Consider the following 72089-nt stretch of genomic DNA (forward strand, 5'->3'; position numbering starts at 1 on the left):
ACCTGTAAACTATTTACATTTTGTAAGCTATGTGTCCGAACTGATGCATCTGGTCTTTACTGAGGTCTTCCCGGAGCCTGCCAGATTTTGTGACCAGTTAAAGTCTGTCCCTGTGCCTGGAGACCTCATTTCCAGGTTCAGTGGAGTGGGGGGCGGACCTGACCAGGATGCAGAAATCCAACATATTGCCCACCAGGATCCGGGTACTCCAGGCGTATCCGGAGCACATGCCGGAATGACCCCCCTGATCCTGGCACCTGAAGCCCCCAACACCAGCTCCCAAAGCTTCTGTAGGCCACAAACCTAAGACGCCTAGAAAAGGACACACGATTAGTTTACTTACTTTTTGTGTGTATGTATATATATTTACCATTGTTACTTTTAATAACATTTTTGATATGTGACTAATAAAGCATAAAGAGGCTTATTATCAAAGTTTCATGAACTCACTCTTCCCGTGTTCTCCCACGTATTCGCCCATAGTCTGCTCGATAGATGTTCATGTTTTGTAGGAGAGAATTCACAATGAAGCCAGGATGGACAGAAATACAACCAGGAGGAGGGTCCAGCTGATTCATCCTCCTCACAACCTACACATGGAAGTAGAAAAAAATATTCAGAGTAATATTACTATAACTTGGAAATGTAAAATATATTTTACTTCATGGTTAATAGTTACATACAAACTATATATGTATTACATATATCATTACATTATATACATATATTCCTATATTAAAATATTGTACCCTATTTGGATTACATAATATCACAACTGACATTTTATTTCATGAAAATATATTAATATATATATATATATATATATATTATATTAATTATATATTAAATGTTTATTGTTCACTTTAAAATAACGAAGTTGTATTTACTTGGAAATAAATAAAATAAATGGATACAACTGCAACATAATAAATCTAGGTCTACACGTACATATACATTTTGGCTTTACGTTTACCATACAATTAGTACCGATTCTAATTCATTACACAACAAAACAATTACCTTTCGAATTTCTTGGCAGCAAACGTTCTCCGTTTCCGTGGGCATGGACCCACATTTTGTACAGGTACACCTAAACAAAAGGGGCCAAACTCAAGCAAATGCTACACTGTAATAACGAGATATACGAAATATATTAGCGTTAGTTTATTATTTACCAAACGGAAACGTCCTGCTGCAGTAGTCGTGGTACTTGTACTGCTGCACTTCAAATTCTGTGTCTGACTCTGGGTCCCGGACGTAAGGCTCAGTTCTACGCACCGCCATGAGAAATGAAATGTTGATTCACGCCTCTGCCTCTGTTTACACCCCCACCGTGTCCGGGGTGGGCGGGGCACACACGCGCTCTGAGACTACGTCACGGGTTGGGCGGGGGAGCCAGATCGCTCTTCGCAAGGGTGGGGGCGAATCTCAAACCAAGCCGTCTGCATTTCCGGGTTGGTGAGGGGGTCCAAGGTCTGGGTGATATTTCTTAACTATTATGTTAAGGGTGTTGCACAACACTTATTATTATCAATTATACACTTAGGATAGACTATAAAACGTGAACAAAAGCATGTTATGGCACCTTTAAGTATTCACTTGCCACAAAATCTTGACACTAAAGCACCATAACATTAGTTGTGCAAACAAACACTTAACTTAAACAATGTTATCAAACACAAAACTAAAGCTTATTACCACTGCCGGGGCATTGAAAAGAAACAGAGAAGTTTGTAGATTTCTAAAACTGGGTGGCGGGCCCTTCTCGCGGATCTCCCCAGCTACGGCGCCCGTCGGGACCTGCTCACGCGGGCCCCCGGCGGGTTGCCTCGGCTGGCGCCTATAGCCGCTGACTTTGTAAAGTTAATAAACCAAAGCCATGGTCCAACATTAAAATCCATTTACACCACGAGAAAAGCAGCACAGCACAACTCCTCCACTGCGCATGTGCAGGACGACTCGGACGCACGTCTGCTGCTGAGTGTATTCTACATGGGTCCGGCGCGTCGAGAACGCGCGTCCGGTGCGTTTGTCTTTCTAATGTACACGTGCTCAAATTCTGCGTTGGGCGCGATTCGTCCGCAGCGGTTTGTACGAGGCTTTAGAACTGGTGCGGACCAGGGGAATCCGACCTGCGTTAATGCGCGTTAAAATAACTGATCGCGTTAAATAAGTGATGAGTTAACGCGATAATAACGCGTTAACTTGCCCAGCCATAATATTATTACAAGAGTGGATCAAAATGTTCTAGCTTACTTGCTTGGAAACTAAAAGCTGAAAGAACAATCTTTAAAATATGAGAAAGGCAGAATAATGTAATTTTTAACAAACAAGATCACATACAATCTTCATTTGAATTATTTATACAAAAGACTTTGCTAAAATGACAGTAGATAAAGAAGATTAAATAAATTGTTTTCTGGACACCCTCAAAGCATCATGACTGAAGAGCAAAATGTATGTAAGTTACAATAAGTCAGCGGGGAGTGAGGGGCTGCCCTCAACGTGGGATAAAGCTTTACAAGAAACACTTACTCCTCTGATTTTAACAACTTTTACCAGGCACTTAAAACAACTCAGACCCCTCGTTGTTGGAAAGAAACCTTCATATCTCTCGCTTAAAGAAGGAAAGGACCGACTGGAATGTGTCTCAAGGAGTCCAATCTCATTCCTGAATATCCAAAGGAATATAATAAATTACCAATGATCCTATCCTACAGGATTTAGTCACAAACAACAAGCACAAGATAACATAATATGATCCTTACACATAATCAACCATATATAAAAACAGCAAAACAAAGCTTCAATAATTAGTGTGAACGCTGAGGAAGCTTTTGACTCGGTTTGCTGGCCTTATTTATTTAAATTGCTAAGAACATTTCAAACAAACAACTTAATTGTAGTGACCTATAGATAACCTCCGAATGTCGCCATGGTGACAGACATGTAGGGCATTGTCTCTGCAGACATAGCAGAGGCTTCACACTGGAATAAACTTTCCATCAAATAATTCTCAGAGCCAACTTTAACTCTGACACACAACTAGAACAATCTTATCTAGTGTCTCATCTGTTATTTACCCATTTGCATAATCTATATTAGTATTTTATGTTTAATTATTTGATCAATAAATCTTCATAAACCACATTTGGTAAAGAAAATAAGTCAGTGTCAAGGTTACGTTCTCATAACTTACCTATTCATTCTTATAAATTAATTCATTTAAATATTTGATTTCAGAATTGTTAAATTCCTAAAATGGCTGGTGCCCCACATCACTCTTATGATAAATAAACATACTCACACATGCAGTGTGTCATGTTTGAAATCATGATCCAATTCTTTAATTAATATCAACTTTGAATGTCATCCACTTTTATAAGTGAATACAGTATTTGTACTTTAGTAATTTGTTTTTAGTTTATTTATTTTGTGTCATGCACCATTAGAAAGGGGCCCAGCCCATGTGGTCTTATAAGACACACAGAAACAACAACACTGAGCAGACAGATTTCACAGAACTGCATCAAAAACATAATGACCTCTTCCCTGTTCCCAGGCCCAAATACTTGGCCAACTTAGATGTACACATTGTGTCTTCATCTGTCATGGCAAATAGGGATACATCAGAAAACAAATGACTACATATAAATCATAGTCCAGGGGAAAGTAATACAAAAAAATATTGGATCACCAATATTGAGAGGCAGGTGCTATGGGCGGGTCTATGCAGAACCTCAGAACCAGAAAACTGAATTTGATTAACAATTTAATTTGCGTACAACAAAGCTGTTTTCCCAACCCACAATGGCGGAAGGAGGAAAATAAATTGATTTGGTCGAGGATATAATTATAATGCCTTTCTCAAGACGAACTTTGAGGCGCGTGCAACGTAGTGTTCAAAGGCGCGGCAACGGAACGGCACAATGAAAAGGTAAAGAAAAATAGGGAAATACATATCAAAACTTAGTTGAACTTTACTGTATTGTACTCTTCCCCTGCAATTCTCTGAACAGAAATGTCAATTTCAAGGTGACGCAACGACTGGTTAAACTGCGTTTCTGTCTAGATGTATAGTGTCTAGAGCCCTGGCATCATAATGATGGTAATATAAGGGCAATAAGAGGTGGATTAATCCGGGTGGGAGTGTGTAGGACCTCACTGAAGGCTTATTGATTTCTAATTTATGAATAAAATATTTTATATAATTTTTTTTATAAAGTACAGCCGACAATGCAAAATAGCATTCAATGAAAAATAAAAAGCGGTATTAAGTCAAAAGATGAGAGCGTGAAGCAATTTTTTGCCCAAATCCTGGAGTTATTTATTTTGGAAAGCATAGCGCCCGCGGCGAGCGTCCAACCGCGGGGTGAGCACTGGCTAAGGCCAGCGCAGAAAAGTTGGACCTTTTTTTCGGCAGACGCAGCACAGCAACCAATCAGAGACTACGCTCTAGTGAATTATCATATGTTTTATGAAGAAACAAATCTTTTGAAATAGAAATTATTTATATTTCGTCTGCTTGTTCAATATATTTCATTTTAAAATCCGTAAACCAAGGAATAAAATAACCACGGCCTGATCTGAAGATATAAGATAAGATAAGATATTCCTTTATTGTCCCACATGGGTAATTTCATTGATGCAACGCAGGTAGATACAGAGGTAGATACAGAAGAAAAGAACAGATCACTTATAGGAAGTTTGAAAAACAGTTTCAGTAGAAGATCTCCTATAAACAAAAACTTCTATAGACAAAACCTCCCATTTCCCAACAAGGGATGGAGGGGAAAATAATAAATAGGGACAAAAATATAAAAATAAATACATAAATACCATTGCATGTGATCACGACAGTAATTGCACATGAATGTGTCACGACAGCACATGGATTGCACATTAATTTCACAGTAATTGCACATATGACTGAATTGCACATGGTTACATCAGTATTGCGAGTGTTCAGGACTAACAGTGTTTGTTATAAAGTCTGACAGCAGCAGAAGGAAAGACCTGCGAAACCTTTCCTTCCCACAGCGAGTGTGGATCAGTCTCTCACTGAAGCTGCTCTCCAGAGCGGACAGAGTGTCCTGCAGGGGACAGAGTGTCCTGCAGGGGGCTACACTCATGGTCCAGCATAGATGTGAATCTAGCCAGGACCCTCCTGTCCCCCACCTCCTGCACCAAGTCCAGAGGACAGCCCAGGACGGAGCTGGACTTCTTGATGACTTTGTCCAGCCTCTTCCTCTCCCTCTCTGTGATGCTGCTGCTCCAGCAGGCCACACCGTACAGGAGGGCTGATGCCACCACAGAGTCGTAGAAGGTCTTCAGGAGTGGCCCTGTCACTCCAAAAGACCTGAGTCTCCTCAGGAGGTAGAGCCGACTCTGGCTCTTCCTGTACAGTCTGTGTTATGAGTCCAGTCCAGTTTGTGGTTCAGATGAACACCCAGGTACTTGTATGAGTCCACTCTCTCAATGTCCCGTCCCTGGATGTTCACTGGTGAGGGGGCAGTGGGGTGGCGTCTGCGGAAATCCACCACCATCTCCTTTGTCTTCTCCGCGTTGATGAGGAGGTGGTTCCGCTGACACCAGTCCACAAAGTCCTGCGCCAGTCCTCTGTACTCCGCATCATCATCGTCCGTGATGAGTCCGATGATGGCAGAGTCGTCAGAGAACTTCTGCAGGACACAGCTGTCCGTGTCGTGTCTGAAGTCTGCAGTGTAAAGGGTGAAGAGAAAGGGCGTGAGGACAGTGCCCTGGGGCGCCCCCACACTGCAGGTCTGAGTGTCAGACACACAGTTCCGGGCTCTCGCAAACTGGGGTCGGTCTGTGAGGTAGTCCAGGATCCACTCTGCAGGTCGTCCTCCACACCAGCCGTCTTCAGCTTGTCCCTCAGGAGCAGCAGCTGGATGGTGTTGAAGGCGCTGGAAAGATCGAAGAACAGAATCCTCACAGAGCTGCCAGGCTTTTCCAGGTGAAAGAGAGAGCGGTGCAGCAGATATAAGATTGTTATAGATTTGGCTTTGACCGAGTCATAAAATCTGCCATCAATCCCCAGTTGTCGCAACTGAAAAAAGAGCAAGTCCCGATTTACATAATCAAAAGCTTTTTGAAAGTCTATAAAACATGCAATGGTAGACTTTCCTTCCTGTTTTCACTTGAAAGTTCAGTTGCTGCTTGAAGGAGAGTTTGAGACCGTCAATTTTAGACATCAGAGTCTTTAGCTCCTGAGAGTTGATCAGCCTCCTTACGATCCTTTTGCCTCGTATTACGTCTGTCTTGTGACATTCTTTCTTGTTCAATTAAAAAAGTCACCCCTTTTCCGTTCACTATGTGTGCGGACCAGACGCTCAGAAAACTAAATTAATGAAATTAGATCAATGAGAGAGACCACCTGAGCACCGGTGTCCTCTGTCCGCTATCTTACTAATATCTTAATATTTGGTATCACCAGATACCAAATATTAGTATCTAGTAGAACTACTAGATAATAATAAAAATACCCTTTACGACGGTCCAACATCAATGGGAAACCTATTGCTCCCTGACTGGTCTAGCTGTCAGGTGCTAACACCAACATGTCCGTTCTTGTGCTATTCATGCACAACCATCACCACATGTTGCACATACAACACGGGGCCATCCCCATGTTGCACACACACAACACGGGGCCATCCCCATGTTGCACACACACAACACGGGGCCATCCCCATGTTGCACACACACACAACACGGGGCCATCCCCATGTTGCACACACACAACACGGGGCCATCCCCATGTTGCACACACACAACACACAACACGGGGCCATCCCCATGTTGCACACACACAACACACAACACGGGGCCATCCCCATGTTGCACACACACAACACACAACACGGGGCCATCCACATGTTGCACACACACAACACGGGGCCATCCACACACAACACGGGGCCATCCACACACAACACGGGGCCATCCACACACAACACGGGGCCATCCACACACAACACGGGGCCATCCCCACATGTTGCACACACACACAACACGGGGCCATCCCCACATGTTGCACACACACACAACACGGGGCCATCCCCACATGTTGCACACACACACACAACACGGGGCCATCCCCACATGTTGCACACACACACAACACGGGGCCATCCCCACATGTTGCACACACACACAACACGGGGCCATCCCCATGTTGCACACACACACAACACGGGGCCATCCCCATGTTGCACACACACACAACACGGGGCCATCCCCATGTTGCACACACACAACACGGGGCCATCCCCATGTTGCACACACACAACACGGGGCCATCCCCACATGTTGCACACACACAAAACGGGGCCATCCACACACAACACGGGGCCATCCCCATGTTGCACACACACAACACGGGGCCATCCCCATGTTGCACACACACAACACGGGGCCATCCACACACAACACGGGGCCATCCCCACATGTTGCACACACACAACACGGGGCCATCCACACACAACACGGGGCCATCCACACACAACACGGGGCCATCCCCATGTTGCACACACACAACACGGGGCCATCCCCATGTTGCACACACACAACACGGGGCCATCCCCACATGTTGCACACACACAACACGGGGCCATCCCCACATGTTGCACACACACACAACACGGGGCCATCCCCATGTTGCACACACACAACACGGGGCCATCCCCACATGTTGCACACACACAACACGGGGCCATCCCCACATGTTGCACACACACAACACGGGACCATCCCCATGTTGCACACACAACACGGGGCCCTGTATTATCACACACACAATTCCTGGAAGCTGAATAAAATCAGACATGGAGCGTGTGTGGTGTACTCTGGATGGGCGTATACGACTCACATCTTTCAGGTGGGATGGATTTTGACAATATTTGAGTTTTTAGAACAGGTTTCATATCTATGAGTTCAGCTTATAAAAAATAGAGCAAAAACAAAAGTGCTGCGTTTAAATTTTAGTTCTAGATTAAATTCTCATCTTTTTTGCCCTTTTATTTCCCTTCTCTGTGACACCTCCACACTGCTTTTTAACCTATCTTTATGAAATGCATTGGGTTTTAATAATGTGCACTGGAAATATCATATTTTGGGACTTGACGCACGCGTGGATAAACTGGACACAGCTGATGCTAACATGCTTTGGGAGCTTTGTTTTGCCAAGCATGTGGGATAGACTTAAGTTAGCATCAGTGGAAATACGGTTTAATACGATTTATCACAAGGTCAAGTTAGATTATTTTCTGTTTGTATCAGCTTTTTGCCGTCTTGTCCAATGTTCTCGCTCTAAAGCGTTCCAGGAGTCAAAGGTGAGCCAGACCGATTTGGAAGCAAGACCTCCCAACGCCCACTTTGGCGTCCTCAAATCGAGTGGTGTGGTTCACATGAGACAGTAGAGACACTTTTGTTATCTCTGAGTCAGAAGCTTAGTCCAGACTCAGAACATGTAAATGGTCTCTCCTCCTCTCTTTTCTCTTTCCTATATGTTTGGACAAAGGCAGGCCAGCTGACCAGAGCATAGGCCATTTGCATGTGAATGGTGAGCTGTGTTTGATCCCTCCGGGCCCCTGCTTCACTCTCACAGTGCATGGGCCCTACCATCAGCATGGACACTAGCACTTTCCTGTACTTTGCCTATGGCAGTAACCTGCTGAAGGAGCGGCTGCAGCTGAAGAACCCATCTGCCACTGTGCACTGTGTGGCTCGCCTCCAGGTACTGCACAACCGAAAACACTCAAAGAATTCAGAACGCAAAGCTGACTTGTTTAGATTCAGTTTTAGGTCGAGGCCTGTGGTTCTCAAATGGGGGTACGTGTTGAAATATTTGCAGCATTTTAATCCAGGTTCTCTCACCTCCCTTTGGTTAGAACTACCATACAAATGGTGGGAAATGTACTCAAAATTGTATTACTATAAAAGTATAGATAGAAAGGCAAAAACTACTTACAATAGAAAAGTATCACCAAAGAAATCTACATAAAGGTCCCATATTTCACAATATTTCTAGTTTCATAGTCCATCCTAAGGAAAGTATTTGTGTTTCATTCAAATAATTCTATAACATTTGCGGTTGGTGGTAGTTACATTTACTCAGAGACATTTAATTGAGTAACTTTTTAATAAATTGTACTTTTAGAATAGTTTTATAATACTTTTACTTGAAATGATAATACTCTTAAACGAGTAAATGTTTTGGCCAGTCTTCCCATTGTTTGCAAAGCTTTAACAAAAGCTTTTTGTTTGAAAAGATTAAAAGGACGCACGATGCAAAATGGAGCGTTTCTTTTAACCTTTTTCTAACATCGTTCAAGATTTGCAACATCAAAAGGTACAAATCCAGAAGCCTTTTTACAGGTCTGTTTCACCATAACCAACTCAGTGCTGACTGAAATACAGGCTGTTCTCAGTTATATAACGTTTTAAAAGCGTCATTCTACAGAAAGCACCCCTACACTGAGGCTTGGCCTGTTGTGGGCAACGGCCTGCAGCTGTGTCCCTGCCAGATCCTGTCCCTGCCAGATCCTGTCCCTGCCAGATAAACCTCACTCTCCAACCGCCTTGGCCCAAACTTGTTTTATTGTGTTATCCAACCTAATATCACAAAACATTTAAAAAAAAAAGATTTTATAAATGTAATCTTGAAATCATCTTGCGACCCCCTGCTCTTGCTTAGGGGCCCCTACTTTGGAGCCACTGTCCTTGGCCTATTTTTCAAAGCACATTCAATAAACCCTGGGTTTAACTCTGGCGGTGCAGGCACTGTAGGCGGTGTAGCAGTTCGACTCTAGAGTTAGAGAACGTGGAGACAGTGAAGCTCACTTATAATGACCCAATTCACCCTGGCAACTGTAAACCACAGGGACACAATGTTATATGACCCTAAACTGTGCTTTGGACAGATTAAAGAAGTGCTTAGAGCAGAAAGTTTAACACATTTATAAACATTTAGTTTGAAGCCAAAAATGTAATTACTCTTTATACCACAATTTTATTGTAGCCTACATACGTTTTAAATGTTTGATGAGTGTTGTATTTGCTCTATTAATCTAATGTTTGCATTTCCCAACAATTTTGAAAATGTAATAAGATAAATGTAAAAGTAGAAATAAATACAAGTCAAATCATGAAACGCTTGTCAGGCCTTAACAGAGTTGGGGGTAACGCATTAGCTGGTTGTCACGAACGGCAGAACGGAGCCAATTTATAGGGCTGGAAACAGGCGATGAATAAAAAGTCTTTAATGATAAGGAACAGAAAACTACAAAACTCTTGGTCAAGAGTAACGAAAATCAAAGATCTTTCCAGCGGTGAGCAACGCCACCAACCGTGGTGTCGGGGGCAGACGAGAGGCGTGGTCAGGTCCGTTCCAGGTTCAGTACACAGGTAGACAGCGTTAACAGGGGATCAGGCAGAAGGCGAAACTCAAGGCGGTCCAGAGTCAGTAACAGCAAACAGGAATAACGACGGTCAGGCAGGAATCAGAGTGAAAAAGTCAAAACAGAGGCTCAGGAAAACCCACTCGAATGCTGCGGCTAAGGGCAATAACAGACAATCTCGCTAAGAGCAAAGAAACACACACACTTATATACTTCACCCAGTAATTAACAATCAGATACAGCTGTGAACCCACTCACAGGTGTGAGGGGCCCATGGGGAGGAGCCTGAGAGACAAAGGGGCGGTAACCAGGGAGGAGAACAAGAAGGGAGGGGGGAAAACGAAGGGGAGCAGAGACTGAAACACCCTGAGTAAAACTAGACAAACTATACATCACCAGACAGACGGTGACCATGACAGTAATGCGTTAAAGTTCTAAAATTACTTTGTTTTGTACACCCATGTAATCTAGTATTAGTTACTTTTTCAAATCAGTAATGCATTAGTTTTGGTTAGTCCTCATCTCCTCACCGCAATCCCAGACCCAGAACCAGATTTGTTTCCCAGCTGCAGAGTAAAGAGCGAGAGCCACGGCAGCAGTGAGTCTTGTCCTCGCCAAAGTTTTGAAAAACTCCTTCTCCTTCGTTATAACCACTATTTTGTACCTGAGGAGTAAATGTAGGATTTAAATAAACTACAGGCCTAAAATAAGAGTGTTTTGTTGTTGAGCGCCGGTGCCTTTGCTAATGCACTCATTCTGTTGTAGTGATGTTTTTCATTGCTTGAGGCCGACACATGCTTATTGTGTGGCTTTGTATTGTGTTGTATTCTGTCAACATAAAAGAGAAGATATGGTAAGAAAACCATCATTCCAGTGTTGCAACACAGGTTATGTAAAGAAACAGATAAAGCTCAGTCAAACACATTTACTTGGCTTGTTTATTTGATATTCTAATGATTATGTTACTGTGTTCAGAAACACAAAAGAAAAATATAAGTTATACAATAATGTTAATTATTGGTAACGCAAGAGTACTTGAACACAGGATTCTTATAACAAATCATTTAAGGTACATTACCCAACACTGTTTATTAAGTCAAACTGGCCAATCGGTGGCTTGTTTAAGCAGACTAAGGCGGTGCAGGCGGTGCAGAGGCGGTGTAGGCGGTGGAGAGGCGTGTAGGCGGTACTGGCGGTGTAGGCGGTGCAGGCACTGTAGGCGGTGTAGGTGGTGCAGGCGGTGGAGAGGCGGTGCAGGCGGTGTAGGCGGTGGAGAGGCTTAGAGGCGGTGTAGGCGGTACTGGCGGTGTAGGCACTGTAGGCGGTGTAGGTGGTGCAGGCGGTGTAGGCGGTACTGGCGGTGCAGAGGCGGTGTAGGCGGTGCAGAGGCGGTGTAGGCGGTGCAGAGGCGGTGCAGGCGGTGTAGGCGGTGCAGGCACTGTAGGCGGTATAGGTGGTGCAGGCGGTGGAGAGGCGGTGCAGGCGGTGTAGGCGGTGCAGGCACTGTAGGCGGTGTAGGTGGTGCAGGCACTGTAGGCGGTGTAGACGGTGCAGGCGGTGGAGAGGCGGTGTAGGCGGTGCAGAGGCGGTGTAGGCGGTGCAGGCACTGTAGGCGGTGTAGGTGGTGCAGGCGGTGGAGAGGCGGTGCAGGCGGTGTAGGCGGTGTAGGTGGTGCAGGCGGTGGAGAGGCGGTGCAGGCGGTGTAGGCGGTGGAGAGGCTTAGAGGCGGTGTAGGCGGTACTGGCGGTGTAGGCACTGTAGGCGGTGTAGGTGGTGCAGGCGGTGTAGGCGGTACTGGCGGTGCAGAGGCGGTGTAGGCGGTGCAGAGGCGGTGCAGGCGGTGTAGGCGGTGCAGGCACTGTAGGCGGTGTAGGTGGTGCAGGCGGTGGAGAGGCGGTGCAGGCGGTGTAGGCGGTGTAGGTGGTGCAGGCGGTGGAGAGGCGGTGCAGGCGGTGTAGGCGGTGGAGAGGCTTAGAGGCGGTGTAGGCGGTACTGGCGGTGTAGGCACTGTAGGCGGTGTAGGTGGTGCAGGCGGTGTAGGCGGTACTGGCGGTGCAGAGGCGGTGTAGGCGGTGCAGAGGCGGTGCAGGCGGTGTAGGCGGTGCAGGCACTGTAGGCGGTATAGGTGGTGCAGGCGGTGGAGAGGCGGTGCAGGCGGTGTAGGCGGTGCAGGCACTGTAGGCGGTGTAGGTGGTGCAGGCACTGTAGGCGGTGTAGGCGGTGCAGGCGGTGGAGAGGCGGTGTAGGCGGTGCAGAGGCGGTGTAGGCGGTGCAGGCACTGTAGGCGGTGTAGGCGGTGCAGGCACTGTAGGCGGTGTAGGTGGTGCAGGCGGTGGAGAGGCGGTGTAGGCGGTGCAGAGGCGGTGTAGGTGGTGCAGAGGCGGTGTAGGTGGTGCAGAGGCGGCGCAGGCGGCGTAGGCGGCGTAGGCGGTGCAGGCGCTGTAGGTGGTGTAGGCGGTGCAGGCGGCGTAGGCGGTGCAGCCGGTGCAGAGGCGGTGTAGGCGGTGCAGAGGCGGTGTAGGTGGTGTGTAGGCGGTGCAGAGGTGGTGTAGGTGGTACTGGCGGTGCAGGCGGTACTGGCGGTGCAGGCGCTGTAGGCGGTGCAGAGGCGGTGTAGGTGGTGCAGAGGCGGCGCAGGCGGCGTAGGCGGTGCAGGCGCTGTAGGAGGTGCACAGGCGGTGCAGGCGGTGTAGGTGGTGCAGAGGTGGTGTAGGCGGTGCAGGCGGCGTAGGCGGTGCAGCCGGTGCAGAGGCGGTGTAGGCGGTGCAGAGGCGGTGTAGGTGGTGTGTAGGCGGTACTGGCGGTGCAGGCGGTGTAGACGGTGCAGAGGCGGTGTAGGTGGTGTGTAGGCGGTGTAAGCGGTGCAGGTGGTGTAGGCGGTGCAGAGGCGGTGCAGAAGCGGTGCAGAGGCGGTGCAGAGGCGGTGCAGGCACTGTAGGCGGTGTAGGTGGTGCAGGCAGTGGAGAGGCGGTGTAGGCGGTGCAGGCACTGTAGGCGGTGTAGGTGGTGTAGGCGGTGCAGAGGCGGTGCAGGAGGTGTAGGCGGTACTGGCGGTGCAGAGGCGGCGCAGGCGGCGTAGGCGGTGCAGGCGCTGTAGGAGGTGCACAGGTGGTGCAGGTGGTGCAGGCGGCGTAGGAGGTGCAGAGGTGGCGCAGGCGGCGTAGGCAGTGCAGGCGCTGTAGGAGGTGCAGAGGTGGTGTAGGCGGTACTGGCGGTGCAGGTGGTGTGTAGGCGGTGCAGAGGCGGTGTAGGCGGTGCAGGCGGTGTAGGCGGTGTAGGCGGTGTAGGCGGTGTAGGAGTGTAAGACACCTTTGCTTCGCCCCTGTAATATGGTGAGATCAGGGCGGCCTAAGGCAGTGCAGCCACTGAAAAGAAAGTGATGCTGTGCAGACAGCGCACAGACAGCTGATCTGTTTTGATCGAAACGTAACGTCCTGCAGTTCTGCCCCATTCCTCCCCCTTTCTCATCTCATCTCTCGACTTTCATATCATCACTGTTGGTCCAGAATGTTGTACAGTATAGACAGTGTAAGTAATATATGATCTTGTTGTGCTAAAAGTCATTTTAATCTTGGATCAAGGCCAAGCTTTACTTTATTGTGAGCTCATTGTTTTCTGCTCTGGTGATGTGCGTGTCAGTCCGTGGTGTGTGAGGAAGACAGGAGCATTCACTGCCTTTTATTTTGATATGTTCAGCGCCCAAAAATATGAGCTCCATCTTTTCCTTGATTTCAGAAGATTCCAGGCTGTTTCCCCGCCCCTCGGCTTCAGCTGCCTGCTCTCGCCGATAATCCCATCGTCCCCGTGTTGAGGTCGTCATGCTGTTACCTATTTGTATTTATTTTGATCTCCATTAGCTGTGAAAACTATTCTTCCTGGAGTCGATTCTATCTCCGCTTGTTAGACAATACTGTACTGTGAAAAACAGTACATCAACTTTAACATGGACGGGTTGATTCTTCAAGAAGACAGAAGTTCAGGGTCCTCATTTACACTGCGTTCCAAACTATTGAGCTAATTATATTTTTCTCAGATTTTTCCAAATAGAAAATATAAATGAGTCATCAACCTTTAGAGTACAATTCAAATGATGTTGAAAAAAACTCCCAATGATAACAGTATTGTGGGAGAATAGCCTCCCAAAGCTGCTTTTTGGACGTGAACTGCCTCCCGCCCTCATAGATCTTTCACCTGAGGATGCTCCAAAGGTTCTCAATAGGATTGAAGTCAGGGGAGGATGGGAGCCACACTATGAGTTTCTCTTCTTTTATGCATGAGGATGATTTTGTCACGGAAAGCATGGTTCGTCTTTTTGTACCATGGAAGAAAGTGGTCACATATTTTACAGAGGTCATTTTCACATTTCCAGAGACCTTAAAGTGGCCAACCAGCTCTCTCTACATGAAACTCAAAACATGTCTCCACCATCTCCTTACTGAAGTCGCAGCCTGGTCGGGACATGGTGGCTGACCATCCATCTGGACCGTCCAGGGTTGCACGGCACTTATTAGTGAACAAGACTGTTTAAAAATGAGTTTTCATGTATTTCTGGGCTCACTGGAGCGTTTCTGCTTGTGAGCATTGATTAAGGGCGACCGTATAGAGGGGTTATGCAGAACGTTGATGTGAGACTCCAGAGGCACCAGCAGCTTCAAATACCTGTTTGCTGCTTTGTAATGGCATTTTAGCAGCTGCTCTCATAATCTAATGTATTTGTCTTTCAGAAAACTACGCTTAGGTTTTCATGAAATATCTAATGATTTTTATAGCCTGTCCAAGGCATCTTGTCGAACTATTTCATCCTTTTTCTGTCCCATATTGCTTGAAAATGGTGGTCTGCTTAATAACATCTTTCTTCAGTAGTTTTTCCTTTTAATATGACTTAACTGGCAAACTAATGGGCACAAGTGTCTAAGATTGATTTCACTGACCCAAAGGGCCCAAAGAATACAATCCATGAGTTTCACTGGGAAACAAACAAAAATGACCTTAATGACACAAGTTGCATAATCATTTGGAACGTGGTAACAAAATGTGTGATCTGTAAAAAAAATACTTGAAAATGTGCGAACGTCCACGCAAACTCTGGAGCTTGCGTGGACCATTATTTTCATAGGATAAAGGTTTGCGGCCTCTATAGTGTTTCCACCTCCATCTTGGAAAATGTCTTTCTTCTTCCTTCAACACCAACAGTAGGCCCTATTCACGATAGGGCCTAACTCCGGTTGCCGTTCAAATCTTCACTTTTTGTTCCATTCATTCTCTGTGGGAATTAGCAGAGTTTTGCACATATAAAACTCTGTGACATCAGAGCGTGAGCTACCGATGGATAATCAATGGCAGCATGTTTGACTCTTACATAAAAGGAAACCTACGTGTTTATAAAAGTGTTTTTGTCTCAAAGCTAAAGGCTAACATACGTTCACTTAAGTATAAAACAGACAAACTTGATAACAGTACATAGAATATAAAGTGGAGTGTTTTTGTAATCAGGTTAATTCAGGTTGTGCTGTTACATTATATATATTATACATTACATTTATTGTATGTTAGCATTATCTTAGGGACAAAAGCACTTACATGTATAAACATATAGAAGTCTCCAGATGAAGTATTCGTAAATGTCTGAACATGCTGCCTGTTCCGTCTGGAACTCACGCTCCGCTTTGTCTTCATTAATTATTGATTTATTTAGCAAGACTAATTCCCCATAAGGAACGAATGGAGCAGGAAGTGGACAACAACAGTAAGACAACAGGAACTTGTTGGCTTTGCAAAAATACAGTCACTATCAGTGAAAAATTCAGATTTTTTGCTGTAATACAATGAGTACAAGGGTCAAGTTATGCATAGAAATGATCTGGTCAAACATTTGTAAATTTACATTTTAGTTATTCCATGGCAAAGTAGAATATAATCGTCACATTGTGGATTCTGTAAACAACCAAGAAAACCTGTTTAAGGCCAGGTTAGTTTTGGAGACACTGGTACCAGCAACTTAGTTAGACTGAACCCTCTTCGTGAAACCGGTCCTCTAAATCTGATTTATTTAAACCCACTTTGTTGCTGATTTCAGGGCTATTAAACTCAGCTTTGTCCTCACTGGGTCTACCTCACACGACGTAAAAGAGACCATTGTCCAGGGTTTTTTTAAAGCACATGTCTCTTCACTGTCGTTTACCAGTTGTATTATTGATGTGGATGAGGTTGCTTGCACTGATTCATTGATTGTATTGTTTCTAATATGTTGTCTGTTTTTACATTTTTGGGGGCTGGGGAATAGAAGGTAATTGTTATAGAATGTGAAGGTTTGAATTTGAAATGTTGGTGAATTTCTATACCTGGATTTTTTATTCTAAAAAAACATTCAAAAATTCACAGTAAACACAGCAAAGATTCAAGATGCTAATATTCAGTCACTTGCTTTGCTAAATTACAGTGAATTTTACACTGAATTTAAATTGATAAATTTGAGCGCTTTACATTTTTACCTTTTTCATTTTTAAACAGAGAAAGAACAATATTTGATGGCATATAAGAGCCATTAAAATATATATATATATATATATATATATATATATATATATATATGAGGGCACAATTAGAATAAAGTCATAACATATCAACATAATTAGATTAAAGTCAAAGCCAGAAAAAAAGTCTTACATTTATGCAAGACCCACACATGTGCACCCAACTCCGGGCTATGTCATTTTACACACTTATCCCAACTGTGAGTCAGCTCTGATTTGCCAAAAGCAAACACAAATGAAGTTTTTACCTTGCTTTCAAGACCGAGAGCATCCTCTAACTACACTGCTTGTCTCCAAATGTTTACATGTTAGTCCAATGCACAGATCTTAGACTGGGTTTAGTCCCTGATCCTTCATTCTGTAGAACATAAACAAGGCCTGCCGCAGTGCAGGGTCAGGAGCACTGGCTTGTAAAATTATGAGTTTATTCTCATACAATTATGAGTTTACTCTCATAAAATTTACTTTTTTTCTAAATTTGAATTACAACTTTAATGTTAGGATTACTTTTTTTGTTTTGCATATATATATATTTTGGAATAGCCCTTATGCACCGTGGTAACAATTAATATGTACACTGCAAAATTCAGCGACTGAAATTCAAAAATAGAAAAAATGTCAGTATTTACAGTGCAATTCAACATCTGATGAAACAAGCAAACATCCGTACGGGGGTCGACCCTGCTTTTCCTCTGTCGGCATGCACCCTCTCGGTCCTCAGCTACCTGTGTGTGTTGTGCAGGGCTACAGGCTGGTGTTTGGGAACCACAAGGGCCTGGCCAGTGAGCGCTGGCACGGGGGAGTGGCCACCATTGAGCACAGCCTGCGGGACGAGGTGTGGGGAGTGGTGTGGAGGCTGAGCATGGCAGACCTGGAGTCCCTGGACAGGTGAGGCGGTTTGGTTTGCTTTATGTTAAGCCCACATTTCCTGGGATCCAAAATGCACACTGTTTCCCAAGAGTGAGTCTGGTCTCATTCCCTCAATGCTTTACATAAAGAGAGGTCACAATGTTCCATAGAGGCTTTGCAGGGATGTGAAATCAAATCTGAGAAGTAGTTTCCTGTTCACGCTAGCTTTAGCCACACAAACATCTTTTGGTGAAATGTTGAGCTCGGCCTCATAGTAGTATTTGGTTATGTATGGGTGATGTCATTTGTATTCATAGCAGAGCTCTAGACGCTGCCAGGACCTGAGCATGTAGACACCCTCATTAAGAGAACTGCACACTAAGGGCCTAAACACACTGCACGCCACAGCATTTATGTGCGTAAGCTTGCGTAACCACAGCCGTGCGTGAACATGAGGACGACCACACGAGCAGAACGTCTGTGCGCTGGAGGCGGAGTCTGTGTGCTGGTGGCGGAGTCTGTGTGCTGGAGGCGGAGTCTGTGTGCTGGAGGCGGAGTCTGTGTGCTGGAGGCGGAGTCTGTGTGCTGGTGGCGGAGTCTGTGTGCTGGAGGCGGAGTCTGTGTGCTGGAGGCGGAGTCTGTGTGCTGGAGGCGGCGTCAGCTCGGGACTCGCCCTGTGTTTCCCGTGCGGTTATACACAGGGCGTTACCGCGATTCTGCAGACCAGAAACTAGACTTCCTGTCTCGGCGAAAAATCGTCTGAGGTGTTGGCCCAGCGGTTAGAGACACTAACATTGTTATTGATCATTATCATGGTCATTTGTTATTGAAATGCAAAAAATAATAATAATAACCCACTAACACTAACCCCCTAACCTCTAACCCTAACCCCCTAACCCTTAACCCCTAACTGTAACCCGTAACCCCCTAACCGTAACCCTAACCCCTAACCCTAACCCTAACCCCTAACCCCTAACCTCTAACCTCTAACCTCTAACCTCTAACCTCTAACCCCTAACCGTAACCCTAACCCCTAACCTCTAACCGTAACCTCTAACCGTAACCCTAAGCCCTAACCCTTAACCCCCTGACCTCTACTTCCTCTGGTTAAAACAAGTTTATGCCATGGCTCTGTATTAGCAAGAGTGAAGTTGACTAATCCCAAAACAAACTAGACTCTGCAATCTATAAGTTTAAAAAGTTTAAACCCCAAACATTTTTAGGTCGGGTCAGAGCGGGAGTCGAACTCAGGATTTCCTCAACCCCGATCAGTGTCTCTAACCACTAGGCCACCACATGTTGAAACAATGCCGCTGCGAGACAGAAAATGTCTCCAGAATCGCGGTAACGCCCTGTGTATAACGGCATCTCAGTGTTTCTCTGTGGGAAAACCTCACATATAGACTTATATATAGAGTGAAAATGAACACATGAATAAGCTTGTATTTACCGTCAGTAAAGTTTGACAGTCTTTCTGAACCTGAGCTCTACAAACGACACAACAAACACATGCTTTCTATGTACAGTATATTGACTGGGAAATTCTAACTCCCGTCAGGCGTAAAAAAAAAATGACGTGCGGGACCCTACATGCGTCCTTTGTGGACAGTGGAGCCCTTTTCATTCATTTCTAATACTGGAAACAGAAAAAAAAACGCATCCAAAACGGGCCAGCTTTTGTTTAATTACACGTGCTGTGAGCCATATGCCTAAAGTGAACTGGACCAGGAGATCATGAAAGGTGGAAACATGGCTTCTGTTGAGACTTCTTCACCTGAGGCTTTTGTTCCAGACAGGAGAACGTGACACTGGGAGCCTACAGCCCAGTGGAGCTGTCGGTGAGGACCAAAGGAGAGGACCTCAGCTGCCGCACTTACATGATGAACAGTTGTGTGTACGCCCCACCATCTCCACAGTATCTCAAGGTAAGTGTCACTTCACCTGAACTTCTGATGGAAACCACCAGCCCACATACACACTAGGGCTGTGCTCAATATATCGATATTGTGATATATCGTGATGGACTTCTTGGCAATAAGTGTATCGATACAGATGATATGCTTAAACGACATCAAGTCATTAGAAATGTCTGAGGTCTACATTTCTGAACCTTCAGACTGCTGAATCTGAGGAGCTGAAAATGTGACTCAATCGTAGGACAGTTGTGTTCTGAGAGGACAGTGTGATCATGAAATTCTTATGCATTCAACTCAACCAATCAAATCAATTTTAACACCGGTTTTGAGGGTTTTCCATGAATCAGGACGCGCATTGTCAAGTTTGCTGTGTCGGGATTCATATCGTATCATTGTGAAGTAATAACACCAGCAATATAACACGCCTTTGTTTGCAAAATACATATATTTTTCAAAAACACATCAGAGTTAGGAGCATGCTCTTGGGAGTGTAAGGTCCCAGTTTGAGGAGCTCACTGATTCCCTGTGATGTTTATCCCTAATGTTGTTATGAGGTATGATAACAATGTATTTTTACTGTACCTTAAATCCTGAGCCAGAGCTTGTCCTGGAGCATAAATGAGCTCCTTCTGGTTTTACACGTAACTTTAAAAATTGTATTAATTAGACATTCTAAACTGCCAATAGTTTCAAACTGAGCTGAGGAACAGGGCAGCATTCATAGAAAGAGCTTTTAATAACTCATAATGTCTAGGCATTTTGTCCAGGCTAATGTCCACATGAAACATGTTGTGTAATCCCTCATCCGTCCAGGAGTGTTCCGTTATAGAAAAAGATTCAGTTGTAGTCATCTGGACTCTGGCTCAGGGGCGGGCTCATTGGCAGGCTCAGGGGCGGGCTCAAGGGCGGGCTCATTGGCGGGCTCAGGGGCGGGCTCATTGGCGGGCTCATTGGCGGGCTCAGGGGCGGGCTCATTGGCGGGCTCATTGGCGGGCTCAGGGGCGGGCTCATTGGCGGGCTCAGGGGCGGGCTCATTGGCGGGCTCAGGGGCGGGCTCAGGGGCGGGCTCATTGGCGGGCTCAGGGGCGGGCTCATTGGCGGGCTCATTGGCGGGCTCAGGGGCGGGCTCATTGGCGGGCTCAGGGGCGGGCTCATTGGCGGTCTCAGGGGCGGGCTCATTGGCGGGCTCAGGGGCGGGCTCAGGGGCGGGCTCATTGGCGGGCTCAGGGGCGGGCTCATTGGCGGGCTCAGGGGCGGGCTCCATCGGTACTGCAGCCAAAGAAATCGTGCGTCCAGAAAGCTTTTTTTCCTTAGAGCGCAATGTAACGAAAAACTGCTCGTGTTCGGCTGAAAGAGCACCTAGAGCACCTAGAGCTTTCATATAGCGGCAATTCTTACCTATTTATGAGTCATGGACTTTTTCTAATTTTAAGATTCTTCAGTTGTCTTTAAAACGCATTTTAAGCTGTTAGCTTCGGCTACGCTCTAGCGCTCCGCTCCAGCCCAGCTCGTGACCGTCTAGACCAATCAGAGCGCGTGTAGGTGAAGTGAATGGGCCAAGATGCCGTGGATGAGCCCAAATGCCACGACTGAGCTACAGGCGTAAAACTATGAATCGATGAGTTTAATAACTGAACAAATCATGGAACTAATGACCACCACAGAACTGAGGGCCCCTGAGGGCCGTGGATCTATTACTTAGAAGCGATGTCTTGAAATGTTTCTGACTGAAAAACTAAATCACGTAATAAATGCTATGGAAATGGAATGTTTTGCCAAGTATAAACTAATCGATGTTACGTTTCGTGTCCATCAGTGTGTTATCTGTATTACACAGACAAGAAACCTTTATACGGACTTAATCATGACTTTAGCATGTTTTGCATGTAGATAAACATGTCATCTGAATACATTTGACATGTTGTAGAATGATATGATTAAAAATCCGTAATTTAAGAAATCACTGTTAGATCAAACATTCCATGTACTTAATAAGGACCAGAATTATTTCCATTGTCAGTGAAAACGTTTCTTAAAACCAGTTGTTTAATATTTGGCTTTATCTCACACTGTGCTCTGCGCTGCTCTAGTAACTCTCTCTGATTGGTCAGTGCGATCACATGGTACGCAAACCGGACGCAGACCTACGTCACTTCTGGGCTGCAGTGTCCAAAGCTAACTGGCGACATGCGCTACTGAGCAGCTCTCATTGGCTTGAATGGGCGGCCATCTTGGCTGCTGGGGGCTTGGGTGGGTGGGATTTAGGAAGAGGAATTGTGCTGTGAAGGTTTTTATGAATTGTCCTTTTTTCTTTGCGGTCGAGCTTATGCACTCTTTCAAGTACAAATTGACGTAGTCTTTTATTAATGAGGCCACTGGTTATTTGTATGTCCACTTTGTCCCACCCGGAGGTGACACTTCCAGGGTCCTGATGCTGAGAGCGTGTGGCTCCGCTGTCCGGGCCAAACACTGGTATAACGCCATCACAAAATAGTAGAAAAAGCTTCAGTTGTAGTCATCTGGACTCAGTTTGAAAAAATAGACGTTTCGACTCTCATCCAAGAGTCATTGTCAATAAAAGAATTTAGATCGAGAACTCCGATATTAATACTGTTCTGTGGTAAGACCCGCCCATTGGGAGGAGCCTTCCTGAAGTAGAAAGAGTTGTTTGTTTCAACAGAAACTCCCCCCTTGTATCTACCGAGCTAGCCTATTCAGAATTTTAATGGGCTATTAGAATCCTCTTGGGTATACTGAACCCCTGGAAAGGTAGAGGACCAGGTACAGGACATTTAGATGCTAATCAGGTACTCAGGGTGGTTGAGCCAGGGTCTCACAAAGACAAAGAGGATTCTAATAGGCCATTAAAATTCTGAATAGGCTCGGTAGATACAAGGGGGAGTTTCTGTTGAAACAAACAACTCTTTCTACTTCAGGAAGGATGGATAGATGGAAGGAAGAAGACAGCTTGTATCCACATTGTTTATTAATTGTTCTAAAAAAGACATTTTCACAAGTAAAGTAAATGGGAACCACAAAACTGTCTTTCTGTAGCTGTAACACTAAATATTTGCAAATACTAATCCTCTTAAAGGATTTTTTGGCCTGTAGCCTTTATTCGGGATGAGAGAAGGTAGGATATGCGGCAAATTATGTAGGCCCCTGCACCCTGAAACAATGATCAAATTGAAACTGTTGGGTCTCCGGACACATCTGGACCAGTGGGTGGCTTGACCTCCACAGCTCCACCAGGCTGTTCCAGGATGTTCTTTTGCATGTGTAGCTCCACACACAAGCTTTGTCTGTGGCTTTTGTTGCTTTGTTATGGTTTGGACGTGGACTATTCTGCTCCAATACACAGAATACACAATATACATTCAGTGTTGTTTGTGCCATGTAATCAGCAGCAGGCACATGTCAGGCAAAGTGCATTCAAAACACACACACTGAGGACTAAGAGGTCTTAACATGAGCAGGATTCAATGTGGATATAAGATTGTGTTTCTGTCAATACTGTTTAACTGTTGTGGCAAATATCAGATAGTATTGAAGGTGCACAATGTAATGTCCTCTTTTTCTGGAATGTTTCACTGTATAACATTAAAGGTCTGCAAAATGAACTTTTTCTCTCTTTTAACCCTGTTCTAAGTGTTCCCTCATCAAAAAATTGCTTTGGTGTTCTGCAACTAAACAAAACCCCTGTATATGTTTGTGGACTGGGAGCATAGCTTTTCTTACATTGTTTTGTTGTAAAATGTGCTTTGGTACAAGAATGATTTCAACAAGTTTAACACCATGGCATCTGAAAAGTTACCAATAGCATCTTTTAATGTTAATGTCATATTGGGTCCAGTTAATCAGTCCAAAGATACTGACAAAGATGAGTTTTAATCAATTTTTATCAAAAAATGACCAAATTTGGATGTGATAGACTTTACTATTCTTCATACAGGGGCAAACATAAGAGGCGTGTGGCCTTATTGAACTAAAGTGGATTAGCCTTTGAGTTTCTGACACAAAGATAAAGATGGCAGATTTGTACTCAAAGGAACTATTAATGGAACTGTGTTTACTTTGATAAATAAGTATTTGCTCCACCAGGAGGCGCTCTCATTTTCTATACTGAAGTTGTGGATCTGATTGCAAACCACTCTGAGGAACCCTTGTCTGTGGCGGAAACTGGAACTTCCGTGTTCAGCCGACATTAAATGTCTCAAGTACTGTTAAATCTATAAATAATACATTTCTTAAATTAGTACATGATGTAGAGCTGATCAATATCCACCAATATACACATTTTTCCAACCAATATGAGATCTTTACTAGAAAAGACATTTTTTTTTATTTTCAACAAAGAAAGGTCTAAAGTTACAGACGCAGACATACGTGCAATAAATTTAAGTGATAATGCTGGAGATTTAATGCTAGTCTACTCAGTGACAAAACAATTTGTAAAAATGATGACAAAGGTCATTGTGACGTACATAGTGGAAAATGACAATGGTGAAGTCTTTCCACTCGTCCTCTGGGACGCAGCAAAGGCAGTTTTGAGGGGCAGGGTCATTGCTGTCGCCTCGGCCAAAAAGAAACAAAGGCTTTTTACAAATAGTTTACAGAACAATTTGCAGAACAAACTGAAGCTGCTGGAGGCTAAATATGCCAAAAACAAAGATCAGCAATAGCTACAGGGAATTGGCCTCACAGGAAAAAACGGTAATTTAAAAAAAGCTCTTCACCAAAGAAAGATAGAATGAAAGCGGTTCAAAACTCACAAAATGATTAGCCTGGAAGCTTAGAAAACAACAGGCGGAGAGAACATTTTTTTAAATACGAGCTAGGCAGAATAACAAACACGAACAAATACAATTAGTATTTTAATCTGTTTACAAAAACTTTTTCTCTAAAATATCAGAAAACAAAGAAAAATAAATACAATATTTTTTTCAAGTTACCTGCCATGGCTGAACAACAACACAAAAAATTGGAGCTGAAATAACAATGACTGAAATACAAAGTGCAATCAAAAGTCTAAAAAAGCCTTTAAGCTCCGGGGAGACGGTTTACCTCAGAGTGGTTAAAGCTCTAAAACACACTGTTATTCCTTTGCTTTAATAAACTTTTAACTGTTGTTGTTGTTGTTGTTGTGCTTCACAGCAGTAAAAATGCATTAAAATCACAAATAATACCTAGCCAAATCCAAAGTTATCGGACCACATTGGCAGCATTCCAGACACTCCTCCCATATTTATTTGACATTGCAGCATGACAGGCGTCTCCGGGATGGACACATCACTTTTAGATTGATTTGTTCCCATATCTGCGCGCTTTCTGCAAACTGCACACGTCTGTGCTGAGCGTATGTTTCTTTTACCACGACTCTCTCGTCGACGCCTCCACCTGATGTGTGGCGCTTTGTATCTTTACGGACCTCGTCTCGTCTGCCCCGCCCTAGATTTAGCTTTAGCTAAACTAATTGTCTCAGACAAAACTCGACCAAAGCTTTAGTGTTAAAACCTGGCTATTGGTCAGTGGGTCAGTGGGCCAGGCTCTTCCTGGACTTTACAAAAGGCTTAGTGCCGACCGACAACCAGCGTGTGTTCTGACCCTGTCCCCAGGCACCTGCCATGAGCTGCGCTTGGACACCAGCACAATGGGCTATTGTGTCCAGCAAAATTATTTACATGTTCAAATGAGTTTTAGAATTGTAGAGAATTTCTCTAAAGAAAGACCTTTTAATTTTAATACATTTAAAAGGTGCTATTTTTAAGCTAAAATTTAAAGGTGCCGGGTACTACCTCAAAATAGTCCCAGATAAATATTTTAGTATTTAAAATGTCAAAAATTTTAAATTAAAAAATTAAATTAAAAATTAAATAGGGTAACGTGTAAATAATTTAAGACATAAAAGAGAAGAGTGCAAACAAAATTCTTTCAGTCATAAACACAGCTAAACAAAACTGTTTTTAGCTTAGATTTGAACATTGTCAGAGTAGAACCTGTCTCACATCTTCAGGAAGAATGTTTCAGATTTTAGCTGCATAAAACTGAAATGCAGATTCTCCATGTTTAGTCCTGACTCTGGCACCAGCAGGAGGCCGGCCCATGTTTAGTCCTGACTCTGGCACCAGCAGGAGGCCGGTCCATGTTTAGTCCTGACTCTGGCACCAGCAGGAGGCCGGTCCATGTTTAGTCCTGACTCTGGCACCAGCGGGAGGCCGGTCCATGTTTAGTCCTGACTTTGGCACCAGCAGGAGGCCGGTCCATGTTTAGTCCTGACTCTGGCACCAGCAGGAGGCCGGTCCATGTTTAGTCCTGACTCTGGCACCAGCTGGAGGCCGGTCCATGTTTAGTCCTGACTCTGGCACCAGCAGGAGGCCGGTCCATGTTTAGTCCTGACTCTGGCACCAGCAGGAGGCCGGTCCATGTTTAGTCCTGACTCTGGCACCAGCAGGAGGCCGTCCATGTTTAGTCCTGACTCTGGCACCAGCAGGAGGCCGGTCCATGTTTAGTCCTGACTCTGGCACCAGCAGGAGGCCGGTCCCTGAGGTCCTCAGAGTCCGAGATGATTCATATGGCACTAACATATCCAAGATGTACTTTGGTGCTAGGCCATGGAGAGACTTGTACACAAGCAGAGCTGCTTTAAAGTCTCAACTCTGAGCCACAGGGGGCAGTGCAGAGACCTGAGAACAGGACTAATGTGATGGTACTTCCTGGTTCTAGTCAGGACTAATGTGATCATACTTCCTGGTTCTAGTCAGGACCCGAGCAGCAGCGTTCTGGATGTACTGCAGCTGTTTTACAGCTCGTTTGGAGAGGCCAGTGAGCGGCCGTTACAGTCTAATCTACTGGAGACAAACGCGTGGATAAGTCTCTCTAAATCTGGTTTAGACACTATATTTTTGATTTTGGCAATGTTTTTTAGATGGTAAAAAGCTGCTGATGTTATTGATTTGACGTGGCTATTAAAGTTCAAGTCTGAGTCCATTATTACCCCCAGATTTCTAATTTGGTTTGTAGGTTTTAGAGCGAGACTCTGGAGGTGACCGCTAACACTTTCTCTTTGTTTCTGTGGCCAAAAACAATGATTTCAGTCTTGTCTGAGTTCAGCTGGAGAAAGTTGTTCTGCTCCACACACTGATCTGTTGAATTCAGTGACAGAGTGAATCTACTGGTCCATATTCACCTGCGACAGTGAAACATAGATCTGAGTGTCGTCTGCATCATTGTGATGACCGACCTAACAGCAGAATGTAGAGGTTGAACAGAAGGGGACCTACAGTAGTTGTACGTCTTCAAAGTATGTGTTTTACGTTATACTGGCAAAAAACAAATAATGACCATTATAACCCCTCAAGGCTTATAAATCTGAACTTTCAAGGGGAATAAAATCTAAATTATATGTTGTATGCATTATTAACCAGGACAACTAATCTACTGAATAAATTATAATCTCATAATCTTGTTATGATGGACGAGGAATAGGAAGTTGTTTGTATATCCCAGTGGAGGACCAAAACAATTGCTTATCTGGAGGGAATTTTGTTGGAAAAATGTTCCACACAATGTCAAAGTGCCCATTACTCACAGGAAAATGCTGACTACAGGAGAAACTGTGGCAGGAGGCAAACCACTGCCACGTGTTTTAGGACAGTCCTGTGGCTGACTCAAATCAACAAGGAGATACAGACTGTATTTGACGTTACATCCCATTAGATTTCAGAACTATGTACTTGAGCCTCAAAGCCTCTGCCATGGACACAATAAATGAATATCTTTTGAATATAATTTTGGCAGCCCCCCTGGCGATCAACTGACATTATAACAGACGTTAGACATACGGAAGAAATGGCTGTCAGACTTGACTTGAAAACGGACAAATTTTAAAAACTTTGGGCGAGATGGGATGTTTCTGTTTGACTTCGTATACTGTACCTTTATTTATGTTTAATCCTATTGTACCATTATTCTTATTTTTCATTCATTCATTATTATTGCTTTTTTCTTTTGCTCTTAGGTCGTGTCCCCAGTTTTTGTGTTTTGTGTGTCTTTAAAATAAATTTAAAAAGAAGGAAATGTTCTTGTGAAGGGTCCGCCACCGGCCACCATGGATATTACTTTCCCTGCAATGTTAAAATAAAAAATATACATAACATTATGCATACAATTAAAAGCACTATATATATATTTCAAAGGTAATAATCTGGACAAAATGTTTCGACTTCCTCTTTGTCTTCATTTTGTAAAACATTGTCCAGATGACTACCTTTGAAACCTTTTCTACAATGGATCACTCTCTGACAAATGAGGGATTACACCAAATTGAATGTATAGTATCCATCCCAGTTGATATCCTTTGAGTCCAACCGTATTGAACACGTTTTAGCTCTTTAACAAAGCATCTTTTCCTCCCTGACTCTTTGGGTACTCTGTTCTCAGGTGATCGTGATGGGCGCAGTGCAGAACGGTTTACCTCAGGAGTACCAGACCAAACTGCGCTCCATCAAGACCAACATGTACGAAGGTCCGCTCCGCGTGATGGAGGAGTTGGAACTGGCGTGGAAAGGATCGCACACAGCCTGGCCCCCCTATGACACTACCCCGCCCCCCGTATGATCGCCACACACAAGCCCCCCCACAAAGAAGGCCCGCCCACATGTGATTACCTCACACAAATTGCGTCTGCCTATAACCTTCTCGCAGAAGCCCCCTGGTCTTTGTCTGCATTCGAAATGTTGGACCATCACTGTCTGCAATCATCTCTGTCTCTACTTTTTGGCAATAAATTTCTTTTCAGATAGTAGAAGAAAAGGCTGAGGTGGTAGTTTTTTATTCCCGCTTTAACCAACAACAAATCACCAACAACGGCACATGAGATAAAGGCACACAGGTTCCCTGCTGGAATGACAGAGGGAGGGTTTAAGTTATAGAAAAACATTATTTATTCATACATTCATTATACAGTTCAGTTCTTGTTTTAATAGTTCAGTCAATTTAATCCATCCCAGAGGTTACACACAACACGGGTCCATGGTAAACCTGCGGAACACTGGACACGGTAAGCGGTGTGGAGCAACAACATGGGAAGAAGGAAATGTGTGAGGTCAGAGGGCGAATGATGTCACGCGGAGAGCATGGCGCTACAGCTAGATAGATCAACCAATTAGATGTATCCAATCAGTTTTGAGGTTGTGGCAGTGTAGCCTGCAGGCTTTACTGCCACAACCTCAAAATATTAGAAACTGATTGTATTTCGTGAGCTGATTTTGTCTGATCATGCAGGAAGGTAAGTCCCTGTAAGTGTAAAAGAGCTTACAGGAGCTCCATGTCTCCAACAGACATGGAGCTCAACAAGGAGCTGCACTAGGGCCAAGTTCTGGCCCTAGTGCAGCTCCTTGTTGAGCTCCATGTTGACAGGCTTCAGACAGACATTTAATTAAATTAAATCCATCCATCCATTTTCTACTGCTTGTTCCCTTTCGGGGTCACGGGAAACATTCAATTAAATTAAATGTATTTTTGTAACACTCAAAATGCCTCAAAGGCAGCAGTGAAAAACAGATTTAACAATGTTCATAGAAAATTAGCAAATGTCCCAACATTTCCTGTCCTTAGAGACTCTAAAACTACAAAACCCTTTTAGAGAACGTAGAAACCTCGAGGAGAAACACAGTGGAGAGATCCTTTTCCCACAGACGGACACGGTTCAATCTGCAGGTGGACTGTGAAGTCAAAACCACTAAGGAGGAGCAAGGGTCAGTTTAGGACAGGGGTGTCCAAACTGTGGCTCGGGGGCGAAATGCGACCCTCCAACTATTTTTTGTTGGCCCTCAGGCTTCCTGCTAAGTATGTATTTACTGTAAAATTGGAAAAATTCAAACATCTTATGTTATACCAACATAATATTAAAGGTGTGGAGGCGCATCGAAACTATGTCAAATACAACATTTTGAATGGTTCACTCCATTGGCCCTCTGTTCCGTATAAGTTTCAAAATGTGGCCCTCAATGAAAAAAGTTTGGACAACCCTGGTTTAGGAGCATCCAGAGCTACAGGTCAGCATTGGCAGTGTGTGAAAAAGTATGGGGAATGGAAGAAGGAGAAACACATGTGAACAGCAATGGCTACAGGTTAATTAAAATATTAAATATTGTTGATAGGAGAAGTTGGAGGAAGCAGAGGATAGTGCTCAAGCTTCCATACTTTCCCCAGAATAGTTGCTCCTAAATAGCTGGGAAACTAGGTTTTATTTCTTTTCCAAACTGGCCTGACCATAAGCTACATTTTAAGCCTCTTAAATGAAGAAACTGTGTCAGCTTCTTTAACATGGACAGGGAGCTGATTTCATACACAGCTTTTAGAGAGTTTTGGGACCACCAGAACTCCAACAATTTGAGAGCCTACAACTCTTTTACTTACAACTCTTTCAAGGATTTTGGAGACAGGAAAGATTTTAAATAGGTCTGTAGTTTGCCGACAGGTTTGACCGTCTGGATCAAGATTGGGCTTTTTCAAAAGTGGTTCAATGACAATGCTTGTTTGTTATGGAACATAACCGACCGCTTTCTAATGACGTATTTATTGTATTATTGTCTGTGTGATTTTAATGCATGTCTTTCCTGTTGTGAAGCACTTTGAATTGCCTTGTGTATGAATTGTGCTCTACAAATAAACTTGCCTTGCCTATTAAGAATATAATCTATAATTAGGGGAAGAATGTCTTTGAGGAGTCTGCTTGGAATAGGGTCTTGGACACAAGTTGAGGACATAATGGCTGAAGTTATCTCGGCTTGATCAACAGCTGTGAACCTTTCTAAAGTCACTGATGGATTTATATGGGACATTAATTTCACAGCTTGGGCTTGTTCAGGGCTAATAATGGGAGTCATTTAATTTAGTTTATCTCTACTGTTGTGATTTTATTGTTAAAAATAGAAGAAAATCATAAGGAGTTGAGAGGGCACTACTGCGTGTGTTAGCCTGGCTACAGTGCTGAAAAGAAATCTAGTGTTATTTTTGTTGATTATCAAATTTGAATAGTATCTGGTCTAGGCCTTATGCAGAGCCTACTTATAGGACAGTAGGCAGATTGTCCATGCTTTTAGGGATTTTTCCGTGTGGGAGAGTCTTCCTTATTTTCTAACTCTTTGTTTAGGTGACTGCAGTTCATCATTGTACCATGGGGAGGCGCGTTTTGGCCTGAGGACCTTCAGTAGCAGCAAGAGCAAATTTCAGAGAATTCAATATTGTGTCAACAAATTGATCACTTACACTGGGACTAAAGCTGTTCTGCCCTGAATATTCAATTATTTTTTTGAACTCTGAAATAGATTTTTCAGATATTGTCCTTTTCATTGTAGTTTTATTCTGTGGGGCTGGATAATCTATAAGAATAAACTGAAAGGTAATTAGGAAACTATCTGACAATATTGGGGTTTGAGGGAAGACCTTTAAATCTAGGGTGTCACAGTCTGCTCACTTCCTGTCTGCTGGTGTCTTTCCACTCTGCCACTCAGCCCCACCTCCTCCTCAGACCCACTCCCTACTTCGTCTTCTTCTAGTATTGTTTATTGGTGGTTGGCACGCAACTCAAAGGTGCATTACCGCCACCGTCCGGTATGGAGTGTAGGCCCAATCAGTCCTTCAATCCTCCCCATCAATCCTGTCGACTCAAGGTACATAAGGAGTACCTTTACTCTTGTGAGATACTACATTTAATCCCATGTTCTCATACTCTTTCTTTCAGAATTTGTCTTTGCTGCTGAAATTTAGGGCAATGAATAATGACGTACTCCCCTGTTCAATGTTTCCCCATTATTCTGAGGGTGTCATTCAGCCCTGTGTGTCCCAACCTCAGACTCGTCAGAACATCCTCCTCTCTTCAGCTCTTACTGCTCCACTCTCTTTTCTTATCCTCTGCTCTCGTTTGTATAGTACACAAAAACCGGCCTTTGAGGCCATTGAGTCCCATCTCCTCTGCAGTCATTTCCTAACTTCTTCCTTAATTATGGTTTTGATTTCTGTTTTACAATACTTAATGGGGAAGTCCACCTTTGCTTTTGTAGCTCCTTCTTTTGAATATCTGCCAGCTCGTTCCCTTCCACCCCTGTGTGCGCTGGGACCCACAAAAAGGTTACTTGTTTCCCTTGCCTGTTTATTCTTTCTAGTACTTGTCCTATTTTACAGATTACGTCTTGTCTGGTTTCTGATTTTTAATACTTGTTATTGCATTACATTTTTCTCTTGCCCATTTTCCTCCACCAGCTCAGTGCCAAAAGCACAGCCACCAGTTCTGCTGTAAACACAGCTATATAATCACTTACTCTTTCTCTTCTCAACAATTTCTATATCAGGGATGACAAAAGCTACTCCAACTTTAACACTAGTTTACTTTGATGCATCAGTGTAAATTACTAGATTTTTCTGAATACTCTCGATTTACATACCCAATCACATTAATACTACTACATTTCTTTCTTCTCAACAAACTCAGATCTACCACAGGCTCTTTCAAAAACCATGGAGGGAGATTGGAACTGTCGGGCTCACGTCCAGCTGGTTTATTCCTATTCTTTGGGCCTCACTCACTCCTATCCACCCAAAGCTGGTGAAGGCTTCAGTACATTTAGTCCTGGGTGGCTTACACTATGTCCTTGTAAATTATAATATGTTAGAATAAGCTGCTCTCTTCTACTATCTAGAGGCATCTCCCCCATTTCAACATGGAGTGCAGCTACTGGAGCTGACTTTATGGCCCCACAGCACACTCTTAAAGCACGCTCCCCACTCCTGTCCTCTCAAGCATCTCATAATGTTAATCGCTTTTTTACACTATTATTTTGCTTATATGCAACCCCCATGTCAATTTAGTGTCAAACCACAACCCCAAATACTTAAACTCACTAACTTTTTCTAAATTCACCCCATAAAGCTTAATGTTGATATGGTCAACTTTCCTCCTGGTTGTTTTTGTTTTATTTACAGAAAATCTAAATTCTCACTTAATTGTCCATGTTTCCACTTTATGTATGTCAATAAATTCAATATTTCTACCTCTCTTCCACATTACTCCATCTTCTGCATAAAGGGAGACCCCTATAGAGCCTTCAACATTACAAAATATTTCATTAATCATAATAGAAAACAGCACCGGGCTCACTATACTACCCTGTGGCGTACCATTTTTTATGTCATACTTTGAGCTACTTTCCCCACACGCACTGAAATATTCCTACCAGTTAAAAAATGTCTAACCTGTCCTAACATCTTGCCTCTTATTCCCAGTGTGTCTGCCGCTGCCGGTCCTTTAAACGCCCCCAACGCGCCGCGCTCGACGCCGAAGACGCAGGAATTGTGCCGCAAAAACGCAGGACGCGTTCGACGTGCGTTTACATAGACTTTGAATGTAAGCTGGACGCTTTGGACGCCCCGGTCTGAGGGCCCCTTTATGCTCTCTGCAATCTGGTTCATAAACTAAATAAAATCGTGTCGCAGACGAGTCATACGCCTGCTCAGCCTCTGTAATACGGTTTGGAGATTACTGGGCAAGGGAAGAATGTAACATTAGTTTGATCAGCGCTATACATTTAAAGCGTATTATTAGACATGAAAACCGCAGTAGAAGTCTCTCACCTCTGTATAATGCATGAATGGATCACGACATTTTACACTTTGCTTATTTGTTTACATGCCTGCTAGGTATTTTAAGTTGAGCTGCTATTTTTATTTAATTCAAAGTTTGCACTATTATTTCTTATTCAAGCTACACCTCAAAGAAAGGTGCACTATTAAAGTGTTAAAAATAAAATAACCTGTTTAAAAGATTTAAAAAATCTCCCCGAAATGTTAAGGTTCACATGTCCGAAGGTTCGCTAGTCCGAAGGTGTCTCCGTGCAGCGGGCTCTCCTCGCCTCCCTTTGCCCCACACACTGCTTTTTGGACTTTTCTAGCCTTGATGCACTTTTTATGATTAAACTCACGTATTTTCCAGAACCGACTTGTTTCTGTGCATAGCCTGAGCTCCTTATCGTATTATTAATGAATGAATTAACTCAAATAGCAGCAGTTTCGGCCGCGCGCCGCGGCTCTGTAGACACTCCCGTCTTGGCCAGCTGAATTTCCTTTTTGACTACCAATCCTACGGTGATCGGATCACGCGTTTCTATATATTCATATATCATTTCTATACTTTGATCAAATGAAGGTATAAAGCGGAGGATTCGATATGTTCCCTTGTTATTTGCATATACACAGTACAACATGCGGTGCCTCTTGTAAGCAGCTGGTGCATTAAACGTGACGAGCCCCAGTGCGTGTCTTTGTGCTTCGTGCACATTTTACAGACTGACTACATCCTGATGCCGTCTGCACCTTCACTTTAGCCTATGAGGAACTTTCGGACTAGTGAACCTTCGGACCAGTGAACCTTCGAACCAGTGAACCTTCGGACTAGAGAACCTTTAAAACCTTCGGACTAGCGAACCTTCGGTCTCGTGGGGGGTAACCCTCAAATGAGCTAAAGGCTTTCTTAGTTTTAGGACTCAAACCCTTGAGAGGGTGAGAACACTGCCACACCACCATCTTGGCCTGTGCTCCTAAAAGCGATTTGGAGGAAGTTGACTTAATGTTTAGCAGTCCATATTTGTTATGCTTATTTCTTGTTTATTTGTATCTGGTGTGAGTGCTAATTTATTAAGTTATTTTAAGCTTCTCTGATATTTTATCACTATTGCCATTATTTGCGTGAGGGACACACACAGTCTCACATTTACCTTGAATCTGAACACTTAATTTTTGACAGACCGGGCGAAAACACAGCAACAGAGTCTTACAATGCTGGTCTATGCCCAGGGCTCATCGCTGGCTGGTCACTTTAGACAACTAAGGGACGTACCCTCTAACGTGGGATGGATGCCTTCTCTCCGTATGAGCCGTTGTATCGCACAGAGATGTCCTTGGGTCTGCTGCTTTCTCCTTATCTAGGAATGTGGTCTGTGTGAGGCCATTTTCAGCACAAATCTAGAGTTAATATAGTTGGTATTCCCCTATTATATCAAAGTGCAGTTTTAATACAATTAAGTAAAGTTAATATTTGGTATTCCCTTCAGGTTCTAGCTGAAGTTGTTGTCAAAATTGACTTCTTCAAATGTATCTTTTTCTGAATATCATGTCTTTTTACAAAATGTCAGAACACAGCTCATATTTTTTGTGACTAGTTCTTTAAAAAAATAAATTAAAGTCCTGGTCACACAAATAGAGAAAGCACAAAGCTTCAAGTCCAGTAAAAGTCCTGAGTCTTGAGTGCATTTTATCTAGTCAAGTCTCAAGTCCTCAAAATATGATAAGATAAGATAATCCTTTATTGTCCCACATGGGAAATTTCATTGTTGCAACGCAGGAAGATACAGAGGTAGATACAGAAGAAAAGAACAGATCACTTATAGGAAGTCTGAAAAACACTCTCAGTAGAAGATCTTCTATAAACAAAAACTCCCATAGACAAAACCTCCCATTTCCCAACAAGGGATGGAGGGGAACATAATAAAGATAAAAATAAATAAATGAATACCATTGCATGTGATCACGACAGTAATTGCACATGAATATGTGTCACGACAGTAATTGCACATGAATTGCACATGAATAATAGTGACTCAAGTCTCCCTCGAGTCCACCTCTGTATTTATGAGTGAAAATGTATTTCCCTGTTTCTTTGTCAAAACATCTCAGAATGACCCAGAACATAAATAGAACTATCATTCTGATCACTTTAACCATCTCCTCTAGTGCACAGTGCACCATGGGCTCTGCTCGACCTAGATTGCTCACTCTGGTGAAACTATCGGCTCATATGCTGTTGTCTTTGTAAAGTCTCCACATTTGACTGTAGGACACGGCCGTGTGGAGACCTCATAGGCAACTACTCCTCCACTGTGAGGACGTGGATGTGTGTTGGCACTTGTACATTCAGCAGAGTAGAAATAGACTCATAATTTCAACTAAACAGACAAGTATTATCTTCAATGATGTGTAAACTGTGCACACTGGAGAATGTGCACACTTGACAGCGACTTCCTGTAGACTGTGTGAAGGCATTCCAAACAAACATGGATGTGGGGTAGAACATGGCCTGACAGCAGGGGGGGGCAAAACAACACCTCCCCCTGAGACTGCAGCATCTGGTCCAGGGAAGAGAGAGATTGAAACAATGGTTTTCATTCACAATGTGTACCCCTGCAGAGAAGTCTTGTCCACAGAGAGTGAGTCCACAAGAATACCACACACCCTTTTTACATGTGTTGATGTGAGTAAGCAGAATTACATCAAAACCTGTTACTACTCTTTGCAGTTCACTAGTCAAATTAACCTGTTTGGTGGGAAAGTTCCTGTGTAATGATTTTACATCAGGCAAGTTGCAGTCTTTAACAAACTTTTAACTGAATCCCTCTGCCTATGCCATCAATAAGCGGCATTCTATTGAAAATGCAGAGAGGGTTCAGCTGAGGACCTTAGATGGAGAATTGACCTTGTGCATCCTTTCAGTTGATGGAGGAAACCGAAAGCAAACTCCACACAGAACGACCTGGGATCTTCTTGCTAGTGAGTGCTAGCCACTTTCCCGTGTAGGCAGATGCCTAGGGCCCTATATGACTGCCAGAAACAAAAAGCTTAGAAAAGAATAAACGCGCTGAACGACGTTCAGTCAGCGTGAGTAGTATTTTTTATAGCATTTTTATCGGCTTAGCAAGAGGCCCCACCGCTGACGGCGCTGGAGTGCTAAGCAGTCGCTCAGTGCGTGCCCAAAGTGGAGCCACGGAACGCACAAGCATCGCACAAGCTCAAAGGAGGAGAGCGAGGGAAAGAGAGAGGAGGAGACGGGTAGTTCCAGAGCGTAATCTTACCTGTAAATGCTTTTTTCATTCTTCACAAATCTGTTTTCAAAAGTTTCAAGCCCCTCCCCGGAGCGTTACCATGGAGATCATCTCACTAATAAATTATATAATGCTTAAAAGAGCTACAATGCGGGGCCAATAAGCATACTTTTATATTATTTAATCCATTTATGGCCATTTTACTTTTGAACGAATATGCTGTATTAAAGAGTAGGGAAGTTAATTGTTTAAAAAATATGTATATATAAAAGTCACCCAAAAGCTAATAAGAGGAGGAAATATGAGGAAGTGTATGTAGCACTTGGCTTCACTGTGACTGAGGTGGAGATGAGGAAAGACCACCGTGTCTACTGTGTCTTTAATGTTGGCAGCGACAGCATGAAGCCAAATAAATTACACATCAATAAAACACACACTTGTGACTGATTCAGAATTAGCCATGACCAAATGATTGGTACCTGTCATGTTGACAGGGACGTAAAAACAATTATTTCAAGGCTTGCTTTCAACATAAATTCTGCAATTGAACATTGAATTAAAGTGAAATGTGTATTCAATGTAACTGTTTAACATGTGTAACATGTTTTTTTTTATGTGTACAAATTGAAACAATAAATTGAACACAGGCACCACAAGTCCAATAGTCAAGTTTAATTTAGTCTAAAGTTGATCAAATCTGTCAATTTCAAAATCCGAATGTCCTTTTTTCCATTTGTCAGAATCAGATTTGTTTGATGTTTATTATCAGTTCGGTCCAGTCCTTGGTCGTCTGTGATTTTTGTGTCATCCACTTCCTTGTAATTGCCTTTTTCCCTGACAGTCCCTAAACACGTGATAGTGGTGTGCCTCCTGGCTACCACAGTTTCTCCAAAAGTTAATATTTCCTTGTAAATAGTGGACACTTTTACATGATGTTATGAAAAAACGTGACCATTGAGATGTACACACACACACACACACACACATTTTCCCACTCTTCATCCGTCCTCTTTTTCCCATGTGTTTTTGATATATTTAGTAGTTCAGATTAGAAATGCATTGATATCATTGAGATATTAGCCATGATTTTAAAAATGGGCACATTGCTTTAAGATTGATTCTGTCCCTAGACGTCAACGCGCTGTCTGCCTCTACACACGTCTGTGCTGAGCCTCTGTATCGTTTGTGAAAACTCTCTTGTCAACGCCTCCACCTTATGTGTGGAGCTTTTGTATCTTTAACGACGGACCCAGTTTCATCTGCCCCCTCCTTGAATTTAGCTTTAGCTAAACTAATTGTCCCAGACCTACTCTCAGCCTATAAGCGAACTAAGAAGCCGCTTAGGGCCCCGAGGCGTTAATAGGGCCCCCAATCTGGCAACCCGTCTTAAGCTACATACAGACTGCAGACGCCTAATCGCGCCCGACGCAGAATTTGAGCGCGTGTACATTTGAAAGGTTTACGCACCAGACGCGCGCTATCGACGCCCCTGCCACTGTACACAGGCGCGCGTATGGCGCGCTCCAGCTGTCTGCGCACATGTTGTTGTTGTCGCATGAGCAGTGGAGTTGTTGTTGTGGCCTTTCATTGTGTAAAATGGCAGATATCGAGAGCGTTGTTTTCACGTATTTGGTTTTCAAAACCCTCATACGGAGGCGCCGGGCTCTGCGGCGACGTGCCTGGGAACACCAGATACTGCAGAGACGGTCTGAGTTTGGCGAATACCACCATTTGCTTCAAGAGCTGCGTCTCGACGAACAACGCTTTCAGCGCTATTTTAGTCTGTCCCGGACCCAGTTTGACGACCTGTTGTCCCGCGTTGGTGCAAGGATAACATACCAGGACACCAACTACAGACGCTCGATTCCAGCTGCTGAGCGCTTGTCCATCTGTCTTCGGTCAGTAATTCATCAGATGTAATAATAACCGAGTGTATTGTTAAACATACATAGCTAATAAAAGTAATCAGTGTAAATAGTCCTGTAATAGTTAGTAAAAAGTCTTTATATTGCTTGTTCTTGAAATATGTTCTTGGTATATTTGATAAAAGTACAAGTAAACTGTATTTAGGCTACATAGTTGTATGTTTGTTTTTTGATCCAGATATCTTGCCACTGGAGACTCCTACAGGACAATTTTCAGCAGCGTCGCCTCCATTGTCCCTGATGTGGCGGCTGCCATCAGGTGCGTTGCAGCAGAGTTCGAGGAGCGGTGGAACTACCCTCTCTGCTGTGTAGCTGTGTACGGCAAACATGTGCGGATGAAGGCCCCCCCAACTCAGGATCCAGCTTCTTCAACTACAAGGGGGATCACTTGCTGGTTCTCCTTGCCGTGGTCGATGCCCGGTATAGGTTCCGGGTTATGGATGTGGGGGGATACGGGAGGACGAGTGATGGGGGAACCTTTGCAAACTCTGCATTTGGTCAGGCCCTGCGTGAAGGTACCCTCCAGCTGCCCCCTGACCAGAACCTGCCCGGGACTGAAGGCAGAGGCCTACAGCCCCATGTTTTTGTAGCAGTTGAAGCCTTCCCGCTGCAAAGACATCTGATGAGACCCTTCCCTGGACGTGGGCGCCTCCCCATTGAAGAGCGGGTCTTCAACTACCGCCTCTCTCGGGCACGGCTGGTGGTTGAAGACCCCTTTGGGATCTGGACTTCACAGTGGAGCATGTTTCTGCGGCGGCTGGAAGTCCACCCAGAAGTTGTAGCAAAGTGTGTGAAGGCAACTTGTCTCCTCCACAACTTCATGCGAGCCACAGCGCCGGAGCATGTGCCTGGAGCGTGGGGAGATGGAGAACAGGGCGCTGGAGCACAGGAGGAGCCACTGCCAGGTATGGGGCGGACCGGGGCAAACAACGCATCCCAAGAGGCCTTGAGGGTGCGGGATGTGTTTAAGGCCCATTTTAATGAAGAGGGAGCCACTGGAATGACCCACAACGGCTCTTTTAAGAGCCACCCACTACACAATAAAGAGCCTAACGGACATTTAAATAATCAAACTGTCCTTTTAGATATATTTTTCTACAGTCTGTTGTACAGTTGTAATATTGTTTTTTAAATAAACAGTGATTAGCTTCTCAGTTCTTGTCCTTGGTTGTTTTTGTGTATGATCTTAGATTTTGGGACATCTTTAAACAGACATTGATATTCCCTACAGTCAATAAATGCCATACCTTTAGACCGATTGTAATCCAATTTCTTATTTTTTTTACAATTAGCTATATATTTACAACACACTGTTTTGTGAGAGAAGGAATAAAAGTGTGTTACATGACCTGCAATTTTTGTTGTTGCTGTGATGTAAAGTTAAGTGCAGTTAATGCCCTATTTGAAAAGCAAATCCTTAAACAATGGATTACCAACTTTAACCCAGCGCCGCACAAGAATCCCTTCGCTTATCCCAATCACGCACCCTCTGACATGTACGCTACAGTTTAGTGTATTGTGGTTATGCATTTATTCAGGGTTGACTGGTTTAGCAGCTCATGCATCCAGATGTGGTGGTGGTCCTGTCTCTCATGCATATACATTAGGAATACACATGGCTTTGTCATATGGCAGCCAACAGAATAGTCATGTATAGTGACTAATAATAATAGTCTGACCCACAACGGCTCTTTTAAGAGCCATCCACTACACAATAGAGAGCCCAATGGACATGTAAATAATCAAACTGTCCTTTTATGTAAATTTTTCTACAGTCTGTTGTACAGTTGTAATTTTGTTTTTTAAATAAACAGTGATTAGCTTCTCAGTTCTTGTCCTTGGTTGTTTTTGTGTGTGATCTTTAAATAGACATTGGTATTTCCTACAGTCAACAAATGCCAAACCTTCAGACCGAGCTTTAGAACTTCAAATAAACTTATATATTTAAAAAGAACATCCAGACGGGATTGTGATGGGAGCAATATGAAATATGAAAAAGGTGCAGAGGACACATGTTTTGAAATGTTACACGACAGCGTCAGCTCTGATTGGCTGCTACGCTTCAGCTGCAGGAGACTTCAGCATATTTGAACGCGTCGCGTAAGCCGCTTTCGTCGCCTCGGCCAGCTCATACGCGCGCTCAAAGCGTCGAGAGCGTAAAAAAACTCACCAATCGCGCCGCAAAAACGAAGAAATCGCGCAGCGGATAACGCACTACGTGCTCGACGCGCGTTTACATAGACTTTGAATGTAAACTGGACGCTTCGGCCGCGGCGGTGTGGACGAGGCTTTACTTTAGCCGGCTGGACCACATTAAAATGCACCAGAAGACCCAAAAAAGGTCTGTTTATTCATTTAGTGCTAATGTGGCTGTAGACCCTTAACGCCCACAAATACGCCCAAAAACATATCTGGGAGTTGTGTTATTTGTACAGGGAGTAGAGGTGATGTCAGCGGAATGCCAAGTTGCATTGTGGGATTTAAGTTATCAATATTTGAGCTTGTGAGGTGCTGAGAATAAACTAACCAAGATGGCAAACGGATGCCCTGGAGTTTTGGTGCTTTGTTTGCGTTGAAAAAAGTTCCCATATGTGAATTGTTCACTGACAATGGCAATAAAACTAATTCTGATGACGTGGTGAGGGGCCCCCAAAAATGTTTTTGCTTAGGGCCCCCTGAAGGCTTGGGCCGGCTATTGACTATTGATTAGTGGGTAGGTGCGCCAGGCTCTTCTTGGAATTTGCAGTGGCCTTAGTGCCGACTGTCAATCTGACCAGCGTGTGTTCTGACCCTCTCCCCAGGCACCTGCTCTGCTGCTGCGCCTGGACACCGGCACAATGGGCTATTGTGTGTGGAATTATTTACATGCTCAATTGTAATTGTGTCTAAACAGTAGTAGTATTAATTGTAAAGAATTTCTAATTTAAAGAAATTTAAAGGTGCTATTTTCAGGCTATCCATCAAATAGTTTAAGTAAAATCACAAAGACATGACAAAAATCACAAAACAGTTTAAGAAGTTAAAGAAAAGAGTGCAAAGAAGATCCAGTTACATTTAAGTTACATCCACAGCTAAACAAAACTGCCTTTAGCTTGGATTTGAGCATTGCCAGACCTGTTTAGTCCTGAGTCTGGCACCAGCAGGAGGCCGGTCCCTGAGGTCCTCAGAGTCTGAGATGGTTCATATGGCACTAAAATGTACTTTGGTGCTAGGCCATGGAGAGACTTGTACACAAGCAAAGCTGCTTTAAAGTTTTTTTTTTCTGAGCCACAGAGAGCCAGAGCAGAGACCTGAGCACAGGACTGATGTGATTGTAGGGGCATGTGGTCTGAGACACAGATACCAATTTCAACAAAGTACTTCCTGTCTACCAATTTGACCATTTTAGGGCAGTGCCATTGATGCCCACCCAGTCCTCTAGTCTCTGTAAGAGGATCCCATGATCGACAGTGTCAAAAGCAGCACTCAGATCTAACAGAATTAAGACTGAGGCTTTGCCCGTGTCAGTGTTCAGGCGGATGTCATTTGTCACCTTGACAAGAGCAGTCTCAGTGCTGTGATGAGGTCTAAAACCTGACTGAAAAACATCAAATGAGTTGTTTATTAAGAGGAAATCTGTGAGCTGTTGTAAACAACCTTTTCAAGGACTTTGCCCCAAAATGGCAGATTAGAGATGGGCTGGTAATGACTCAGTACTGCGGCATCTAGACTGCTCTTCTTTAGGAGAGGCTTTATGACCGCAGTTTTCAAAGACGTTGGGAATGTTCCAGATTGAAGCGACATGTTAACTATTTGAGTGAATGATGCTAATAAACTGTTCAGCACAGACTTTATAAATCTGGTGGGTGACACATCGAAGCAGCATGTAGATGAACTCAGACTGGTGATGAGCTCATGGACAGTTTTGTCAGTTACAGGTGCAAAGTGAGTTAGCTCTAAGTGTCTTGGTGGTTTTAGGGTTATTTTTTGCATTGTTGAATTTATAGCATTTTTAATGCCCTGAACTTTGTCATTAAAGAATAATGAAACTCGTTGCACTTGGATGTGGAAATCAGTTCTAACGGCAGCTGAGCTGGAGGGTTTGTTAATCTGTTTACTGTGGCAAACAGGACACGCGAGTTGTTACTGCAGCTTCCAATTATTTCAGAAAAATATCCTTACCTAATTCTATTATCTTTAACAATCTGGTGAAAAAATGTATACCTTTTGTAATCCAAGTCTTAAACCTCAAGTCAGTTCTGTTTGGTACAAAACCTTGGTCATGAGTCAACCAATTTGAGATTTTAACATCTTTGTTTATTTTTCATGTCAGCTCCATCTATGTTGTAAGCACAGATTTTACCCAGGGATTCTCAATTTCCTCCAAATGGCACAAACGTTTGTCATCTGCCAGTAAGGCCTGTACAGGAACTCCCGGCACAATTGTCAATATGTTTCCAATGAGCTTCACATTCTCTGTCAAACCAGTACGTGTTTTTCCATAAAAAAATAATAATAATCTGGACCATAAATTTCAAATCAATCTTCAAACTGAAAAAATACAGTTGGCTGATGAATTCAAATATCTTGGGCTGGTACTAGACCCCCAACTCAAATTTGACAAACACATTAAGAAAATATCCAAAACAATATAAAGAAATCTAAATTGTTTAAAACTATTCAGAAACTACATCCCAAACCAAGAGGCCCTGCTGTACATGCTACATGCTACATGCTACATGCTATTCTCTCACATCTTATACTGCATTGTCATGCCAGGCAGCTCCCTCAGCCACAAACAAAAATCGGTTCACTTTACAACAAGGCAATACAAATTATGGATAGAAAACCTGTCCGATTTCATCACTGCCACATTCTTAAGAATTATAATTTATTAATTTTTGAAAGCTTCATTAACCTGTGTTTTCTTAAATTATGTTTCAAATGTATTAATAACTTGGCCCCTGAACCGATCAGTACATTTATACAGAGACTAAACAGCAGCAGCATTGACAAGAGGCTCCTCAAACAAAAACTGTCAAATCCCACAGTGCAGGACGTCATCTGGACAATCATCCTTCTCCTTTAAGAGCTGTAAACTCTGGAATTCATTACCCCCTGAAATAAAATGCATCTCGGACGTAAATATGTTTACCTCAAGACTGGAGGTGAACATATTTACATGGGCTGGACATGGGCTGGCTGAAAGAAAATCAAAACCGTACCCACCTGTAAGTGTTATGAATGTGTACGTGTGACGTGTACGAGTGACGTGTACGAGAGACGTGTACGAGTGACGTGTACGAGTACGAGTGACGTGTACGAGTGACGTGTACGAGTGACGTGTATGAGTACGAGTGACGTGTACGAGTGACGTGTACGAGTGACGTGTACGAGTGACGTGTACGAGTACGAGTGACGTGTACGAGTGACGTGTACGAGTGACGTGTACGAGTACGAGTGACGTGTACGAGTGACGTGTACGAGTGACGTGTACGAGTGACGTGTACGAGTGACGTGTACGAGTACGAGTGACGAGTACGAGTGACGTGTACGAGTGACGTGTACGAGTGACGTGTACGAGTACGAGTGACGTGTACGAGTGACGTGTACGAGTACGAGTACGAGTGACGTGTACGAGTGACGTGTACGAGTGACGTGTACGAGTACGAGTGACGTGTACGAGTGACGTGTACGAGTGACGTGTACGAGTGAAGTGACGTGTACGAGTACGAGTGACGTGTACGAGTACGAGTGACGTGTACGAGTGACGTGTACGAGTGACGTGTACGAGTACGAGTGACGTGTACGAGTGATGTGTACGAGTACGAGTGACGTGTACGAGTGACGTGTACGAGTGACGTGTACGAGTATGAGTGACGTGTACGAGTGACGTGTACGGGTACGAGTCACGTGTACGGGTACGAGTCACGTGTACGGGTACGAGTGACGTGTACGAGTGACGTGTACGAGTGACGTGTACGAGTGACGTGTACGTGTACGAGTGACGTGTACGAGTGACGTGTACGAGTGACGTGTACGAGTGACGTGTACGAGAACGAGTGACGTGTACGAGTCACGTGTACGAGTGACGTGTACGAGTGATGTGTACGAGTACGAGTGACGTGTACGAGTGACGTGTACGAGTACGAGTGACGTGTACGAGTACGAGTGACGTGTACGAGTGACGTGTACGAGTACGAGTGACGTGTACGAGTACGAGTGACGTGTACGAGTGACGTGTATGAGTGACGTGTACGAGTACGAGTGACGTGTACGAGTGATGTGTACGAGTGAAGAATGAGTTGTATAGATGTGTACATTTATCACTGATTTATTTAAATAATGGAAATGTGTTTTAATGTGTTAATATCTGTGGGGGGATTTAGAAAAGCCAAACCAGGGACAGGAGTTGAAAACTAGCACTGGCTATAAACTTTGTATGCATCATTGGCTGTAAGCTTTGTTTTGTAACTATGTATGATGCATTGTCCCTGTCAAATAAATAAATAAATACAGCAACGCTCTGATATGAGCTTAAAGGTGCCATAACATGCTTTTTTGTCACGTTTCGTAGTCTATCTTAAGTGTATAATTGATAATAATAAGTGTTGTGCAACACCCTTAACATAATAGTTAAGAAATATCACCCAGACCTTGGACCCCCTCACCAACCCGGAAATGCAAACGGTTTGGCTTGATATTCGCCCCCACCCTTGCGAAGAGCGATCTGGCTCCCCCGCCCAACCCGTGACGTAGTCTCAGCGAGAGCGTGTGTCCCCCGCCCACCCGTGACGTAGTCTCAGCGAGAGCGTGTGTCCCCCACCCACCCGTGACGTAGTCTCAGCGAGAGCGTGTGTCCCCCGCCCACCCGTGACGTAGTCTCAGCGAGAGCGTGTGTCCCCCGCCCACCCGTGACGTAGTCTCAGAGAGAGCGTGTGTCCCCCGCCCACCCCGGAGACGGTGGGGGTGTAAACAAACTAACTCGGCGGTGAAAGACGACGGGGTCGGTCCCCTTGTCATACGTTGCCGCCCCCTTGTCATACGTTGCCGCCCCCTTGTCATACGTTGCCGCCCCTTGGCCGTCACTTGTTGCGTTCCTTTGCACTGATAGAGCGTGGAAAGTGATCTCAAACGTACATTATGGAGCCCTGTCAAGAAATTACACATGAATCAATGCTATTACTTAACAGTCAGAGAACATAATTCAACTTAGAATATTAAACGACACAGAAACGTCAGTCTTTTGTGTGGCTTGCAAGGGAGAGGAAGGCTTAGCCGAGTCAAGATGTTGTAAGCAACCTGAACGACTTTCCAAAATCACTCTCAGCGTTCCTCCCTCTTACAAGTCATTTTATTAAAATCACACTTAAAAAAGGCGGGTCACATTTCTCATTGGTCAGCTTCACATCAAGGCACTTGTCTTTTACGACTCTTTGGTATTATCTTTAGAGATAAAAACCTTGGTGAATGTGCTACCCATCTGGTCCCCAGGATGGGAGGAACATTCCTCACGGCTGCATCTACAACATCTTCACACATGTTATTAGAAATACATGCCTTTCCCTCCCCCCAGGCTAATGATGCAGATAACTTTTAACACACAAATATAATCATATATTTACATTTTATCACATATCCCTCCTGTTTATCAAAGCATTAGCCCACTTTCTCATATCCGAACACATCACTCTTTTCAGTTTTCAACATGTTTTTCATATTGGTGTGAACATAATACATTTTACACTCAAAGGGTCATGCACATTAATACTTGTCAGTTTCATCTTCTTCTATAGCTACTAAGGCATAACTCTGATGCCCTCGGCTTGTGATCGCTTCTTCCACTGTACGTTCTATAGTGTATCTACACATTGGTATGCAACAACATCCACAAAACACAAAACAGGCAATTATTACCAACAGCGAGGTCAGTACCGGAACCACGATACCAGTCCACCTGCCGAACCAGCTTTCTAACCATTCTGAGATTTTATTGTCTATTCCAGTGTGTTCTTTCATTTTTTTAGACATAGTTCTCAATTGTGACAGAGTGTTTGTGACTGAGCCGTCCGCGGCTGTATTATTAGGAATGAATGTACAACATTGACCTTTGAAAATCGAACAAACTCCTTTCTTTTCAGCTAATAACATGTCTACTGCCATTCGAGTTTGCCACGCCATTAAAGCGGTGTGATGCAACTGTGACCCGAGAGCAAGTCCTAAATTGTGAGTCAGATTAGTCAACTTTTGTAATTGGAAAGACAGATAATTCATTCTGTCCACATTTTTGTGCGGCGTGATGGGAAATATCGCAGAGACAAGCGGAAGGCCCTCAAACCCTGCTGCTATTTGGTCAGCCAGCTTATACTCATCAGGGACTCCTCTGGGTACCCCAATAGGATCTATATACGTAGTATCAGGTGCTACTGGGAGCATACCAGATTGTCCACTAACGTCTCGCCTTGACCTTTCAGTATGGTTCTGGGTGATGCTTGTTATGACCGCGGCTGGCCACAAGAGCGATACATAGGCACAGAGTCCTACTCCTTTTGCTTCCAAGTGTCCTCTCAGCACGGTGTCCCCACACCACCACCATACATCCTGGCGTTGGGTATCCAAGAGACCTCCTCCCGCTATCTTTGGCTTGCTGTTTGTTCTCTCACGTGGCCCCGACTGTCCGATGCATAATACAGGTGTCAGCACCCATATTACCGCCGTCGCTGCGATGATGATAACACGTACGTCTTTTTGCTGTCTCTGGCTCCCGTTCATTGTAGCAGAGTATAGCACTTTACGCACTGTGGCCTCTGTGTTCACTGCATACAAAAACGAAGAATACAAACAAAGTCCTGCGTCTGCGATGTTATGGATCTGGTGCTGTGTTGTCCAGACATTTCTCTCACTTTCCCATGAGAGCACCCATGTTCTCGTCCCTCCAATGGTCGGTGGAGGACGTTCTGCTGTGGTGATAAACAAAGTCTTTTCGACAATTCAGTGTATTTCAAACAGTTTTCTTGTTTACAATTTATTTATTTTTTGTTGTAATTATTGATTCGGAATATTTGTTTACACGTACATATCCCTCCTTTTTGAGATATGGCTTTGCCCATTTCTCAAACTTCTACATTTAACCAAAATTCAATAATCCAGATAGTTTACAACGTTCACTAATCCAGGATGTAATCAAGGAAGAGATGGAATTGCGTCTGTCTTCAACTCCGCAATGTCACCTCTTGACCTTTCACAGTTCAGTGGTCACATCCCTGGCTGAGCCCCTCCTTCCACGGCGCTGGGCCCCCACCCTGTGTGGGTCAATCAGTCTGTGTGTCTGTTATCCTATACTGCCAAACCTATCTGTTTTACCACCATTTGTTTCAAACTCCAAATGTTTCAAACTTTAAATGTTTCAAACTCTAATTGTTTTAAACTCTAAATGTTTGGTCTCCACGTGTGCGCGCGTATGTATGTATGTGTGTGGGTGTAATTCAAAATACATCAAACAATAATAATTATCTCAATAATTCCCCGTTGAGCTGGCCATAAGAGTCAGTTCACAACTTAGAATTCTTCATCACACATCTAATGTAATATGTGCTAACCTTCTATATGTGCTTCAGGTGAGTTTCAAACTCGATCTCTCACACCTGCTCATGTGGTGCTTTACAACATTGTGTATTAGTTTGTTCTAACAAGTCTATATGTGTATTAAAAATCAAAATGATTCTAAACCTTCCCCTGGTTATAGTTTTCACTATCTTCAGGTAATCTGCGGGTCTCGTAAAATTTATTCTTCTGCATTACACTCCTCCCCCCGGGTCCGTCCTGACTCCGTCCTGAGTCCTGTAATGTTTAGTTCCTGTTATCACTGGTTTTCATAACTTCTATAGCAAAATTTAGATGATATTGTCTAATTTAAATCTATTCAATTCTTGATTGAATCTCCACAATCCTTCAGGTGTTTACTTTAGAATGTCAAATTCTTTCCCTGTTAATGTTAACTTTTCCTATTACTCATCATGTCAACCCCCCCTGAGGTGTTGCCGTTGATACTCAAAGATAACAACATCTGCTCCATCCTGAGTCCTCCAGATTCTTTCCCAGTCAATAGCCCCTTATCTCTGACTATCTTTTATGACTTGGTGTCCCTAGTTAATGATCCATTCATGTCTTTCCAAGGAGGACATCGGACGTCACTATTTAACTTATTCCCTCACTTACGTCTACATGCAATACGAGGTTTCCTCATGATAATACAAATAAATAAGTTACTGATATAACTTTTACTATCACTTTACTTACTACCCGTTCTACTCCTATGTCCAAAAACTTCAGCACAGTCACTAATTTACCCATATTATCACTCCCAGGCCCGTGCCTGTATTTGATCCTAAATTTAAAAACACTTCTGTCTTTTCGTCCTGTACTTTCATCTAGTCATGCATTAAGTCCAAAAAGATAATTTCCGTCAAGTCCAAAAATAAAACAAAACAAAACAAAACGTAGCTTTGTTCTGTGCACTCAAAAAAAACACGATACCGTAAAAACACAACTTTTGTATTCTATGTCGGGGACAGGAAGTGTCCTGTCTGTGATCACATTCCCCAAAAAATTGGCCATCTATAAAAATCTGAATTCATCTTCATCTCTTATCAAGCTTAATACAATCTTTATAATTGATTGTTGTCAATCAATCCTCTCCTTGAACCGACACCTTAACGTGGTGGAGGGGTTTGAGTGCCCGAATGATCCCGGGAGCTATGTTGTCGGGGGCTTCATGCCCCTGGTAGGGTCTCCCAAGGCAAACAGGTCCAAGGTGACGGGTCAGACAAAGATCGGTTCAGAAGCCCCCTATGATGACAACACGAACAAGGCAGTTTACGTCGCCCGGATCGGCGTCACCAGGGCCCCATCCTGGAGCCAGGCCTGGGATGGGTGCTCCATGGCGAGCGCCTGGTGGCCGGGTCTTACCCCACGGGGCCCGGCCGGGCACAGCCCGAAAGAGCAACGTGGGGCCGCCCTCCCGTGGGCCCACCACCCGCAGGAGGATCCATAAGGGGCCGGTGCAGAGAGATCTGGGCGGCAGTCGACGGCAGGGGCCTCGGCGACCAGATCTCCAGACGCAGAGACTAACTCTGGGGACATGGAATGTCACCTCGCTGGGGGGGAAAGAGCCTGAGCTTGTGCGGGAGGTTGAGCGATACCGACTAGATATAGTCGGCCTCACCTCCACGCACAGTTTGGGCTCTGGAACCCATCTCCTCGAGAGGGGCTGGACGCTCCACTTCTCTGGTGTTGCCCGCGGGGAGAGGCGGCGGGCTGGTGTGGGCTTGCTGATAGCCCCTCAGCTCAGCCGCCACGTGTTGGAGTTTACCCCGGTGAACGAGAGGGTCGCGTCACTCCGCCTTCGGGTGGGGGACAGGTCTCTCACTGTTGTGGCGGCCTACGGGCCGAACAGCAGTGCAGAGTACCCGGCCTTCTTGGAGTCCTTGGGAGGGGTACTGGACAGTGCACCAACCGGGGACTCCGTTATTCTACTGGGGGACTTCAACGCCCACGTGGGCAATGACAGTGACACCTGGAGAGGGGTGATCGGGAAGAACGGCTTCCCCGATCTGAACCCGAGCTGTGTTCAGTTATTGGACTTCTGTGCTAGCCACGGATTGTCCATAACGAACACCATGTTCAAGCACAAGGGTGTTCATCAGTGCACATGGCACCAGGACACCCTAGGCCGGAGGTCAATGATCGACTTTGTTGTCGTGTCATCAGACCTCCGGCCGCGTGTCTTGGACACTCGGGTGAAGAGAGGGGCAGAGTTGTCAACCGATCACCACCTGGTGGTGAGTTGGATCCGCTGGCGGAGGAGGAAGCCGGACAGACTTGGCAGACCCAAGCGCATTGTGAGGGTCTGTTGGGAACGTCTAGTGGAGCCCTCTGTCAGTAGGGTATTCAACTCGCACCTCCGGGAGAGCTTCTCCCATGTCCCGGGGGAGGCTGGGGACATTGAGTCCGAGTGGACCATGTTCTCCGCCTCCATTGTTGATGCGGCTGCTCGGAGCTGTGGTCGCAAGGTCTCCGGTGCCTGTCGTGGCGGCAACCCCCGAACCCGGTGGTGGACACCGGAAGTAAGGGATGCCGTCAGACTGAAGAAGGAGGCCTATCAGGCCACTCTGGCTTGTAGGTCTCCAGAGGTCATCGAGGGGTATCGGCAGGCCAAGCGAGCCGCGGCTCGTGCTGTCGCAGAGGCAAAAACCCGGGCCTGGGAGGAGTTCGGGGAGGCCATGGAGGAGGACTATCGGTCGGCACCAAAGAAATTCTGGCAAACCGTCCGGCGCCTCAGGAGGGGGAAGCAGTGTCTCACCAACACCGTTTATGGTGCGGGTGGAGGCCTGCTGACCTCGACTGGGGATGTCGTCGGACGGTGGAAGGAATACTTTGAGGATCTCCTTAATCCCTCAGTCACGTCTTCCGAAGAGGAAGTAGAGACCGGGGACTCGGAGGCTGGCTCATCCATCACCCAAGCTGAAGTCACTGAGGTTGTTCGCAAACTCCTCGGTGGCAGGGCTCCGGGGGTGGATGAGATCCGCCCTGAGTACCTAAAGTATCTGGATGTTGTAGGACTGTCTTGGTTGACACGTCTCTGCAACATCGCATGGCGGTCGGGGACCGTGCCTCTGGACTGGCAGAGAGGGGTGGTGGTCCCTCTGTTCAAGAAGGGGGACCGGAGGGTGTGTTCCAACTACAGAGGGATCACACTCCTCAGCCTCCCAGGTAAGGTCTATTCCAAGGTACTGGAGAGGAGAATCCGACCGATAGTCGAACCTCGGATTCAGGAGGAGCAGAGTGGTTTTCGTCCCGGTCGTGGAACACTGGACCAGCTCTATACCCTCCATCGGGTGCTTGAGGGTTCATGGGAGTTTGCCCAACCAGTCCACATGTGCTTTGTGGATCTGGAGAAGGCTTTCGACCGTGTCCCTCGGGGTGTCCTTTGGGGGGTGCTTCGGGAGTACGGGGTCCGGGGCCCTTTGCTCAGTGCTGTCCGGTCCCTGTATGACCGGAGCAGGAGCTGTGTTCGCATTGCCGGCAGTAAGTCAGACCTGTTCCCAGTGCATGTTGGACTCCGCCAGGGCTGCCCTTTGTCACCGGTTCTGTTCATAATTTTTATGGACAGAATTTCTAGGCGCAGTCGGGGGTCGGAGGGTGTCCTGTTTGGGGACCACAGGATCTCATCTCTGCTGTTTGCAGACGATGTTGTCCTGATGGCTCCATCAAACCCGGACCTGCAACATGCACTGGAACGGTTTGCAGCCGAGTGTGAAGCGGCTGGGATGAGAATCAGCACCTCCAAATCCGAGGCCATGGTTCTCGACCGGAAAAAGGTGGCTTGTCTCTCCAGGTGGGTGGGGTGTCCTTGCCCCAAGTGGAGGAGTTTAAGTATCTCGGGGTCTTGTTCACGAGTGAGGGAAGGATGGAGCCTGAGATCGACAGGCGGATCGGTGCAGCGGCTGCAGTGATGCAGTCGCTGCATCGGACCGTTGTGGTGAAGAGGGAGCTGAGCCGAAAGTCAAAGCTCTCGATTTACCGGTCGGTCTACATTCCTACCCTCACCTATGGTCATGAGCTTTGGGTAGTGACCGAAAGAACAAGATCGCGGATACAAGCGGTCGAAATGAGTTTCCTCCGCCGTGTGGCTGGGCGCTCCCTTAGAGATAAGGTGAGGAGCTCGGCCACACGGGGGGAGCTCGGAGTAGAGCCGCTGCTCCTCCACGTCGAGAGGAGCCAGCTGAGGTGGCTCGGGCTTCTGTTTCGGATGCCTCCTGGGCGCCTCCCTCGGGAGGTGTTTCAGACATGTCCCACCGGGAAGAGGCCCCGGGGAAGACCCAGGACACACTGGAGAGACTATGTCTCTCGGCTGGCCTAGGAACGCCTCGGGATCCCCCCGGAGGAGTTAGAGGAAGTGTCTGGGGAGAAGGAAGTCTGGGAGTCCCTGCTCAGACTGCTGCCCCCGCGACCCGGCCCCGGATAAAGCGGCAGAAGATGGATGGATGGATGGATGTTGTCAATCAAACAAAAACCCTTAAAATTTGTTGAAATACTAAAATTTAAAACCAGCTGAGTTTAGTTCCTAATTTATTCCTTCACGTTCAGAGCGTCCTCTGAACTGCTTTCTTCCCATTCTCCTGTCTTGTTGATCCCCCTTATCTCCCCCTCTGCCACGTCATCTGAGCACACTGGAAGTCTCCCTCCAAAATCCTCTTATGACTTTTCCTTTGTCTTTTTACAGTTTGGGGTGATAATTCTGGCATTATTTGGTCTCGGTCGTCTGAGAGAAATGCTACTTGCTTTACAGACACGTCATATCTCAAGCTTCTAGTAGAATTTCTTATTCATTTTCCACCGGAGATAATGCTAGGTGTTTAAAGATTCACCCGTGACTGCAAATTTTAGATCTCTCAGAATAACGCCTTGTGACCCTTGTATGATTAATTGTGATTCACACTTGTTAGTGAATCACTTATTAATCCTCATTCACACATCCACACTTCTCTCTTACTTACTTCGCTCGTGCACTGCGCTTACATTCACTCGTCTTTATGTCAGTAACGACTCAGCATAAGGCTTCATGACTTGCTTTCGGTGAGAAACTAAACTCGTGGTGAGCAATTTAACTCCTTTATGTGAGAAATTATCTACACAACGCCAACCAATATTTTTAATCAAACTCCTTGCTTATGTGAGAAACTTATCTCGTCCATAAGCTTACAATATTTCCTCAGTAATATGAAACTGGGTATTTCCTCAGTAATACCTAAACTGGGTATTTCCTCAGTAATACCTAAACTGGGTATTTCCTCAGTAATACCTAAACTGGGCATAAGAGCCTAAAATATTTCCTCAGTAATGTGAAACTGGGTATTTCCTCAGTAATACCTAACTGCGCATAAAAGCATACAATATTTTTCCAGTAAATATCAAACTAAATGCATAAAACGTTTTATGGCTAACTCTTTTTCACACACAAATTTTTTCTGACTTCTTTGTCGCCTGTGTTCTCCTGCTGCTTCGAAACGACGCGCTCTCCTAGCGGAGAATGAGGTGCGATGGGCGGCCACGGGAAAAGTGGACTTCCTTTAGCTGTGCACAGACTTCACCGATTCACCCGTCAATCTCCGCGAAGGCAGCTTGTCGTCCGGCTCTATAGGACCAGAAAATGTCCTGGAATTAGACATGCACGTCCTTGGGATGAGACATTACACCAGATGCTATTCCTTAACACATAGAGAACACAATTCAACTTAGAATATGAAACGACACAGAAATGTCAGACATTTGTATGGCATGCATGGGAGAAAACGCGAGGACTGATCACGCAAGCTGTGGTAAGCAGCCTGCGTGATCCTCCTGCGTCTCACCCTGTTTTTTCCCATGCTGGTTGGTTTTATTAGATATTCTGGAATAGGCGGGTAACATTTCTCATTGGTCAGCCTCACATCAAGGCACTTGGTATTTTCCCGTAGAGATAAAGCCTGCAAGGGGGGGTGCAACTCCCCCCCTGGGGCAACATTCTTTGGCCCATCTTTATGATACCTTCACAAACAAATGCAGTTTGTCACACACCCGTTCTTCTCTTAGACTAATGATGCAGATAAAATATCACTATTATGCAGATAAAATACATCACAGAAATATAATCATATATTCACATTTTATCACAAGCCCCCAGAGCTTTCAGAGGCCACAAACTCCTTGGATGAGCTACACAGAGGTCGATATTTAGAAAAGCTGCGATCAATCAACTCAGATCCATATTTTATGCCTAAATCACGACTCTTCCAGATATCTCCAAGCCCACTAGTCCCATGGCTCACAAGTCCCAATTTTGATCAAAGGCTCTACGCATGAATAAAACTTATTATTCTACAGCATTTATTCTCCGGAGCTCCAGCGCAGGCAGGCGGTGCGTGAGGCTGGTGAGGGGGGATGGTGACGCGTGCGTGCCCTTATGACGCGGTCTTGCACCCACCCCCCGTCAGTTTGGAGATTTGAGGAAAGGAGATAGTCTGTACTATAGCTAAAAACTGCGGGAATCAATCAAAAAAACACTCTGGGTACATCTATGAAGCACAAACAGCAATGTAAGAAGGTTAAAGGCTCTGAAAAGTCGATTTTGCATGTTATGGGACCTTTAAATAAAGTAATTTTTCAGACCAGGTAAACCCCAACCTTCTTTTTCTTTTGATAATTGTAGAGTTTTAATTCAGACTTAAGATTTCTTGGCTTGCTATACAAATCTTGATATTGTTTTAGTCCACTCATTGAACATCTGGTTGGGGATGGAATTGGGAGAGACTGGACAAGATAGAGAAATCTGGGCAAAACACACATATTCAATCCTTTGACTTTGACTTAAAGTCGGTATGGACGATTTTTCGGCGATTTGAGAACGCAGGCGGAAGTGCACATGCCACTCCCCCGTGTGGACTGATACAACACACACGTGCATTTGTTTATTAGCGCAACGGAGCGCATCGCATCTCTCGTCTCCCGTAGATTTCTGTCCACTTCTGCGTCAGCTCGAACTGTCTTTCTCCGTCTTCATTTTGCCCCGTACACTGAGGGAACTATATTATGATAGATCCATGCGCTTAGGCACGCAGAAACGTCGGCACGACCCGCAGGCGGCTGCAGGTGAGCGATAGGTGCGTTTTATGATTGATACGTGGCAGGACAAATGATTTATCCACGCCACGAGGAAATATGATAAAAAATTAGCTGAAAAAAATCGTCCATACCACCTTTAAATATGGGATAAAATTAAATTTTTCAAGACGGTTGATAATTCTTTACCAGATCTTACCACATCTAAATATTTGAGGGATTCCATTTGCAATTTAAATGAGTAAGTTTTTCTAAGGGACAGAGGGGGCCGCCAGTATGTAAGTTTTTTGTACATTCAATTTGTATCCAGACATTGGACTATGAAAGAAATATGAAAGATGCATCACATGAGGTATGGTCATTTTTTGCTTGGTTAAATATAGTAAGACATCATCTGCATAGCAGGCAATTTTATGCCAAATTCATTAAAAAAGTAATTAAAAAAGAAAACTACCTGCTGCATTTTTTCACGTCCTATTCCTCTGACTTGAAGCGTTTACAGCAGCTGAATAAATGTTACCTTAAAATGCTAATGTAAAACAATGCTTTTGTAAATGTTGAGATTATATAAATGACATATGTTGTATTATAAATTAACAGTCGACCTCAGAAAACTTGCTTTGGTGATTCAACGACCTATGTAAACATACAGTAAATACTTAAATAATAAAATAACAATAAACAAATAAATACTCCTAATAAATAGGGATACCAGTATGGATATCGGCTTGATAGCAGATGCTTGTACTTGTAGTTGTATCAGTCAATGTGGTGGCAATACCAAGAGCTGAAAACACACAACTGCGCGGGTCGTGTCTCATGTTGATGCCCAGGGCTCGGCTCACCATAAAACTTAGCTTTATGGCTAAATCACCTAAATCAGATGTGACTATCACATAACCATGAAAACATGTACAGCTAATAATAATTATACGAAGTATATCAGCAGTGCTTGTTTTTACAATTAGCATCTAATTGCGCTAAGTGGTGCTGGCAGCTCTTTGCTTGTGCACACATTGTGACTTACACCAACCCAGCAAATAAATAGTATGGGATATAAGCTTTTAAAAGAGGTATAGCATGTTAATATTGGTCAAAGTGTGGCTTAAAGTGGCTACCGCAGTTAGCACACAAGGCACACATAAGCGAGATGGATTAAATATTAGCTTGTCAGTGTAATCTCTAATTTTTCCCGGAGTGTTCCACTGTAGAAAACGTTTCAGTTGTAGTCAACTGGAAAAACAAGACGTTCCGACTTTCATCATAATGTCTGCAGATTTTTTAATATATATTTTTGGCACTGTTTAAATATCTCCTGAAACTAATCTTGTTTGTTACTCTAACAACCTTGTAATGGCCATAGAAACTCTATTGTCAAAATTCTGTTTTGTTTCACCGGTAAATTGAATCAGAATCAGAAAAGATTTATTGTCATTGTCAATGGACAGAATTCACAAACATAGGAACTTAAAAAACAACCTATTTAAGTCACAAAGAGAAACAATTTAAATCTGCTATTAGATGAAAATAACAATAGGCTATGAGAAAAAAAATAAAGAAATAAAAATAAGAACAAAAAATGTTCGGTTGAATTTACATATTATGTAGTGCAGAAAGTGACCAGTGCAGGGAGTGATTAGATTATGGTTAAAGTGACAGTGTTTAGGAAGTGTTTATGAGTCCAAGAAACTGTTCTTATGGCGGGAGGTTCTGGTCTGGATGGACCCTAGCCTCCTACCTGAAGGGAGTGGCCTTCCTACCTGAGGGAAGTGGCCTCCTACCTGAGGGGAGTGGCCTCCTACCTGAGGGGAGTGGCCTTCCTACCTGAGGGAAGTGGCCTCCTACCTGAGGGGAGTGGCCTCCTACCTGAGGGGAGTGGCTCAAATAGTCCATGTCCAGGGTGAGAAGGATCGTGCACGTCCCATGAGCTCTGGATACGTTGAGCTGGGAGAGCTTGTCCTGGAGCAGAGCAGGAGGATGGTGTTGAATGCTGCTACGCTGACGACACCCAGATATACCTCACCACCAAATCCACCCAAAACCCTCCCCTCAGCCACATCGAAACCTGCATCTCTACAATAAAATCATGGCTCACTCTCAACTTCCTCAAACTGAACAGTGACAAAACAGAGCTCCTCCTCATTGGCACCAAATCCACTCTCAATAAAACTGGTCCCTTTTCACTCAGCATCGACACCTCGACCATCACCCCCTCTACCCTGGTACGCAATCTCTGTGTCATCATGGACCCCACCCTCTCCTTCACTCCCCATGTCAGCCACATCGTCAAGACCTCATATTTCCACCTCCGCCGCATCGCCAAAATCAGACACTGCCTCACCCTCCCCGCTGCTGAATCCCTCATCCATGCCTTCATCTCCTCCCGCCTCGACTACTGCAACTCCCTCCTCACTGGCATCTCCTCCCATTCCCTCCATAGACTCCAAATGGTCCAAAACTCCGCTGCCCGCCTCCTCACCCACACCCGGTCCCGTGAACACATCACTCCCGTTCTCCGCTCTCTCCATTGGCTCCCCATCAAGCAGCGCATCAACTTCAAAATACTCCTCCTCACCTTCAAAGCTCTTCACCACCTTGCCCCCCCCTACCTGTCTGACCTCCTCATCCCCCACCGCCCCACCCGAGCTCTCCGATCCTCCTCCTCTCTCACCCTGACTGCACCAACATCCCGACTCAAAACTTTTGGCGACAGAGCATTCTCCCGAACAGCACCCCGCCTCTGGAACTCCCTCCCCCAACCTGTCCGCCACTCTCCCTCACTCACAACATTCAAATCCCGCCTAAAAACATACCTCTTCACCCAAGCCTATGACCTCCCCTACCCCTAGCCTCCTCTACCCCATTGCCTACTCTTCTACCCCCTGTTACATCCCCATCTTTTTTCTCTCTACTTCTTCTGTCTTGTTCATTTTATCTGTATATTAATGTGTATTGTACGTGTTGTCCCCCCGTCTGTAAATACCCCCCCTTTTTTATTATGTTCAGCGTCTTTGGGTCACTGAAAAGCGCTATATAAATAAAAGTTATTATTATTATTATTAGAGCTGAAGTCCACAAACAGGATCCTGGCATAGGTTCCCAGGGAGTCCAGGTGCTGCAGGGTGAAGTGGAGAGCCAAGGTTGATGGCGTCGTCCACAGACCTGTTGGCTTTGTAGGGTTAGGCGAACTGCAGGGGGTCGAGCAGGGAGGAGGTGAAGGACTCGAGGTGGGAGAGGACCAGGCACTCAAATGACGTCAGCGCTGTAGTCAATAAGTCCAGTGATCTGGGGCTTCTTGGGGACCGGGACAATGATGGACTTGAAGCAGGCTGGGACATGTCATGACTCCGGGTAGGTGTTAAAAATGCCAGCGAAGACAGGGACCAGCTCTTCTGCACAGTGTCTTAAGGTGGCAGGAGTGACACCGCCGAAATAGTCTGCCCACGTCCTGTTCCTGAACTGTGAGAGTGGTGGGGGGGACCGGGGTTGGGTTGGCAAAAATTGCAAAAATGTCAACTATATAATCACATATTAGCATGAAATAATAACAGTTTAAATAGGCTAAAGCACACAAACTGCTTTCTGCGCAGTGCTGACTCGTACCACACAAAAAGTACATGGGATCAAAGCGGAAATGAAGCAATGCACATACTTGAGCGGACAGATGCGGAGCCAGATTAAAAGACTTTAAGACCTTAAAAGGAAACCGTGAAGGAAACCAGGACAGAATCACAGAGGGACAGAGGCGAGACAGAGGTGCACGGAGGGAATGAGGACAGAGGCATGCAGAGGGACAAAGGAGAGACAGAGGTGCGCAGTGGGACAGATGTGCGCGGAGGGACGGAGGAGAGACAGAGGCGTGCGGAGTGACAGAGGAGAGACAGGTGCGTGGAGGGACAGTTGTGTGCGGAGGGACAGAAGAGAGTCAGAGGCGTACAGAGGGACGGAGGTGCGCGGAGGGACAGAGGCATGCAGAGGAACAGAGGAGAGAAAGAGGCCTGCGGAGGGACAGAGGAGAGACAGAGGCATGCGGAGGGACAGAGGAGAGAAAGAGGCATGCAACGGGACAGAGGCATGCGGAGGGACAGAGGAGAGACAGAGGCATGCGGAGGGACAGAGGAGAGAAAGAGGCCTGCGGAGGGACAGAGGAGAGACAGAGGCATGCGGAGGGACAGAGGAGAGAAAGAGGCCTGCGGAGGGACAGAGGAGAGAAAGAGGCATGCGGAGGGACAGAGGAGAGAAAGAGGCATGTGGAGGGACAGAGGAGAGACAGATGTGTGCGGAGGGACAGAGGAGAGACAGAGGTGTGCGGAGGGACAGAGGAGAGACAGAGGTGCGCGGAAGAACAGAGGCATGTGGAGGGACAGAGGCGAGACAGAGGTGGACGGAGGAACAGAGGCATGCGGAGGGACAGAGGAGAGACAGAGGTGCGCAGTGGGACAGATGTGCGCGGAGGGACGGAGGAGAGACAGAGGCGTGCGGAGTGACAGAGGAGAGACAGGTGCGTGGAGGGACAGTTGTGTGCGGAGGGACAGAGGAGAGACAGAGGTGCGCAGTGGGACAGAGGCGTGCAGAGGGACAGAGGAGAGACAGAGGTGCGCAGTGGGACAGAGGCGTGCAGAGGGACAGAGGAGAGACAGAGGTGCGCAGTGGGACAGAGGCGTGCAGAGGGACAGAGGAGAGACAGAGGTGGACGGAGGAACAGAGGCGAGACAGAGGTGTGCAGTGGGACAGAGGCGTGCAGAGGGACAGAGGAGAGACAGAGGTGCGCAGAGGGACAGAGGAGAGACAGATGTGCGCAGTGGGACAGAGGCGTGTAGAGGGACAGAGGATAGACAGAAGTGCGCAGAGGGACAGAGGTATGCGGAGGGACAGAGGAGAGACAGAGGTGCGCAGTGGGACAGAGGCGTGCAGAGGGACAGAGGAGAGACAGAGGCATGCGGAGGGACAGAGGAGAGAAAGAGGCATGCGGAGGGACAGAGGAGAGACAGAGGTGTGCGGAGGGACAGAGGAGAGACAGAGGTGTGCGGAGGGACAGAGGCGAGACAGAGGTGGACGGAGGAACAGAGGCATGCGGAGGGACAGAGGAGAGACAGAGGTGCGCAGTGGGACAGATGTGCGCGGAGGGACGGAGGAGAGACAGAGGCGTGCGGAGTGACAGAGGAGAGACAGGTGCGTGGAGGGACAGTTGTGTGCGGAGGGACAGAGGAGAGACAGAGGTGCGCAGTGGGACAGAGGCGTGCAGAGGGACAGAGGAGAGACAGAGGTGCGCAGTGGGACAGAGGCGTGCAGAGGGACAGAGGAGAGACAGAGGTGCGCAGTGGGACAGAGGCGTGCAGAGGGACAGAGGAGAGACAGAGGTGGACGGAGGAACAGAGGCGAGACAGAGGTGTGCAGTGGGACAGAGGCGTGCAGAGGGACAGAGGAGAGACAGAGGTGCGCAGAGGGACAGAGGAGAGACAGATGTGCGCAGTGGGACAGAGGCGTGTAGAGGGACAGAGGAGAGACAGAAGTGCGCAGAGGGACAGAGGTGTGCGGAGGGACAGAGGAGAGACAGAGGTGCGCAGTGGGACAGATGCTTGCGGAGGGACAGAGGAGAGACAGAAGTGCGCAGTGGGACAGAGGCGTGCTGAGGGACAGAGGTGCGCAGTGGGACAGAGGCGTGCAGAGGGACAGAGGAGAAACAGAGGTGCGCAGTGGGACAGAGGCGTGCAGAGGGACAGAGGAGAGACAGAGGTGCGCAGTGGGACAGAGGCGTGCAGAGGGACAGAGGAGAGACAGAGGTGCGCAGTGGGACAGAGGCGTGCAGAGGGACAGAGGAGAGACAGAGGTGGACGGAGGAACAGAGGCGAGACAGAGGTGCGCAGTGGGACAGAGGCGTGCAGAGGGACAGAGGAGAGACAGAGGTGCGCAGAGGGACAGAGGAGAGACAGATGTGCGCAGTGGGACAGAGGCGTGCAGAGGGACAGAGGCGAGACAGAGGTGCGCAGAGGGACAGAGGTGTGCGGAGGGACAGAGGAGAGACAGAGGTGCGCAGTGGGACAGATGCTTGCGGAGGGACAGAGGAGAAACAGAGGTGCGCAGTGGGACAGAGGCGTGCAGAGGGACAGAGGAGAGACAGAGGTGCCCAGTGGGACAGATATGCGCGGAGGGACGAAGGAGAGACAGAGGCATGCGGAGTTACAGAGGAGAGACAGGTGCGTGGAGGGACAGTTGTGTGCAGAGGGACAGGAGTGAGTCAGAGGCAACAGAGGCATGCGGAGGGACAGAGGAGAGACAGAGGTGCGCAGTGGGACAGAGGCGTGCAGAGGGACAGAGGAGAGACAGAGGTGCGCAGAGGGACAGAGGAGAGACAGAGGTGCGCAGTGGGACAGAGGCGTGCAGAGGGACAGAGGAGAGACTGAGGTGCGCAGTGGGACAGAGGAGAGACAAAGGTGCGCAGTGGGACAAAGGTGAGACAGAGGTGCTCAGTGGGACAAAGGAGAGACAGAGGTGCGCAGTGGGACAAAGGAGAGACAGAGGTGCGCAGTGGGACAGATGGATCCAACTCAGCCTCGGTTTTCCATTAGTGGTGTACGGCATAATCTGTTTTATTATCTACGGTATTTCAGAAGACAGTGTTGTCTGCGTTTGCACAGGTTTACTGCAAAAGGAAGGAAGGAAAGAGGCAGGCCAGTGAGCTTTGATTTTACACCATTAATTGTGCACGAACATCACTGTAATTTGTGCAAACCTTGTCCAGCTGTGGGGGGCCTAAGAGCGGGGCCCAGGGATGGCTGAGGGGCACTCAGGGGGAAAAGGTGCTCTGCGGGCCTCCTCCCCTGTTCTTTGTGCACCTGTCACTGTGGATTTGTGCGCTCCTTTGTTCTGTGTACAGTGTCAGGAACATGCATTCAGCCCTTCAACTGGTTCTTGACTTTCTTTAGAGCCGTGTAACTGCCCAGTGCAAGAAACAGAGGAAAAACTATTATGAACTACCAAAGTAAAAAAAACACCAAACCGTCCGAGTGAAGGAACTATCGCCTTAGCGCCTTAAGTAACTCCAAGTGTGGGCCTTTTGGGTTAAACTTTGATAGGCCGTGTTTTGACTGCTTCACTTTGGAGTGGATTGGTACAGTCCGATAGTGTCTCAACTGAACTGTAGAGGTTTATAGTATTTATTTGCTGACTAAACCCATAGGTTAATTCCCATGTCTCCTTCTTGTTAGAGCGTAACACTTTGCTCATGCTGCTTTTCCATGCTGTTTGTGCAGGTTATTCTCAAGACTCCCAAGGCAGGGATTTCTGCGGTGGGATGGATAAGTGGGCTGGTGCTCTTGTTCCACTGTAGAGGAGGTGACCAGCCATGGGCCCCTGCCTTGGCTGTGTCGGCCCTGACTAGAGACCGGTGGCGAATGGGATTTCCAGCGAGTTAATTGCTGCGGGATTGGGCTGAATTTGTGTGGCCTCGAGCAGGAGCCCCCTGTCCCAAGGAGCATCAGCCTGCGCAGAGCTGAGCCCTGCTGAGGAGTGATACAGAGCAGTGCGTGACCAGTCACTGTCACAGAGGACAGAGCAGGTGGAGATGAGAGGAGAGAGCTCTGCTTCAGGTGGATGGAAACCTATTATCACCAAACAACGCTTTGTGAGTAGAACAATGCATTCATTCATTTTCTACCGCTTGGTCCCGTTAGGGGTCGCGGGTGACTGGAGCCTATCCCAGTGACTTTGGGCCTTAGGCGGGGTGCACCCTGGACAAGGGTACGCTCAAAGCCGGGTTAACAGTGCAGAACAATGCAACCCTGGTGAAACTTTATGAATGAGTGCGATGTGAGTGGCGTGACCTGACCACAGTCTGTGAATGAGCTTTTTGGTGTCATACTTTTCTCTCGCTGAAGTTTTTCGGTGGGATTAGTTCAGTTTAGTTTATTTAGTCAAAGACATTCACCTGCGGGCATCAAGCCCATGCTCAGGGCTGTCTAAACTGGGCCATTTACAGTCTGTGGGGAAAAGGTGTGCAGGGGCTCTGGAGCCAGACTCTGGGCTGGGATTAGGTGGGTGAAAAAATCACATCAAATGATCTATGATTTGCTTATGATAGAACTTATGGAGACTTTTACATAGAGCTATAAATAGTTATTAACCTAACATTGACTCTGAAACTATACTACAACACCCTTCACAAGTACGTACCTCAGTTATAAGTTAGAAGATAGAAAAATATCAGGTCTTGTATGACACAAAATGCGGAGGGACAATGTTTATTAGAGATACTCAAATACACTTGAGAGCTGCCCAAGAGTCTTAGAATTTACCAGAATGCAGGACATTTGACCTGCTCTTTTCAAATATTCCTGGGGGAGGTCCCCCAAAACTCCCTTTGTATGTGTTCAAAATCAGAAGCACAAATGTTGAAATATGTTTAGTGGCTTGGGCTGAGCTCCGGGTCTCACCAGATCTTAGCAACGCTCCTCAGTCTGCAGTTCGAGCTGCCATGGATCTCCAGATTCCAGCAATAAATCATTGTTATTCGCATATCTTTGTGGCTGCTAATGAATCATAAATTATACTTTGTACAGAGACCCAAATGGTACAAAATTACATTGGCTATTCTTAATCTTATGTGGCATTTTAGCTCTAAAACATACTAGATGTGAAAGCATTCAAAATACAGTAGTCTAATTAGACCAAGTAAATACATTTGAATGAGTACCTGCATTAAAATGTCAAAATACATTTTAATGCAGGTACTCAATCTTTAACTAAGTACATGTTCACAGTATTCTTCACATGATAATAAAAGAGACTGAGTAAAAGAGCACTCTGGTCGATCAGAGCGACTTACTAGTTGACAGTTATTATTTACTACAAAAAGGCTAATCGGAGAGTTTAATTGCAGAAAGTAATATTGCAAATGTTTTCATATAATGATTTGTACATTAATAAAGTGAAGTTTTTTTTTCAACAAAAATATTTAGTAAATTGTGTTTGAAAATAGTTTTAATAAAATCTCTTGTTAATCTGTTCATTCAATTGAAATTGTGTGTTTCAAAATGCTTCTCATTAAAGTGTGAAATGTGTTTATCAAATCATCTTTTAAAAATTGGTTTAATTAAAGCGTTTGGAAATAATGTGAGTGTCAGAACAGCCAGGGTCACATGTTGTGTCCTCATTAATGTAAATATGAATATTACTCACTGATTTAGTTAGGTTTTTGGACACGTCTGACAGAGTTGGACAAGCAGAATATTCTTTACCTTATTCTTTACCTTAAACGTTATGTTTAATATTTAAAGCCTTTTAATTAGTTCTAATTATCTACACTCACGTTTTGAATGTTTTGTCCCGGTGTGATTTTGGGCGTCTGAACCCTGATTGAATTGACTTTTCATATCGAAAAGTTTCAGTAATAGATTAAACTTTATATGTATGCAATTTTTGATTTGTTTTTTATCATATCATTCTTTTATCTAAAGAATCAAATACATGATATTCTGTATATGCGGTTTACACAGGATTGTTGTCATGGGCTCAATTTCAAGTGTTGTTCCCCATTCTCACCGTCACAAATACACTCTCATTCATACAGCTTATAACATACTTATAACATGTTCATTCATTGGAATTAACTCTTAAGGTGATCCTCTTCAGCCCACCTGGAGTGTCAACAGCGTCACTAGTCCAAAAAGCACATACTTGTGTAGGAGTTGACTTTATCAGCATTTACAAATGTCAGTATACAAATGTTATCATTGGAAAAAAAGAAATATCAACTAAACTGTATGTACAAGATTTACACAAGACAAGAACATTGCATTTGACCGGACTGGATACAGGGATAAACACTATGAGGCGACGTGTACATCATTTGTGTTAATCACTGGCATTTAAAGGAATGAATGTAGGAAATACGTTAGGCATACATACATTATCATTTGTGAGATGAGAATGAAGCCCTGCAGTGCAAACAGAATTGACTGTCTTCAGCCTTGTCCCCCTGTCGGTTACACAACTATTTACAGTGCATCAATAAGCCAGTGTCATTATCGGAATCCTTTAAAGTCACGGCGGAATTCCACACTGATCCAGAGCAAACCTCCCGACCAGGTGAGACAGCGTTTATTATGTTTACCAGAGCTGTTAAATCACACGCCTATGTTTGCTCATATTAAAGATTGAGAAGATTACCTGTAAATATGACTAATTATGAGATTGGTGGTGATCAAATAGAATACATTTGTGGGGAGAGTCAAGTGCTGACCACCGACACGAGGAATTCATTACATTTTAAATCTTACGATCCTCCAATCCAAGCCTACAAAGAACAATGAGAACACTTTATTTAACGTAATAGCTTTACCAGAGGTGTTTGTATCCTCTTACTCTTTATTGGCTGTTGCAGAAGTGGTTATGTTTTATGGTAACAATATCATGAAGCAACGCAGAGTCGCACTGACACTACACATGAGGACAGCAGCGGCTTGAAAATCCCTTTGCAAGGATCCAAATGATCCTGTAGTGTACACCAGGCTTAAGAAATGTAGCATGATCCATATGGTGTTGTTTACCTTGTTTTGCCTCGGTCCCCACAGATCTAAAAATGTCCTTGGTGTTTACTGTGAATGTAAGCATCTCCTCAGATACAACAAGGCAACTCTGTTGGCAAAATATTACTATCATACAAACAATACAAAAATATAGTACGCTGGATCCATCTCTAGAAAAAGTTAATGTCTATATACAATAAGATGTGTCACAGTGACAAGACAGGGGGCATTTTGGGTCAGCTGGGGGTCTCTTGGAATGGAGTCTATGTGCACACAGCTGTAGCACTGGGCCTCCTCCTCCTCCTGCAGAAGGCATACAGAGCTGCCACGGGCACACAGCTCACTGAAGACACGATGAGCAACCCGATGAAGGCTTGTCCAAACACAGGGTACTCTGTGACCACAGCCTGGCCCTGGGCAGAACACAGCTCCGTGTAAGAGAACATATAGTTGCTGTGTATGTTATGTTGTGCGATGTGCGAGGCTCACCAGCTCCTTGTTCCAGGCCTGGTAGGTAGGTGTTCCTCCCTGGATGTAGTTGATGATGTAGAAGATGAGAAGTGCGACGAGAAGAACCGGGCTGACGCCTCCCCACATGATTTTCCAGTACCAGTTTGGAGCATGGCCCAGCATGTCCTCAATGTCTTTGGAAAACCTGAAAAAATAACACAGACAAGTTAGTAACCCAAACCATCAAAGGGCATCCTCGGTCAGGCCATGAAGCCTCACTTACTGCAGTGGCAGCCACAGCTGGCGTTAGCCTTGATCAAACGTATTACAACAACTTTTGGCTTCAGAACTCGCCCACTTCCTCCTGGGCTTCTGTTGCCAGCAAAAACAAGAGAGTCTTCTGCCTGCCTTCTTGACCCTCTGGGTGACTGAAATATCTGTACATTCCCAAGTTATCCTTTGAAGGACTTGGCAAGGAAGAGCCTTCTGTGCTGTACAGTAACTGTACAACTGACCCGAATGTGTGCATCCACCCCAAAGAAAGCGCTACTCCATGGAAAGTGAGCACAGATCACGGGTAGCTTCGCCTAAAATAGATTTGCTTTGAGCTAATATCAATCCCAATACCTCTACACTTACCATCACACACCCACCGACAACCTCTGTATGTCACTTTCAGTCCTTTCCTGGAAATTAAATAATCAATCTCTAAAACCAGCCCCTCTTCATGTGGCCTTGACATTATTTCACCATGGCCCAGCAGAGGATGTACTTCCTGCGGCAGCTGAGAAAAGACAAGCTGCCAGTGCAGATGATGGTGCATTTCTACATCATTGAGTCCATCCTCACCTCCTCCATCACCGTCTGGTACACTGGAGCCACAGCCAGGGACAAACAGAGACTACAGTGCATTGTGCGCTCTGCTAAGAAGGTGATTGGCTGCAGAAGGTCGGATAACAGCCGTACCTTCTCACCCTGGACACGGACTATTTGAGCCACTCCCCTCAGTCAGGAGGCTACAGTCCATCCGAACCAGAACCTCCCGCCACAAGAACAGTTTCTTTCCCTCTGTCATTGGACTCATGAACACTTCTTAACACCTGCCACTTAAACTATTATTTAATCAACCGCCCATTGCTCCGTTCACTTTCTGCACTACTTCTGTACATTTAGCTGTACATTTTGTGTACATACACTGTATGACATACCGTGTATGTTGCAGTGAATCACCAAATCAAGTGAATTTTGTGCACTGACAATGGTAATAAACCTTTTCTGATTCTAATTCTGATTCAAAATTTCTCACTGTTGGAAGCATCTTTTCAATATTTTACTCTCATATTTTCCAGACTGCTTTATATTGGTCCCTCCTTAAAAAGCATAACTTGGATCCAATGTTTAATGTTTAATTTTTATTTGACTGTATTTTTATTGACTCAACCTATATATTTTATGAATGTTAATTATGTTTGTAATTGCTTTCAAATAACTCAGATCTAAACATAGAACAGAGACTGCCCTTGTTAAAGTTACTAATGATTTATTCATTAAAATTAACTTCTTCAGCTATGCAGATGACATACAGGTCTATTTATCAATGATACCCAATCAGACCGACCAATTAGGATGACACTTAATTATCTGCTTCTTAACCCTGAAAAAAAAAACTAGGTCATTGTACTAGGCCAGACACTTTATCTGTGCAGATAGTCACACTGGACAATGTCAGTGTAGCTTCCAGTTCCACTGTAAGAAATATTGGAGTATTAGGAGGAGCTCTGATTTAAAGCCTGTAAAAAATCAAGCCTGTAAAACTGCCTATTTCCATCTGTGCAATATAGCTAAAATCAGAAAAATCTTGCATAAAAGCGATGCTGAAAAACAAATCCATGTATTTGTAACGACTAGATTAGACTGTAACTTCTGCTCACAGTGTGTCCTAAAAGCTCCATAAAAAGCTTTCAACTGGTTCAAAATGCAGCAGCAAGATTACTAACAGGAACTAAAAGAAGAACACATTACACCGGTGTTCGAGTCTCTTCACTGGCTCCTGTCAAGTTTAGAATCAAATTTAAAATCCTCCTTCTGACTGACAAAGCCATAAATTACATGGCCCCATCCTACCTCAAAGATGCTATTGTACCATATCATCCAAACAGAGCTCTTCACTTTGAAAATACTGGCCTTCTGGTGGTCCCAAGAGTCTCTAAAAGCACAGTAGGAGGTAGAGCCTTCTGGTGGTCCCAATAGTCTCTAAAAGCACAGTAGGAGGTAGAGCCTTCTGGTGGTCCCAAGAATCTCTAAAAGCACAGTAGGAGGTAGAGCCTTCTGGTGGTCCCAAGAGTCTCTTAAAGCACAGTAAGAGAAAGAGCGTTTAGCTACCAAGCTCATGTGTTATTGAATCAGCTCCAGTCTCCCTCGTGTCCGTCTGCCCGTCTGTGAGAGTCGGATCTCTCCTTCACTGAAACTCCTCCAGGTTTCTACGCTTTTTTTCCCAAAGAGGTTTTTTTTGTAGTTTTTCCTGGCCGAGAAGGAGAGTCTAAGGACAGAGGACCCTGGGACATCGTCACCACAGACATTGTTGATTCGGCCTCAGAGGCGACTGTTGTTGTGATTTTGGGCCTTACAAAAATAAATTGATTTGATTTGATTTTATTAAAGAGGCCGGCAGTCTCTTCATTTAAGACCAGGCTTAAAACGTTCCCCTTTGAAATCGCTTATGGTCAGGCCAGTTAGGAACAGAAAAAAAACTACAGTTTCCCAGCTACACTGCCCTATGGAGCAACTATGGTGGGGGAAGTATGGCAGCTTGAGCACTATCCTCTGCTTCTTTTAGCCGGGAGTGGAACAGGCACATCAATGACCTGTGGACCCAGATGCTCCTCAACTCCCTGGAGAAACGGTCTCTACTCTAGATGATCGGTTCTTCATCTGCCTCAAAGAACTGGTTCTCGTGGGTCCAGCTCCACTGTCTATCTCGCGTCAACTAATCCAGTCCCACAATGTGTCTTATCACTTCCACGCTGACAACATGCATATTTACATGCCAATCGGCACATCAAACATAGCTCTTAACAGTCAGAAATCTTGGTGTGCTGTTTGATTCCAATCCGTCTTTTAGAAATCAGAAAAACAGTGTGGTTCAAACCAGTTAAAGTAATTTTCAAAAAAAAAAAAAATCTTAGCTCCTCTAGAGTGATTTGTGCTTTATTCATTCTCGCCTCGATTATTGTAATGCACTATATGAAGGTGTCAACCAAAAGGCCATTCATCATATCCAAATTTTACAAAATGCTGCTGCATCTTCTCATGGATGTAAAATAAAAAAAAAAAATAGAGTTAGTGTGTAGTAATAGTGTTACTTACTTTTAACGCTCTTAACGGACTGGCACCACCCTTATGTTCCATATTATCTGGAACCTTTTGTTCTGGGAATGGACCCATGCTGGTTGTACCCTCCACTGGGGAACTCTCTCCCCTACATTAAGCAGATTAATTGCCTTTTTACAAGAAGCATTTGAAAAATTCTATTTAAAAGGGCATTTACCACATTGTGCAGTAGTTTTTGTATCTGTTTTTTTATTCTTCTTGACTATTCTAACCTGTTGTGTGAAGCGCTTTGGAACTCAGAAAAGATGTATAAAGATTTATTATTCTTAATTATTAGGCCTGAGCGCCACAAGCTGGCGAGAGGCCTATTAGTTCCGTAAGGTGCGCACTGCGAAAGTGCTCACGTAGTGCGCACGAAATCGAGCGCGAAGCGCTCGCCCACTTTCAAACACTCACTAACGCACTCCTTCACTCACGCACGCCCCGTGCATACTAATTAGTAGTAGGAAAATGGAACATTACCGTTGTAAACGAGCGAAGCCCGTGCAGAAGTGCGCACTAAACGAGCGCATCCTTTGGGATGAATCATCCCCATATAAAGCACTCGTTTGCGCTAAGTAGCTCACGAATACGTTCCCCATCTCTTGCATGTTCAGTGCATATAAGCATGTAATGCAAAAAATTAACATTATTACTGTATAGAGGGCCAAAAACACAAAGTGGGCGGGACTCAAAATTAACAAAAGTACCTGTCTGTAATGTCTGTGTCTCTGTGTCGGCCCTGTGACAAGTTGGCCACTGTCCAGGGTGTACCCCGCCTAAGGCCCGAAGTCACTGGGATAGGCTCCAGTCACCCGCGACCCTGAAAGGGAACAAGCGGTAGAAAATGGATGGATGGGACCAACCCCCCTATTTTTCACCCAGTGAACATTGACGAAAAGTCACAAAAATTTGCACACCTCTAAAAATCGTGCCTCTCTACATTCTGGCTATTTCCCTTTTCTAAAATAAAAAAAAATTGGCGCGTCAGCGCCCCCAAATGTACCAAAAATGCATTGAGAGATGGGAAATGACTCAAAAAAAATCTGATCGTAGAATCATGAAATTTGGCGCAGAGGTAGATGGTGACAAGAGAAGTAAAAAATATTATTACGGCAACGCTGTCCGCCCAACCAAATGTCGGCCATATTGGTTCAAAAATGTCTAAGCATGACTTGGCATGAGTTTTTCCAAACGTCGTACTTTTACGAACTCCTCTCAGGGCGTTGGCCCTAAAAAGCTGAAATTTGGTGAAAATAGGAGTGAAAACAGGAGTGGGACATCAAAAGTTATTCAAATTACTTTGATACCCGTCACGGTCTCTGTGCAGCGAAGCCGCAAACTGTATCTGTCATAATTGTTACGACTTTGCCAACAATGGCCGAAACCTCCCATGTTATTCAATGGGGAAATTGCCAGAACATGCTTATACTTTATACTTTCACGAACTCCTCCTCGGGCGTGAGACATATTAACCTGAAATTTGGTGAGACTCATCTTCAGGGGTAAAAGTTATACACATTTTTATTCAAAGAGTCGCATTTTGCCAAGAATTCTAAATAAAATTGCTTTTTGATGGTAAAACAAAGGGTGGAAGATGTGACAGCGTCACAGATTCAGCAGTAGATGTAATAAAAGGACGTGGCGGCGGCATGGCGGCGACGTGGTGAGGGCTGATCATTGCTGCTTGCGGCTATATTTCTTATCATTTGCATTATCATTATTATTATTATGTACAGGCCAGTAGTTGTACAAAGTACCCTTTCTTGGGTGAAAGGGGAGGAGGTCTGCAACTCCAGGCTCTGGCAGAACTACAACCAGACCCAGAGGGAAATAGACGTAGTGATGGACCTTGGCTAAACCATTTTTCTCCACACTGAGAGGACCACCTGAGGGGACTTGGTCTAAACATCAACAGACTTTGAGAAACGGTTAATAAAAGATGAACTAATGACGCTGTCTGCTGCATTTGTATTTTATGAATAACTAATACTTTTTACATGATTATTGTGTTTGCTTTTTGTATTTTTGTCTGTTTATAGCTCCAGCAGCCCAAAAATCCTATGTTTGTGATAAAAACATAAAATACACATTTATCACCTTAAATGTACTTGTATTAGTATTGGATAGGACACACCTCTTGAGTCCGTAGATGTAGCTAACGGTGATGACCTCAATGAGCACGATGAAGAGCAGGGAGAAATTGGCGCCGTAGTCGTTGAACATGGTGAACCAGTAGTTCCCTGAAGGAGTGGTGAAGCCCAGCCCCAGCAGCAAGCAGAAGACACACACGGAGCCTGGAACAACAATACTTGGCTGCTCATTAAGAGACATGTGACCGTGTGGGCAAAGGCTTGGATGGAATGGAATATCAAAATGTGTCATATTTTCATTTTTTACAATGGCAATGTGGTTCCTACAAAATTGGACTGGGAGATTTGTATTAGGTCAGTGAGAGAGTTTTTGACCTGAAAATATCAAATAAAGGCTAATCTGAGGAACATTGGCAAACATGTGCTTGCTACCATAGACATGTCTAGACACAAAATCCACTGCCCATTGCTCACACTCTTACACTTGCCCAATGATAC

The 72089-nt window shown here is 45.0% G+C and overlaps 2 protein-coding genes and 1 pseudogene across 2 annotated transcripts in view; 2 read left to right on the forward strand and 1 right to left on the reverse strand.

The window, feature by feature from the left end:
* Positions 1 to 8557: 8557 nt before the first annotated feature.
* Positions 8558 to 28483, forward strand: ggctb (gamma-glutamylcyclotransferase b). The gene is made up of 4 exons (XM_072460664.1): positions 8558 to 8758; positions 17697 to 17842; positions 19596 to 19728; positions 28159 to 28483. The coding sequence occupies exons 1-4, from the start codon at positions 8633 to 8635 to the stop codon at positions 28333 to 28335; spliced, it is 582 nt and encodes a 193-aa protein (XP_072316765.1). The 5' UTR covers positions 8558 to 8632; the 3' UTR covers positions 28336 to 28483.
* A 9703-nt stretch (positions 28484 to 38186) lies between these two features.
* LOC140374045 (uncharacterized) lies at positions 38187 to 39723 on the forward strand (annotated as a pseudogene).
* A 25790-nt stretch (positions 39724 to 65513) lies between these two features.
* Positions 65514 to 72089, reverse strand: part of LOC140374197 (sodium- and chloride-dependent transporter XTRP3-like) — a 24698-nt gene continuing 18122 nt past the window's right edge. The window contains exons 9-11 of the mRNA XM_072461027.1: positions 71636 to 71795; positions 66169 to 66334; positions 65514 to 66092 (exon numbers count right to left, since the gene is read on the reverse strand). Coding sequence (XP_072317128.1) covers positions 65943 to 66092; positions 66169 to 66334; positions 71636 to 71795 — 476 coding nt within the window. The 3' untranslated portion in view covers positions 65514 to 65942. The remainder of the gene's footprint in view (positions 66093 to 66168; positions 66335 to 71635; positions 71796 to 72089) is intronic.

The sequence above is a fragment of the Eucyclogobius newberryi genome, unplaced genomic scaffold (genome assembly GCF_026437365.1).
Source record: "Eucyclogobius newberryi isolate DKJ021-1_F unplaced genomic scaffold, fEucNew1.0.hap1 SCAF_3, whole genome shotgun sequence".
Classification (NCBI taxonomy): domain Eukaryota; kingdom Metazoa; phylum Chordata; class Actinopteri; order Gobiiformes; family Gobiidae; genus Eucyclogobius; species Eucyclogobius newberryi.

What these genes read in the sequence shown, in the direction of transcription:
- ggctb (XM_072460664.1), top strand. Translation starts at nt 8,633, where the DNA reads ATGGGCCCTACCATCAGCATGGACACTAGCACTTTCCTGTACTTTGCC. An exon ending in ACTGTGTGGCTCGCCTCCAG is followed by an intron (nt 8,759 to 17,696) that starts GTACTGCACAAC and finishes TGTGTTGTGCAG; the next exon opens with GGCTACAGGCTGGTGTTTGG. An exon ending in CATCTCCACAGTATCTCAAG is followed by an intron (nt 19,729 to 28,158) that starts GTAAGTGTCACT and finishes CTCTGTTCTCAG; the next exon opens with GTGATCGTGATGGGCGCAGT.